This window comes from Thalia democratica, chromosome 1 (genome assembly GCF_965202585.1).
Source record: "Thalia democratica chromosome 1, ktThaDemo2.hap1.1, whole genome shotgun sequence".
Classification (NCBI taxonomy): domain Eukaryota; kingdom Metazoa; phylum Chordata; class Thaliacea; order Salpida; family Salpidae; genus Thalia; species Thalia democratica.
In genome coordinates, this window is record NC_139165.1 from 71,744,812 (window position 1) to 71,816,900 (window position 72,089).

The window sequence follows — 72,089 nt, forward strand, 5'->3', positions numbered from 1 at the left end:
TGTCAATAAGTTTATTTTAGTCATATTAAGTTCAACTAACGACAAATTTAGTTCAAAAAATTTAAGAAAATTTAATGTTTTAATTTTTATTTAAACGCAAAATTATAATTTTTTTTTTGCTTGTTTATGGTTCAACTTTTTATAATAAAAGCCATAATATTGTTTATGCAGCTTGGCTCAAGCCTTCGAAAACAAAGTAAGCTAAACTATTAATTTATAATAAAATAAAAATATACTGAAAGAGGTCAGATTGATCTGCATTTTTCCTGATTCATCAATTATTTTTAAAGCTTTTTTTGTTTTTTTTTACCCTTGTGCTTATCTCTAACACACCTTAACAAAAATATAAAAGTTAATTAAAAAGTAAAGTTTTGATAATTGAATCTAAATATAACATAAAAAAATTTTTTTTTTGCAGACTTAACTTTTTTGAGCTCAGACTGACTTTAAGTATACTAGCCATAATTAAATTACATATTACTACATAATGTAAGGTAATTTATACTTTTACTCAGTAAATTTAGTAAAAAAAAAAAACTTTATTTTAGTAATGCACTTTATGTAAATTTTCAATCTTAACTGGAATTAAAACTTATTTAAAGTAAGAAAAAAAATTATAATTAGTTATCATATGAAAAAACTGTGCGTGTAAAGATAAAAACTTTTTAAAAATATGGAACAAACTAGTACAAAAACGGTTCAAAATTAAAATTTAAGGTTTTTTACTTTGTCTCCACTTTCCTGTAACTGTTTTGTTAATTCTAAGTTTTTTTGACCAAAATAACTATTTATTATGCATTTTATAAGGTCTACGACACAACAACATTTTAAACTACTTTAGCTCTTTTAACAACTGGTAAATTTAATATTTTTTATCTATGAGCTGTTATATATGTTTTCTCTTTCTCATTCCAATTTCTATAAATTACAAAATTTATCGTATAACATACATTTATAATAATTTTTTAATGTATCTAGTCTTAATGTATCTAGTTATTAATGTTTTGACAGTGTAGCAAAGCTATATTAATTTTTTTTTAAAGATATAAAATTTAGATTATATGCTAATTTAAAGTCGGTCACCTCAATTAAGTTTGATTATAATATATCTTTATGCTATACCAAAAAGGAGTCAAGTCACTGATTTATAGTTAGTTGAAAGGTATTATAATATTAAATTTTTACTTTATTTAATTTAAGCCAAGTTTATCTATTTAAATTTTTAGTTTGAGTAACTTACGGTGTACTTCTAAGAATAAAAACCATTTAGATGTTTTTTACTTGATACCATGTTTTCATAATAGCTAAAAGCTGTAGACTGAAAGATTCAGTTTATCTATGATAGAATTATTTTAAAACTTTAAAGGTATTTCAATTTAATTTCAAAAAACATATGGATATATTTTGAAAATTTTGACAACGTAAAGTTTTTAAACTATTCAGATTTTTTTAAGTATAATATTTTAATCAGATTTTATTATTTGGTAGAAAAAAATTTAGCTTGTTAAAGCGATTGTTACAATCAATTTCAGTTTTATGTTTTTTTTTTTAGCAATTTTATTGAGGTTTTAAATTATTGTGTACTATGGTACTTTAAACACCCAACAAAGATATTGTTTAGTTAACTGTTTAACTTATAAAAATACTTTCGAATTGTGGGTTATGAAATTTCTCGACTCGATAACGAAGTGGTCCTTTGACCAAAATTTCTTTGAGCACCTTTTTGTTTTTGTTCAACAAATTTCCAAACTATCAATAAAATAAATTACTATTTATAAGTTATTAGTACATTGTGAATCGAATAACAAAACTTAATATCGAATTATAAAACACACATAACCATTTTCAAAACAATACCCAGTTAGAAAACAGAAGAAATATAGTCTATAACACAAATGTTGTTCGTAGAAAAACGTAAGATAGTATAAATAAATAAGGTAAATTAATTAAACAAGACGTATATCGACAACTTTTAGTACGAAAAGTGGATTTACAACTCACCAATAACAGAACGAGCAAATAACAGAACAGTAAAAAAAGTGTTATCACGGCACAAATGCAAAAATAGTATTGCTGCTTGATATACAAATCAGTAGTGCTCCTCCAATGGTATATTGATGATACGATGGTCATAGTAATTGTAAACGAGATTACAGCATATTGAATTAAATAGACGATGATGATTAGACGAAAGACTTTTTTCATATCCATATACAACTCGTAGTCATCACCTTCTACTCCTGTTTTAGATTTTAACGATTAATATTCCAACAATAATAGTAAGATAAATTACATTCGATTTTCAGGTTAAATTTTTTGTACTTGGTTTGAGTTGCTTAAACTTTTCAATAAAAAAAATATTATTAAGAAAAAAAATTATTCAGACTACAGTTTAATTAGAAACCACTATAAAAGTTAAGTTTAATTTTTTTTTAGAATTATTTAAAACGCTTTCACTTACTTTATAGATATACTTTTATAACCACTATGTAATACATTTAACAACAAGCCCAAAACAAACTTTTTTGATCTTTTTTACGGGTTTCACTGAATCAACTGCTTCACTTTTCACAGAATTAACGTCATTATGAGCTTTTTTATTGTTTGTGACATCATTAGACTCAGAGTCACTTGTAGTATCGCCAGATTTTAAATTTTGAACCGGGATGTCGTTAAGTTTGACTTTAACAAAATCATCATGGTTTGTTTGCGTAAAGTATTGAAAGGCAGAGAGCCATTTTGCGAAACTTTGTAGGCTTGGGTGTCAAGATAACTTTCAATATTTAATTCAAGGTTGGAGGCATATATTCTTTACCAAAAATACTTTTTTAGCAAAATCAAACTTAGGTAAATATTGAACAAAAGTAAAATTTAGCAGCGAACACGAATAGTTAAAACATTTTTCAGATATAGTTTAAAACATTTTCCTAATACAACCTTTCCAAACTTTTCAAAATGCATAAACTCTTAAACTAACAATACCACATATTTTTCAAACTTAAACTAATGTACAATAACCTTTACTATGAATACGTCATAATAGTTAAAAAAATTTCAAGTTATAAATTTCTGTTTAACATTGTAATAAACTTTAGCTTACTAAAATGTATATGAGGTTATATTTCTCATATATGAAATGGTCTTAAAAACTATTATTTTTATGTGATCAAATAAATGTTTAGCTCCAATTTAATTTGTCGAGCACTATCGACCAGAACTTTTAGTATATATATATATATTTATATATTTACTTATATTTATATATATAAAATAAGGTTATTATTCAAACTTGAACACCTTCTACTGATCCCACTTCAGGGCTTTTAAATAATTTATTGAAATATACGATTTTAAAAATACTGGAACGTTTGTTTCATAAAGACAAAAAAGATTGTCTTTAATCTTCAGCCAGTTCAAATTTAAAATAAAAAACACTTTAGTAAACAAAGATGCAAAAGTTTACAAAAAAACAAAAACAATATGACGTAAGAATTGAACATTGTACATTACAAATATTCAGTACAAAAATCGATCTACCAACTAACTAATCAAACAACTAAAATTTACAAAAACAACAGTTAAATGACTATAAAATACTTCAAAATTTGTTGTACTTTAAGAGGAGCTTTTTCATATGTCGACAAGACGATATGAGTTCACTCCTCTTATTTAAACAACCTTCCTATTTTAACGCATACATAACGGCTGTTGATTCTTTTAAGCACAGCCTACAAACAGGGTTGTTACCATCTGCTATTGGCTGTGCTCTTTTTATCACCTCCCAAGTTAATTTTAAATCAATGTTTATGCGCTTAAGGCCGCAAACATACTTCGAAAGATCAGTTTCATTTTTGTATACACCACCTTTAAGGATTTTTTATGGTTAGCATACCGAAATCTGAATTGAGTAGAGCATAAGCCGATGTAAAACTTCTTTTCAAGGTCAGAGTTAACTGTTGCCTTGTAAATAATGTTCTCTGACCGGCAATTGCCCCCCTTCAAATTATATTTACAGGCACCAGCGCAATTACACTGATTTTTGATTAAATTAATTTTGTTTAAAATCCTTTGATTGTGTGACTTGATTAATCTCTCCAAATTTGCCATACATGTATAACTGATTCGCATATTATGTTTGTTAAATATCTTTGATAATGGGTTGTTTTTGTTGTAATGTTTTTTTACTAGATTTATAAATTCTCTGCCGATGTTTGTTTTAACTGAAGTACAGAATGGGGGATTATACCAAATTATATTTCGCTTTCTTTTATTTTTATTGGTTGTTTTGTTTTTTTGCTCCGTTGTTTCAAAATTAAGTTTATCATTGTAACCGCATTTTTTCATTATTAGTTCGTAATCTTGCTTTGTCTTTAAAAAGTTTTCTTCGTTGCTCGATCTTTTATTTAAACGTTGATTAATTATTTTTGGTACTTGGTTTATAATATTTTTTTGATGGCAAGAACATTCATTTATCCTGGGAAGTTATAAAAAGAGCACAGCCTATAGCCGACGGCAATAGCCCAATATGTAGGCTGTGTCTCAAAGAAGCGTCAGCCGTTGTATATGCACTGAAAGACAAGAGATGCCTAAACAAAAGAAGCGAGTTTGTATCGTCTTGTAGACATATAAAAAAGTCGCTTTTAAAGTTTAACAAGTTTTAATTTCATCTTAAAATGACCTAAATTTCAATTTGCATCTTAATTTTATCTTTATCTCTTTCAATTATCTGTCCTAATATATAGTTACTCACTGAAGTTATATGAATTTTTGCTAGTTTATTGTCGATTGGTAGATTAATTTTTGCACAAGCCGTTTTGCATGATTTTTGATGGTTTCAAAATTACGTCATAATCTATTTATGCAAAAATTTTTTTTCATTCATTGGTGATTTTGTTTTGTGCTTTATTTTAAACTTGTTTTGAAGCTGATGAGTGAATAGTCACGAAACTCGAGTCCTTTGAGTTTTGCATCTTTAAATAAACCTTTTTAATAATAAAGCCCTCAAGGTGGGCTCAGTGTGAAAAATTTAATTTATTATGTTTAATAACTTAATTATATATATATATATATATATGTTTTTTAATCATCAGCTAGTTATATAAATTGAACTAGCTGATGGTTAAAGCATTTAACTTTATGAAACATATATACTAGAAATTTTAAAATCGTTTTTTTTTCTAACAATCTATATATATATATATATATATCTGCTACTTATACTTTTTACTATCCATCATTTTATCAAATACACTGTTGAATTTAATGAGTAATCATAACTAGAAGAATGTAAAGAATTGTTTAAACTAGGTATTTTTGCTTTTCTCGTAAAAGTAAGTTCGTATAAACAAGGATTTAACAAACTCGTTTATTAAATCTCCCACAAAAATAAAACAACTTTGCTCTTATCTAACTTATTTTCAGCTGAATTTTTTAATGTAACTATGTTTTATACACTTAACTTAATTTTATTTTTGGTACTAATATCATATTAAAATAACCAATTTTAAACATTGGTCATACCGTTCTAACTGAACTTTTTAACATCTTAAGGAAGATCATAAAACAGAATTTAAACAAATTTTAAAGAAAACATCTTTGTTTTGTTTTATTATTTTCCGTTATATGAAATGTTGTTACACAGACTAGAGAAAATATCTTAGTTGTAATGAACTGCTAGAATGAGAATCTTAGTTTTGAAAAATTGTTTGAATTGTTTTACTAACAAAAATTTTGTTATACTATAACTTTTATACAACAAAACAACTTTAAAAAAATTAACACAGCTTTGGGTAAAACTTTTACCAAGTAGATTGCAATAGTAAACAGTTTTTATTACTAAAAATTTTTTTTAATTAATGTTGACAATTTTTATAATTAAAAACTTATCATATCGAGTGTTTTGAAATATATAAATTAATTCCATATGAATTATTCAAGCATTAGAATTTCAGTGTTTTAAATTCAGTAAAATTGTCCCCTTTTTTGTCCAGCTACGATTTATTGCCCATTGATTTGCTAAAACGAGGCAAAAGGGAGTGTTAATACCCACTTTGGTATACCCTGGTTTAAACACAAATGATTTCATAGAACAATATAAGTTCAAACCATTATAAATATCAAACTATAGCAAAAATAAACTTTCAACTATAAGTATTTATATCGTGAAAAAGTTTTTGTTAAACCTTTTTAAAACGGTTGAATATTTTTTGAAACAATTTGTCTTCATGTTAAGTATAGAGAGAGCTTCAATTAATCTAACGAATTATCAGTTCATATATTTTTTTAAACGATTAACTTTAAAGCTTACTTTTTCACAACTGTCTAAAAACTAACAACATGATTAAGTTTCAAAACTTACATTTATGTCAATCAAGTTTACAGTCAAAAATAAAAATGTCAAAAACAAAAAAAATACATTTAATATACCATTTTTTTACAGTTTTTGTTGTAATATAAGCGTTAAACTTTTAAGTTGTCTATGAATAATTTTTGTTTTTTTACTATGTTTAGTCAGTTTTGTAAAAGATAACTTTATTCTTTTAGCCTTATTTGAATTTGTAATTATTTTTTTATAATATTAAGACTTACCTCAGGGTTTTCAAAACTTTTTTCAAAATCCCCCCTTAAAGTAAATAAAAAGCTTTTTCTTATTTTGATAAATGTATGAAATAGTTGTAAATATTAAGAAATTTTAAGATATTCAAGCTTATTATCTTCAAAGAGAAAATTCAAAGCAGCTGTGCCTTTTTATTTCACAAGCACAAGTGTTAAATGTTATTTTAAAAAAATTCTCCAAAAAGTTTTAAAACAAACAGCAAATTGTAATTAGAATTAGTACTGCTTAGATGTTACGAATATAATTAAATTTGTAAGTAATAAGGCATAAACATCTAGTTTAAAAGAGCTGTTTCATTTATCAAAGAACTGTCGTAATTTTGGCTTTTTTTCTTGTCTGAGACGTCGTAAGACTCCGGTTCACTTGTAGTTTCGTCAGATTTAGAATCTTGAACTAGAAAATCATTGAATTCTGTTTTAGGACAGTCATCATGGTTTGTTGGCATTTAGTAAAATTTAGTGAAAGATTTAGTGAAAGGCAGAGAGCCTTTAGGTGTAGTTTTGTAGACTTGGGTGTCATGAATGCTTTCAACATTTGGTTCAAGTTTTGATGGATTTTCAGTAGAAACATGATCATTAAACTCATCTGTAAGAATTAAAATAGTTGCCTTCATCATTGGTGTAATAGAAGTTACTTAATTTTAGAATTAACACTATTTTACTAGTTAATATTGTTTTAAGAGATAAGACAGGGAACCAAACTACAAAGTGTTAAAAGCTAACCTGGTGAAACTTTTGATTCAATTACCACCTGAAAGTATAATTTACAGTAAATGAAAATAATACAAAAGATAAGGCTTTGAAAAATCATGATACTTTTGAACTTATTATGGACTGCATGAAAAAGTAAGTATTAAATGCAATATTTAACTGATTTGATGTTTTATTTAAATTAGGGCAAATAACAATTTAGTTACAATAAAATCGGTTTGTTATGACTTACTCTGTCAACAACTATCTGATCAGCAGCTAAAAAGATTGGACACAAAATAAGTAGTAGTGTAAATATCTTCATATTCAAACTATACTTTTTACTAGAAAGTACTAGACAAACTAACATTTAGTAAACTTTTTTTTTTTACTTTATCAACAGCAACTTAAGTTTAATAACAACTATAGATAAATAAAATTATAAAAATATATTCTTAAGCGTAAGAATCAATAAATTTGTTAAGTAAAAGCATAAACTTCTGTCCTAATTAAGACTTATAAAATAAACTATTACAGTTGTATAAGACAATAATTTAAAGGTTTTTTATTTACTAAAGAACTTAAATTTTGTTATGAATATAAATTATCACAGCATTTAAATTATTTTTCACCTATTTAATAAGTAATAAGGTAGAATTGGACACAAAACTCACTAACAAACCTAATGTAACAGGATTAATTTTTAACACAGTTATCTATACAGGAAATTTATATATACATAGTTATATAATAAATTATCTTTCATAGAACAAATTAAAATTAACTATTTTTTAAAAATTACTCAACCGATGTATAACAACTTCACTGATAGAAAAATGAATTAAAATATACAGCATATCAAGTAGACTAACTGTCTAAAACTCTTTTTGATAAAAGTTGATTCTTATTTTTTCAAAGCTCTGGTCTTCATTTTTCATTAAAAAACTTCAGTTTCTTAAAAATTAGCAAAATAACTAACAATCTATGAATCTATGGTTTATTACTTTAATTATTGATATAATTCTTTAGATAATATTTCAAATGTTGAAAGTTTTAAAATACAAAGCCGCTGTTGCTCAAAAAATATACTTAATTTAGAATAATGCATACTCCATATTAAGTGTTACTTATAAAAATATATAACTATGTTTAACCAGTTGCATAGCATTAGATCAAAAGTTTTTCTACAAAAAAGTACTTATAAAAAATTTTTTATAAACAGATAACAGATTTATGTATTTTTGTGTAATTCGAAATTTTTAAGATCGCCTAACTTGCCAAAAAGAACCATTCATAGCTAAAAGAAATTCTCAAAAAAGTTAGACACCTGTAATGGTTATTTTAGTTAAAAAAGAAGTTTAGTTAATATGTATACTTCCACTTTTAGAAAGTATGTAACTTATCTTAATAATGCAATTAACATAGTAATTTAGTTAAAATTGAGAGTTTGTTAGAAAACAATATGATAGTTTATGAAAATAAATTTTATTATAATCTTTTTAGTCAGTCTCTGTAATTATCGACCTTAGAAAGCTTTTTTTTACGAGAAAACATTAATTATTGTATTTGTTAAACAAAATAACAATTATATAAGAAACATCGAATAGGGAGTTTTATTACTAACTAAAAGTAAGTGTATATAACAAGTTAGAAATAAAATACACTTTTGAAAGTGTTTAAGTTACTGGTTACTGGTTTTTGTTTAACTCAGCAACATTTTGAACACGCATATATTAAGTCTAAATGATTTATGCTTTATTCAAAAGTTTAGAGTATTTCGGTAAATTTTGTATTTTATACATAGTTTTACTTAAACCATGGACAGCTAAATAAAAATATATAAGTTTTTTTATTAGTTCTAGATAGAACTAAACAAAAGTATAAAAAAATTAACACTTAAAACATTGGTAATAATCATTTGTTTGATTTGTTTATACAACAACTATCTTCATGCAATTTTACCGTTGTACTCATATAGAGTAGTTTTATATTTGACAAACAAATGGTTTATTCGCTTGAGGGCGACTCTTGCACAAAATGTCTTATCTGGCTTATTAGCACCATTTAAAGACATTCCAAAATTAATCGTATAACGTTTAAACGGTACAGAAGTTTTTGTTAAGTTAATAGATTTAGATGAAACTACAGCTTTTTTTTTCACTTTTAATTAAAATTGAATATGTAATGGTTTCAGTATAAGAGCATGGCTGAAAATTTAAATTAAGTTTTGAATAGACTGTTAGTTCAAATTGGTTTGTTTTAAGTATTTCATATAAACAGTTTTTGTAATATTTATATTTTTATTAAAGTTTTTTTTCAAAGTAAGCTCAACTATTGCTATATTCTTAAAGTTGTATATTTAGATAAACTGAAAAGCAATTTCGACTTTTCGAAAAAAAATGAAAATTTTGAGACTTAAGTAGGCAAGAATAATTAGTATTATATTTGCATAATACTATGAAAAAACCGCAATTAAAATTTATTTTTTTATTTTTTTTGGAATTATTTTATTAGAATATTTAAAAAAATTCAGCAATTAGTTTAAAGTAAGTAATATATGTATCAATGTTATAAACCAAAACTAGTTTTAAGCGTAGATAAAGCATGCTTTTTTTTCCGAAAATTTTTAATTTTAATCCTTCTAAAGTATTTTTGTTAATATAACAGATTAGTTAATCATAGAAAACCTTTTTACAATGGAAAACCAGCACAGCAGTTACCACCACTCCTTTTCTTACCCTCCTCACTTTTACTCCTCCATAGTTCCGAGGGAGGTCGTCAGTCAAAACTGGAGCCCGGCAAACCTCCATCACCACTTCCACGCCAAAAATCCCCGAACGTCGGAAAAAGCGAGCGAAAACCTGATAAGTTCAATAAGCGGTGCGAGCGAGGGAATTGGTGAGCAGCGAGTTTTCGAAAATGGCCGCCACGCTGTACGGAGCAGCAAAGTTCCTTATCAGTACTTCCAACAGCAGCACCCGGGGTTTGCGGCCAACAAGATTTATTTTCCTCGCATCAACCCCTTTTCCAACATGAGGCGCGCGTACGAGGAGAGCCGCTTCGAAGGGTACAAGTTTCCCTGGATGAAGAACACCCGGTCCCATCATTACGAGTGGAAGCTTCAATGGCAAAGAGGTAACTTGGCCTTTAGACTTGGTTGAATTTTTTGATGGTCTTATAAAAAAATAAGTTTTTTTTTTTATAAAGTATCGAGCTTGGTTTAATAATATAAAAAAATTATAGAAATATAAACAACAAATTAAGAATAGTGTTATAAACATTATACATGTTTTGTTTTAAAGAAAGTAACAGATTAAATTTAGTGCATTCAAAACTATCAAAATTTTTAAACTTATATAAAAATACTTATATACTTGTATGCTATTTTATTTTAACTTTTAAGCTAGTTGGTTGAAGTTGAAACCGATACTATAGAAGTATTTGTAAAAAAAAGTTATTTCTAAATCTTCTTAATTGTATATCAGCTTTAGTTTGAACACTAAAATAATTTTGACATCAACAACTGAATTATAAACGTCATTCGTAAAATTTTCCTATAGCTTAGTTTATAAAAAACTCTTAAAGGTTAAGAAAATGCGTCTTAATTATCTATAGACGTTAAAAGTGTCAATTAGTATTACTTAAATACTGGTAGTTGTAAAATTTTTATAACTTTAATGAGATTATAAAGTAAACTATTCTACTAAAGTAGATTTTTTTATGTACTTTTTTACTGTTTGTTAAATTTGATATACATACGTAAAACTGATGATAAAAAAGCTTCATATATGTATTAGTATTTAAAAAACTGAAAAATTTTTTTTTATTTTCGACATGCCTTAGTGTCTTTATATTCTGGGATTAACAACATGGATTTTAATTAATTTGATATAGAAATAAAAGCATTAGCTCTTTCCTTCTTTGTTAGTAATAAAAATACTGTAGATTAAGATAAAACTTTAAATATCAATGTAAGAGTAATATTTTTATTAATCAAAAAAAGCTTAATTTTAAAAGCTAGTAAATTTAAAAGAACCACGGTTTTAATTTACAAATCGTCTGTTATTATAATTAAAGATTTCAAAGTCTAAACTTTATTAAGTTGATAATTGACTGATTTTAACAGCATATAAATGTAAGACAGAACTAAAGTAATTAAAAAACTGGGTAGGTTATTCAAAAAATATTCATAAACACAAACTAACTTAAAGTACAAAGTATACTCAAAAAATATGTTGCAAATAATTTTTAAATTATTATGTGACCTTGTTTATCAAAAACGACAGGTTTTTTTGCAAAAAAAAAGAAAAATTATTGAAGTTTTTATTAAAGAGTTGTACTTTTTTATATTAAATATTTTCAATATTAATTATCAATATCATTTATAAAATAAATAATTTTTTTCATAAAACTTCGGATAAAAATTAGTTTGTTGAAAAAAAAATTTCAACTGTAGAAAATAATTCATTTTAGTTTAATAGATACGATAGAAATATCAACGATGAAAAATTTTGGTCAAAGGACCTGGTATATATAAAGACCTTTTGGTTATCGAGCTACGCTTTAAGACTTTAAAACTCTATTGTTTTAAAAGGTATCAAATATTTCAGTTAGTTAGTATAAGTTCTGTTACTACCGTATAAAGCATGTAGTAAAAAAAAACATGTACTATAACAACTTTTCTATCGATATTCGAAAAAAAAATACTAGTAAAACTGCTTAATCTTTTAGTTTATATAAATAAAATAAAGACTGTAACAGTATACAGTTTATGTCTGTTTTGAAAGAATGATTGTCATTTAACACATAAAATTTTGTTCACGCCGAGTAACCTTCTAAGCACACTAGTGTGCGTATGTAAGCATGCTGTCTAGTCATAATAACATCATTGTAAGCATTTAAACATAACTACGAAAATTGTATATTTGCACTTCAAATTTTAGTGTAATTTTTTAAGCACTTCGCTATCAGGTATTAGGCCTTCTACTATCGCTTGTTTCATCTAGCAGAGTTATTTATTGTAATTTTTGCAAGCACTTGCACCCCATTTTACAAAACACAGTTTTTATATATCTAATTATAAGTCAATAACTTTACCTTATAACATTATTTATTGTGACGAAGTTAGATTTGATACTTCGTTTTATTTTGATCGTCTATGTCACGTTTAACTGCATTGCAAAACTTTAAGGTATGAGTGTTTAGTCAAAACTACATACTTGTCTGTTTATTTTTAGAGTTTAGTTGGAAGAAATTGTTATTGTTAACGAAAGTTGCTAAAGAGTTTCGTTGTGTTATTTATGTTTCTATAAAAAAAATATATCATTAAAGTAGTTTTAAAACTATTTTCAAAAAAAAAATTGATTTTAAATTTAAGTTTATTCTAGCATCCAACAGAAACTATTTTAAGTTTATAATAAATAATGATTAGTTTAGTATACCATATTACAGTTTATAATTACAATTTATAACCAAAATTAAAGTTTTTAGGGAAAAACAGCCAAAATAAAGTTTTACCGAGCTATATTATCAACTAATTATATTTATAACAACTTTTTTTATATCTATACATATATACAATTGACATTATTTAACTTAATAGATCTTTTCAATAGGAGAATAAATTTACAAAAAGACGTTTTTAAAAACTTTTTTGAACGAAATTATATCTATATTTATTTGCATATTTCAAATAATATATGAAGACTTTTTCTAATTCATTGTATGCCTTTTCTTCACGTGTTTTATTTTGACAGCATTGTAACATAATAAATTATTGAAAACATTATAGTTATATTTAGAAACAATATTTTTGCTGATTTAAATCAACATCATAGTAGATGACTGTATACGTACAGTTGTTAAGGTATGATAATTTTTAACTTTGAAACACATATTAAAATTATAATCTATTTATGTGTAGTTCCTAGTTTTGAGATATTTTTTGTAATTTAAACATAAAATCGAAAAATACTGTGTTTAGAACATGTAAGCTATAGGATAATTGTGAAGTCTGAAAAACATCTGTTACAAACTTCCTACAGATTTAATTCAACAAAAGAAAAACTCTTATCTTTCCAATGCTTCAACTCGTGTAAGCCCGAATCTGCATGTGTTAACAGAAACACAACGCGCTGAAAAGATAAGGAAAGCCCCACCTCAACCATTTTGCTTCGCGTTCTCATCAGCTGGACTCGCATCTAACGGCCTTTTCAACATTCAACGCGGAATTGCAAGCCGACATTGACATTAAAAGCTGGTAATTTCTCACAGTTGCCGGTTGGAGCGGGAGGTCTTTGTACTGGCACACGGCTGTCTCGGGGCCCGATAAGAACTTGACGTTTTCTTGTTGTTGACAGTAGCCGCTCAAGCACTTGCATCTTTAATTTAAGAGTTCTTATCAAGCGACGTCGACTGCTGTTTGTTTAGCAGCGATTTTGTTGCGCCCGTGTGAAACTTGCTACTCGCTCGATCGTCCATTTTGTTGCTGTCTGTCAAACTTGCACAATGCATGCTGGTTAGTTTGATGTAAACCAAAGAAGCGGCTGTAAGGTTCTCATATGCTTATGAAGTGGCATTGTTTTATTTTTTTTTGTTTTCTCACGTAAAAATAGAAAATTTGAAAACAACAATACAATTTTTAAAAAGAAATGATTTTTTTAAAGAACTTGTTATAAAAAACAACTTTAAAACTTTGAAAGTATGTAAATCAGAAAGGTGTTTTCGTCAAAAACTAATAAATTGCAAAGTATTTAATGAGTGCAGAAGTAAATTTGATTTTTGGTTTTCATCAAGTATTTAAAGCAAAAGGTTTTATTTGTGTGATTAATTTCGAAGAAGTTGATAAAAGTATTGTTAATTTAAAATACTGTGTAGCATTGTATTTTTTATCACATGTATTTCTAAGGCATAAAAAATATGAAACCTAGCCTATTTTATTCCTGCTATAAAACTGAATTTTAACGTATTCATTGTTAATAATTTTTTTAATTCCGTTTAATAAAAAGATTTTCTTTAGTATTAGCCTTTGTTACAAGACTATAGTAAAAATTAAATCTAACTATAATTTTAAACTTAAAATGAATTAATTTTAGATATCTTAAATTATCTGATAATTTTGTCACTTTCTGAAAACTTTTATATACTTCTTAAAATTATAGGTTATTTACTAATTATACGGGACTATCTAATAACTGTTAAAAATAGTTACTATACATATTTTTAATTGTACACAAACATTCATTGAAAAGAATGTGAAGTGTTACATTACACCAGTGGTCGGCACGGTGTACACTGGTGCACACTAGTGTACATGAAATTTCTTTTAGGGTGCACGAGACTTTTGGGGTGCATGAAACTTATTTTGGGGTACATGAATTTTTTTTTTGCGCAGAAACTAAATTAAAGTATTTTTTTATCTTTCTACATTTAAGACATATTCAACCTTGATATCTAATTGACCATTTTGTTGTTAATAAAACGACCAATTTTGTTCTCTCCTAGTTCTATTCTGTTACATTATGTAAAAATTCTTCCACCCTTAGCCGCCCAAAGAAAAACTAAAGTGAGCAAATCTCATAGATTCTTAAAGATTTCGTTATTTGGACGTGGCAATACCTTTGTTAAACACAGATAGTAATCGCTTAATAAAATATTATTAAGTTAACTTAACTAAATATTTAAACTTACCATTCAATAAAAAGTACCAAGACTACTGATTGCTAATTTGGGTAGTGGCAATGTATTTAATTAATTTAGTTAGTATTTTAGACCTGTTTGATACAAGTAAAATATTGTTGTAAAAATTAGATCATCGATATTAAAAATTTATTGAAATGGATAGGGTAAACTGGTAAATTTAAAGTAAGCGTATAAAATTAACTGGGTGTTACCTAATTATAAGTGAAAAATACGATTAAAAGTGTTTCCATATTCTTAAACACTAGCGGCGCTAAAGAATACAAATTGGGGTGCACAGTATTTTAATTTTATGGTTTAGGGTTCACGGATTTGAAGTGGCGTACCGACCACTGCATTACACTACTGATAAATTATATATTGTAGTTTACTGTTACTACGATAACTTTCAACAAAGTGTATTGACTGTGTTTAATAAAAAAAAACATTCAAAAACACTTAGATAGATAATTTTTATTTTTTAAATAGTTTATAAAGAGTGAAGTTTTATTTTGTAAACCAAAATATATAAATATCTTGAATTTAAAATTATTACAAATAATCATTTAAAAGAATATACAAACTCAACTTTTTTGTCATATTCCAAATGACTATAGATCTAAAGACTTATAAACTTTTTCAAAGCCACCTAATCTACCCACTCACATGTACAAGTATCGTATAAACAGAACAGTTGGATTTGTAACCAAAGCGCTTTGATATCGACTGGAAGCCATGTGTGCGCACTTCACATTTGTTTGACGCGGCTTTGCAAATGTTTAATTAGTGTCCAGTTTCGTTCTCTCAGTTCCTTAATTAATAAATTTTGCCATATTTCATTGCTTGGCATTTGTTTTGATGCGAAGAGGTATTTTTACGTGGGTTCATTGGTAAAACGTGATTTACTGGACAAAAACTTTACAAAAAAGACTTAAAAGCGAAACTGGAAACAAGTACAAACAAAAAGCAATAAATATTTTGAATCTTTTTTAAATTTAAAGCTTTACTATTTTAGTTTTAACTCACTTTTGTTATAAAATATTACGGTTTAAGAACAATAAACATTTTGGTTTTAAAAACGTATAAAATGTTTAAACTTGCTGTTCTAAGAACTTTAATTTTTTTCAACAGTTTTGAGTTTGAAACAACTTCCTCTTTTTTATTACGCTAAAAAGTATATAAAAATGTTAAACATGTTCAGTAAAACACAAGTAAATTCAAAGTTAGTCGAACTATCTATGAGCTACTAGTTTTTTTTTTTAATGATACCTTTTTACGAACTGTAAAACAAAATGATTGTGCAAAAGTTACTCGATCCTAAAATTAAGGTTTATACATTAAAACGACAACTTAGCTTTTCTTTAATTTATGCAAATTTATGTTTCAAAAGCCATTACTTACATCTTTAACCAGGTAAAGCTTAAAGTAAATTTAAAGTTTGTAAGCTTTCAATAAAAAACATTTTCAAATATTTATAGCAATGGGTACAGTGCCGCCCCAAGTAGCCAAAAACAGAGAGGAGAACAAACGGACACGGACGGCCTACTCGCGAGGACAGCTGCTGGAACTGGAAAAAGAGTTCCACTTCAACCGGTACATATCAAGACCACGAAGAATCGAACTGGCAGCCGGTCTCAACCTAACCGAACGCCACATTAAAATATGGTTCCAAAACAGGTTGGAAGCCTTGTTTGAATTAGACCAGTAAAAATATTTGTGGCATTTTTTTTACCTTCTCTAAAAATTTTCCTATTTCGTTAATTCTAGTACTCTAATAAAACTTAGTCTAACAATTAACTGAACCGCTTTATACATCGTAAATAAAAGCATATAACAAAACTAAATAGAAAGTTTTGAGATTAATTTAAGAATACAAGGTAGCTTGTAAGTAGTATATGATCTAATAACTGGCATTTAGAATTTGTTATTCATACAACCTTGTGATTTTTTAAACACTATTGCGTTTGGACTCATTTTTTAATTATAAAGTTATTTAAATCTTAATAAAACGGATACATAAAAATACATACCTCCAAAAAACTACAAAACTTATAGAAAACAAAAAATATTTAACATGTATAATGTCAGGTGTTAATTTAAACTTGAAGTTTTCAACTTTACTCAACTAAAAATACAAAAAAAAATTCCAGTTGCATTTTGATGAAATTCATTAAAAAATAAATTACAGACAGCATTTTTTATGACATTAATTAGTTTAATTTTAACAATTATTGTAACTACGGATACAATTAATCAAAACAACGTATAATTACAATTAATCAAAAATAACGTAATACGTTTATTTAATTAAAACATTATCAGTATTACTTACGTTTTGTATTTATGAAATTTTGTTTTTTTAAAGCTGTTTGACTTACTTGATAATTTTTTTCTAATTGATTAAACTTTTGAAAGTACTGTTTACAAAATCAGCTTTATTTGTAGATTAACGAAAATAGCCGTTGAATAAACTGAAATTACAGCGCATTTCAAATAGAATCCCAATTAGCAATCTTTGTCTTTCTCTTTTTATCAACATTCAGCTGATAACTTATCAACTTGTTCATTATTCTCACGTTCTTATATTTGCCGTCAAACAAGGCAAAATACACTTGTGCAAGCCTAAAGTGGACTTTAATTGTTTAAACAGCCAGCGTTTAGCAATTAGCAGATTTCATTTATTATGCAAAATCGTTTTTCCAATGTTTTCAAAATCCGATCAATCTCAACTGTTTGTAAAGTATTTTCATCGGATTAGTAACGATTATTAAGTAAATATGCAGCGAAAGTGAAACAAGATTAGCTAATCTGTACAAATATTAGTAAAGCTATTAATCAATTAAGACAAACGATACTTCTTGCTACTATTTTTTAAGCTTTTACAATCAATGCTTATTTATCTTCTAAATTCAAATCACTATTTATTTTACATTTCAACTAAATCTTGGATGTGTATGTTAAAAACCAAAACGAAATATGTTAACAGAAATGCTGAAAACAATTTTAAAATAGCAATACAAATAAACAACACTCATAATTTTTCTTGCACAAATTAATATTTACTGTCAGATTAACAGTGTTTAATGCTCACAAAGTTAAATAATTTGAATATTCGTACAGTAATTTCAGTTTTTTTATGATTTCAAATCTAAAATAATTGTTTATGATGGCTGTACAGTACAATAATAGATAAACTATGTTAAAGTGAACTTTATAATAAAAATAAGCATTTTTCTTATGTAAGAAAAATAGAAGTAACACTTTAACCTAAAATACTTTTAAATTAATTACTTGTTTAATTTCTGTATAAGTTACTATGACCATTTATATTGAGAAACTTTATATTTATAAAGTTTTTTTGTAAATATGTTTCATTTTCGTATGGACTTTAAGTAATACCCTGATAAATGCATTTACCAAATTTCAGGAGGATGAAGTGGAAAAGAGACGCAAATTGTTCATCAGTACCGCAAAATTTGAATGATAAAACACACTACAGTAGTGAAGAAACAAATTCAAATACTAACACCGACCAAAACACTTCCACAATGACTTTTTCAAACAACGAGTACAGCTTATAGCGCTTATACATTTTTCTAATTTAGTTATTGTTTTTACACTTTTCAAATAAGTTTGTTTCTTAAATTTAACTTTACAAGCAATTTATTATGCATTAACTGTTCCTAATTTTTGCATTTACGTAGCAGAACTTTTGGACAACTGATTTACAACGCTTTCGGAAATAAGGCACGTAAGGTAAACACAAAAAAAGTTGCTTCTCAAACAAAGTTTCAGTAGCAGAATAAATTTACGTGTTGAATTAGCTAATTAAACCATATCTGTCTGGTTATCCCACGACTTAAAAATTATTTTTTAAGTGGTTTTTCATGTGAATTTGATTAGTACTTTTTTTCACAAAATAGTTAAAGCCGCTATACTTATAAGTTTAAGTTGATAAAGAGAAACAAGTATTCTAATTTTTTTATGCAACCATACAATTTTTCATTGTTGGTGTAAAATATTAGACACACTGCTGTTATAACAAAAAGTTTCCTTGACATTGATTTACTTTAGAACTAAAAAAGTAAAAGTACGTTTGCGTTTTGTTATAATTTATATTTTTATAAAATTAAAATTAACTAGTTTATACTTAATAAGCCTTATCAGTCTTCTATAGTTTTATCAAAGTTTATGACCGTAATAGCTGTACATGTTTCAAAACTCATTTGAATGTTTTACCAAGATACAATAAAATATAACTTTTTATATTTAATAAGTTGAAAATGTATAAAGTAATTTGTTGTTAATTTTTTTTTCCAAACAAGTAGTTTTTTTTATTGTGTTTTTATAAAACTTGTATCAAACAGTTTTTTTTAAATTAAAAGTATACTTTATAATACTATAAATATTTTTATTTTATTGTTTTATATTCTGACACTTTTTATATTCTAACCTAAACTTTAGATTTTAAATATTTATTGATATACATACTTGTTTAATAAATCAATATTTTAGCAAGTTTCATTTTTTTAAAAAGGAACTTATATACATTAACTTAAATAAGGTAAAAAGTAAATAAAGATCAAATTTTTGTTTAAGGCTCTTAAAAAAAAAATAAAAATCAAAATTGTTTTCTAGTGTAATAAGTAGTTTTATCTTTAGACATTTTTTGTGCTTAACTTTGTTTGTATTATACTGTTTCACTGCAGAGCAGCTCATCAGACACAAAAAAAAGCTTTAAACAAAATACAGAGGCGATGAACTAAAATAATAATAAGTAAAAATAAAACATGTATAAGCACTAATACTTTGCTAATAAAAAAAACATGGGTAACCTTTAATATTTGTAAAAGAGTGTTATTAATATTTTTTTTCTTGAGTTATTTTTTAAGTTGTGTAATATACATAACCTATGATTATTGAAAAATAAATAAAATTAAAGTTAATATCTACAAAGTTAAATAATTTATTTTTTATACTAAGCTTTGAAAAAACGTAAATATTAAGGTTTGGAAAAAAGATGTAACTAGAAAAAATATATATAACACTACTTTATCTTTGCTTGAGAAATACTTTCAATATCATTTTACTTAAAAGCTATCCGAAAGGTGGCGTCAGAGAAAAAATTCTTTAAAAAAATTTGTTAAAAATTAGATAAACATTTTTTACTTTATTTTTCATCTGATATATAGTTTAAACTTGTGTTATAAGTTCATAAAAATAGTTGCAAAATGTCTTACATCTACCTTCTGCGTTTTGGAATTTCTAATACATATATATATATATAAACATTTAAAGCTCGCATAAATGTCCTTAAAGTCATCGTCTTTTATAAAAGTAATAGTCGCTTAACAAAAACTTTTTTAAAACTTTAACTGAATAAATATAGACAATGAATATGAGGCAAGTACTTATTAAGTTGAAATATAAACAGTATTAACTATGAAATACAGAAACGAAATTAATCAATTTAAAAATCAATATTAGAAAGACTTTGTTTCGCTAAACATTTTTGTTTTAGTTTTTAAACAATTTTTAAGTTTACTTAATGCTTAAAAGTTAATAAGCTGCATTTTTTGTAGTAAAAATAAAAAAACTTTAAGTTTGATAAACTTAATAATACTATAAAAGACTTAATGAAATTAGTTAAGGGTTTTAACATTATATAACAATATGAAAATCAAATTATTATCTCATCAGAATTTATGAGTATATTTTATGTAAATCTCATGAAATGTTGCTTATCATGTCAGAAAATTGCTTATTTGTATTTTAAAATTGTATTTTAGACCGAAAAAGTACATATAAAAAACTAGTTTAACAATAGTTTTACCGAAACTAGATAATTAAAAAATTTTAACTAGTGTTATATGTTTTTAAAAGAGTATTATGTGGTTGTACAACCTTTTATTTATCAATCCTTTTTTTTCAAATGTTTTAAAATTTTATAACACTTATCACAACTGAACTATAAATATTTTTCAAAAAAAAAATTTTTTTTTAAATCTTATGTTAAAAAGGTTTAGTATTTTAATAAAAACTGTATTGCAAGCATTTATGTAAAGTTACCTTTTACTTCTTACTATCACTTAATACAACCAACAACAAACAAAATGCTATGATGCAACGAGCCTTATAGTAAACAAGCTCACTTTATAAGCTTAATCCTGATAGACAATTGCAATTTAAAGAATTTTTATATTAGTGATTAATTAAAAATTATTGCGTCTCTTATAACTTTTTTCTAAAAACCAATTACATCAAGCACAAAAAAAAACGTTGATATGCAACTAATTTGTAATAAAATGTTCATTAGCATGTATCAAATAATCTTATTTTTCGTATAAAACGAGGCACGACCAAAAAAATTGTGCGGCGTTCATTGTAAAGCCCGGGGCTATTTGGTTTTTTCAGTGAAATTGTGATAAAATTTCATTCATTATTCACTCGAAGAAAGCCGATTGAAAGCAAGAAAACAGTCCTGAGCCAGTTTAGCGTTTTTTTTTATTTTCGTTGTTATGTTTAATTAGTCATGGACGGTGGACAGATTGCCCTGGTGGCCATTATTGGCTGCGAGGTCGCCGCCGTGGCAGGTCTCGTCACTTACTTGCTTATTAGGCCAAGAAGACCGAAACCCGTTGAAGGTTTGACTTTTTTTGTACTAAAACTTATTTACGAGCTACTTGAAGCTGATTTTGTTTGTTTTGAATGAAAAAGTTTGAAAAATAACTATTCTAGGTAGAAGAGATGCTTTTTAGTATAAAATAACAATCTACGTTACCTTTTTATAATTGATCGTTTGATAATTTATTATACAGATTTTTAAGTTTTTCTTATTAAAACGGTTTTTTAATCAAGTTTTAATTTTTGAGGCGTTTGCTTTTAAACGTTTACGTAGAAATTATAAAAAAATACAAATAAATAATTTTAATAATTTCTTTAAAAATATTTTTCTTATATACTTGAATATTATTAGTCTGAACTCGTATTCAGTTTTTAGTATTTTAAAACTAAAACAGCGGCGGCTAAAAATAGCTATGACATGTTTAATTTCGAAAAATTTGCATGTAAAATGCACACACGATTATTTAAAGTTGGTCACGATGTAACGTCAGATCTTAGAATCTTAGCTGTTCAACTTATAAACTTTTAAAAACACAAACATTTCAGACAACTCTTGTTGTGAGCTTTCGTAAACAAGAGTCACATTAAATTTCAAAAAGTCTGTAACTGATAGCAACCACGCCCGCTACTTTTTTCGTTTATCCTAAGGCACACGCAACATTTGCGCTGTGCATTCCGATATAATATTACATATTGACATTTCATTCTTCCCACACAAACAGGGGAGCACGAATTCGTTCAATCACTTGCCTCATTAGCTCTTACATTTGATTTTGTTGGGCTGTTAAAATATAGTTTAGGAGCTGAGTTATTCATGTTTAAAGAGTATTAGTTAATCTTTGTTTCATGCATCGATCTTTTTCTTTAAAAAAACATCTTGTAACCACAGAAGAAATACTTAAACATTCTTTAAGGTTAAATACTTAGTTAAAATGGCAACACCACAAACTACATACTTTCTTAATCGGATTAAAGTCATTTAGTTTTAAAAAATTTGTAATTGTGTATAATTTCATGCAAAGCATCTATTTCAACATCTGGTATATCATTTTTACTTAAAATTTCAAAATTTTTAGAAAAACCAAAGCTAAGGCCAGAAGAGACAATAGCAACTGTGTATGGAAATCCAGAAAAAGATGAAGAGCCTGCTGAAGTAGTTATAACAATCGAAAAGGTATTTTACAACAAATCGTATTAAAAGCAAAACTGTTCTTAGGTTATCATAATTTAAATCCAAAAAAAAAGAGTTTATGTTTTGTAAGTTTTGTCTTTAAAATTTCTTTTTGTAACAGCCCGACTCAGAGAAAGAAAGCGATGTAGAATCAGGTAAGTTTTAAAGTTAAATTATACTTAAAATTTACAATTCTAAAAAACTTTGTATTTTTATTTCAGTAATATCAGAACCAGACAAAAAGCCCCTGGAAGAAACTGTAATTCAAGTCGAGTCTGATGAAAAGGTAACGATTTTATGTTTTCTATTTTTTCACAATCACTGAAGTACTTTAATTTGCGACTTAACTATTAACCAATAAATTAATTCACAGGAAAGTAGCTCGTCTTCAAGCAGTTCCTCGAGCAGCTCGTCGGAAAGCGAAAAGGAAGAGGAGGAACCGGACAGATCGGTCGTCATAGAGATCGAAGCTCCCGCCGAAAAAGCTCCCTCCATGTCAAGCTCGACGAGCGTTTCCGACGTAGCGTCCCTTCCCAAAGACCCTGAGCAAGTCGTTGTGATAGCCGTGGAACCGGAGGAAAGCTCCTCATCGAGCAGCAGCTCGTCTGAGGAGGAGGAGCCGGAAGTGCCCGTGGTTGTGGTCGTCGAGGCGGAGGAAAAACCAGCGAGCTCTTCATCGTCTTCGAGCTCTTCTGAAAGCGACGAGGAACCGGAAACGGTCGTCGTCGTCGTTCAAAAGCCGGCGTCGAGCTCTTCCAGTTCTTCGAGCGAGAGCGAAGCAGAACCGGAAGTCGTTGTCGTCGCGAAAGAGTCTTCGTCATCAAGCTCGTCTTCCGAAGAGGAGGTTGAAGTAAAGACCGTTGTAGTTGAACTCGTGGAAAAACTACAAAGCTCTTCCAGTTCCTCGAGCTCTTCAGAAAGCGAAACGGAAGATGAACCGGTCGTCGTTGCAGTTGTCACTAAAGAAAGTTCTTCTTCTTCGTCAAGCTCTTCCTCCGAGGAAGAAAGCGAAATTGAAGTGAAGACTGTTGCAGTCGAACTCGTGGAAAAACAAGAAAGTTCTTCTTCGTCATCGAGCTCTTCGGAGAGCGAAAAAGAAGATGAGCCGGTCGTCATTGCGGTTGTTGCCAAGGAAGAAAGTTCTTCTAGCTCTTCCTCGTCGGAGAGCGAAGACGAAATTGAGAAGATCGAAGTTGTTGTCGACACCATGGTCATTGCAACTTCGAGCTCCTCCTCTTCTTCCGCTTCGTCTTCTTCCTCATCTTCATCGGAAAACGAAGAAGAGCCTCCGGTCGTGGTCTCGGTGAAACCTTTAAGCTCTTCGTCGTCCAGCAGCGAAGAAGAAATTCAACCGGTAGTGGTCGCTGTTGTGCAGCAGCAAAAACCACCGTCTTCTTCATCTTCTTCTTCGTCAGAGAGCGAAAATGAAACTTCTACGCTCAACGTCGTCCTCAAAAAAGTAGTGAGAAAGAGCTCTTCGTCTTCTTCGTCGTCTGCGTCTTCCAGCGAGCCTGAAGGCGAAGTCAAAGCCAAAGTCAAGCACTTCGAGTCGAGAACGACCACCGTGTTTGCGAGAAAGGAAAAAACGAGCAAGGAAGCGGCCAATTTGGCGGCGGCGACCTTTTCCGACAAGGAAGTCGAGAACATTTTTGCGTCAGCGGAAACTCAAACGGCGCCGAAGACGAAGCCGAAGCGCCGGAAGAACAAGCAGATCCAGACCGACCGCTTTACCACTTCGAGCTCAAGCTCCTCCAGTTCTTCATCTTCTTCTTCGAGCGACGACGTCGGTCCTCGCGTGCTGACCGCAAGCCCGCTCAACTTCGTCCCATCGCCGGAAGATGGCGCCGTCAGCCCGTACTCGATCGCTACCATGACGGAAACGGTGCAGGTCAAGGCGGTGAAGACGAGAAAGGTGAAGAGGAAGAACAAGAAGCTGCAGACGAACTTGGTGACGGAGTCGGACTCTTCGTCGAGCAGCTCTTCGACGTCTTCCAGCGAGTACAGCATCGACGCCAAGACGCCGAAGCGCAAAAAGAAACAAGTAAAAAGGTTCGGTTTGATTTTTGGAAATAAGTAAAACAAGATATTATAGAGTTCAGCTCAAATTAAGTGATAATAAAATAATTAGTCCTAAGACAATTAAGAAAATTAAAAATGAAATAAAGAAAAAAACAGTAAAAATGTTTCTTTTCCGTCAGGTTCATGTCTCCCGCCCCCGCAACGACAAGCGAAAGCGAGCGAGCCACTTCTCCGACGACCTACTCGACAAAGTACTTCTACAACGTTAACAAGGAGCAACGTCACCGAACGACAGCGCACATCGACGTGAAGAGCGTCGTCACCGAAGAGCAAGGTTTGTTTTGAAACTACTTGTGTTATTAGTCTGATTTTTTTAAGTATTAATTTAACAATTAAAAGTATTTACAAATATAAAAACCCTTGCTCTGGTTTTGTTATAGGTGTTTTAGTAGAAAAAACACTTCTTCATATTACATGGTCTAAATATAATAAAGTTATAATTAAGCTTAAATAAAATGATTGAAAACATTGAAATTTAGTAAAATTGCATTATAATATGTAAATAATAAAAACTTGTAGAACCAAAGGTCATAACAGTAGCATCGCCACCAAGAGTCACTTCTCCGTTATCGTCTGACGCCGAAATACAAGCCATTCAGCTCGCCGTGAGTTTAAACACTTTTGCAATAAAATCATACCAGGCAGCTTTTTAAACTCTTCTTTGCAGGATGAAGGCACGCAGACAATCAGCTTCAAAGATTCGTCAGTCGTTCAGTCAACACCGCGACCTAAAACAAGGTATAAAATTTTGTAACTTTAGTGATCTTTTCACAATGTTATTTTGTTCGTATTTGTTATTTAGGCGAGAGAAGTTCTTTATGTCGGGTTGGAACAAACGGGTTTCCAGTCTCGATCTCATCAATGCCGGTATCATTGAAGAAACTACCATTGAAAAGATTGAGCTAGGTAAAATGTGATACTTACCATCAATTATTTTCTATTATATTTTCTACCCTTATGTAGCTTTAAAAAATATAGCTTTTTATTTTAATATGTAATAACTAAATCAAGTACAAGTAAAATTATAATAATGTTTTAAGTACTTTATAAAGATAATAGTTTCTATGTTGTACTTTGAAAGTAAAAACTATTTACATACCTTCATTTACCTTTTAGAACCGCATAAAAATATATCTTTATTGTGAATACTACAAACAAGAACTTTGTTTAAGTGACGTTTTTTATCTTTATAAATACTCTAAAAAAAAAATTTCTTACTTATGATTTTTTAACGTTTATAAACTTACACTGAATAAAATAAGCTTAACATATCCTCAAAAATCTTTAAAGTACAAGACTAAGTATTAGTAAACTTGTTTTTTGTTATGAACTAAGTTTTTTATCTTACTTTCAAAACTATCTTTGAACTAATATATTTGTAACATGTACTTACTCAACATAAAAATTCAGGTGAGATTCTTGAAGAAGAGGTAGAAAGATCAATTCATCAATATTTAGTTGGTGAAGAAGCAATTGCTGGTGTTATCAATGAAAATAGTGAAAAATTGACGCTTCAAGATGCTTACAAAAAACGATTATTGAAGAGAAGTTTGTAAATTTATATGTATGAAATGTTGAAAATTTTAGTAAGTGTTTTGTAGGACGACAGTTTAAATGAGTTTAATTAGATATATAATATTTGAGTTCACATTACATGTCTGACAACTTATGTCAAAGTTTAATAACTTAAAAGACTGCTACACTTAAATACTTTTCAATAAAAGTATTACTAATAATTTTTTGTTCTTTTAATAATCATAGGAACAAACTTTTAATTTTTCTTTAATATCTGATAACAATAAAACACTTATATTAAATTACATTTTTTAATTTTTTTCAGCAAACACTGATAGCATATAAAAAAAGCTATAAATAATAAAAACTAAAGTAACTACAATACACTCAGATTTCATAAAATACTCTTAACCTGTTACTGTATACAAAGTTAAATTGATAGAACAAAATTTTTAATAAAATAATGAATAAATGAACCATAATTAGTTTTCTTGCTTGGAAAATTTATTGAGCCAATTTATCTATAAAGGTATTTACGATCAACTTATGTCACGTTTAGTATTTAATTAATGATGTTTACTTCAACCAACATTAAAAGATCTTAAACTCTTAATAATAGTTATTTACGTATAATATTTATACACAACAAACAAATATTATTTTATTTCAGAATAACAATACAGCAAATGTTTTCCGTATAAGGTTGAACAAAACAATAATTTAAAAGTATATTTATATATTTTTTCAAAGTGATATAAACATAATAAAAAATTCTGAATACTAATATTTCTAAAATAATTCAGCGAAGTTGTTACGGTCATAAATTAAAAGTTTGTTTTAGTTTGTTTAAGTAAAGCACATTTACTTTTGGCGTGATTTATTAGTTTTCGCAAGAGTTTAGTTAATAGGATAAAAATTAAGATAAGCAAATTAATTCATCAAAATATTAGTGTTTTATAAGTAAAAATTCTGTAACTATACAGGTACTGTTGTGAGCCTATTAGAGGCCCAAGCAGCTACTGGAAGAATAATAAATCCATTGGATGGAGAAAAGATGTCTGTTGATGAGGCTAGAATCAAGGGTTTAATTGATCGACAATTTGAAGTTGTTCTTAGAAGGTAAGTACTTCATATAAATATATTTTTTGAATTATTTATAATTACAAAGCATAAAAACTTAACAGTGATTTATGTTGCTAGTCTTCTACTTTAAATAAAATCTCTATATTGTAAAACTTACTTTGATAAGTATTATTGTTTTAAATAACTAATACTATCTGTTGGTGGATATACTAATGCATATATTTTATTTGAACAGGTTTACTATTTAATTTCACGTATATTTTAGTTATTATACCAATTTCATTGAAGGAAAGGTAAGAAGTCAGAAGTTTGAACTTGATTAAAATTTTAAGTAGAAGTAGTTCTTTTACGTTTTAGTAACTAAAATTTTCAAACGCTTCTTCTCTGACAATTAACTTGTAATTCAATCGACTTTGTTTAATTTTGCAAGTTTTAGTATATGATGTTCAATCGTTTTGATTTACAGGTAGAAACCTTTACTACTTTGATTAAATTTATGTTGTTAAATAAAAATAGAAGTTACTAAGTTTTCTAGTTAGTTTTTTACTTATTTTTTTTCTAAACCTAGTTGATGGTAGTACATTAATTTAAATGTTATTTGCTTATAGCACTTTGAAAAAATTGTAAATTTTAAGAGTTCATAAACCAGTTTGTGATTAATCTGTTTTAGTAACTTACCTATAATTTAACATATCTCTAAATATTTTAATCAATTAACATCAGAGCTGAGAGAGCAGTGACAGGTTTCGGGCGAAACACGAGCGATACGAAGATGATGTCGTTGTTCGAAGCGATGAACCGTAACATTGTTGTAGAGCAGCACGGAATCAGAATGTTGGAAGCACAAATTGCTACCGGAGGTACTTTGACTTTTTGATTAGTTCTTATACTTGGTTATTGTAGATTTTTGTTTTATTTTCGCTAGTATATGATTTTAATTTTAAAGTTATGTATTATTAGTGTATTAAGTTCCATATTATACCACAGGTCTTCATTTTATAAGTATAAACATTGTTTCCAACCTAGAATTTTTTTTAACTTTATTTAACTTGACTAATAGCTATCTTGAATTGACAGGAATAATCGATCCGAATGCCAACCATCGCTTGCCAGTGGAAGCTGCATTCAAGAGAGGACTTTTTGACAACAGGCTCCACAGAATATTAGAAGACCCGAGCGATGACACCAAAGGCTTCATTGATCCGAACACAAACGAAAATTTGTCCTACCTCGAACTAATGGGAAGGTTTTATATATTTTTAGCAAATTATTTACATATTTAACACATGCTTTTTTCTATAACTTCTGTATAACCTTTGAATTAAAAAGAACTCACTAAATAAAAAAAACACATTTAATTTTTTTCAGATGTATAATCGATAAAGACTACGGTCTTCGACTGCTTCCGTTGTACAACCTTCAGTCAACGAGTAAAAGTTCAACTTCAACCACAACAACCACTATAATTACAGAAGAAATTACTGAATCAAAAACTAGAAAGTCTTCTTCAAAGTTTGTTCTTTTGTTTCCTAATTGAAGTTTTTTTTGTCCTATTCATTGTTTTACCTACAAGGCTTTGCCTTTTGTTTACCTTATTAACTTACTTGTTTTTATGTATGTAAAGTAAGGTGTTTCATTAAAACTAGTTGCCAAACGTTTCAATAAAAAATAATCTTAAAATCATTAATAATTTCATCATTCTACTTTCTAACTACCACTTGTTGGTTAAATAGCCAACTTATTATCAAGAAAATTAGTATGATTGTTAAAAAGCTAGTGATAATTACTTAATGCATAAACTTATTGAACATAACAAAATTAAAAAAGGAAATCTAGAAGAGATATGTTCTTCACATCTGGTTGGCAGAGAAAGGTTTCAATTCAGGACCTGATGGATGCCGGTATCGTTACTGAAGAAACAGCTGTTAAAATGGAAGAAGGTTCTTGAGTTATTTTGTATTATACGACAACTTTAATACATCAATAATGACTTTATTAAATAAGCTTATGATAAATGTTTATAAAAAACTGATCTTTAAATGCTATGATCACCAAATATAGATTAAGTAGTACATCTTTGAAATAAAATACATTTTTACAAACTGCAACAACCGCTCGTTTCTTTGTTTTAAGAATAAAGCAAACATATGTTAAAGTTAATAAGAAATAATTTATGAGATAAAATTTTAAATTCTAAGTAGAATAGTACATACATTGAATTTTTAAATAATTTTTTTTTAATTCAAACATTTTTAAAAAGCATTGTTTTTAATTAAATAAAAAAAAAAATTCAATCATATAATTAATATTAAAAACAAAAATTAAGTACAACACAATTAATTTTAGTAATTTAATGTAAAAAAAATAAAAAGTATAAAATTTATAAAAACTATACATGTATATTTACATTACTATTTTTTAACTAGGGGCAATTAGTGAGGAAGAAGTAGAAAACCAGGTTAAATTGTATTTGGTTGGTGAAGAACCAATAGCCGGGTTACTAATGGTTGAAAGTGGTGAAAAGTTGTCCATTTACCAAGCTTGGAAGCGTGGATATATAAGAAGAGGTAGTTTTACATTAAAATACTAATTTTTAGAATCAACATTTATTTTACTTAGTAATGGTATATCTTCAAGCAACTGAACCTAATTTTTTTACAAGCTTTTAATTTTGTTTTATTTAGGAACATCAATTAATTTGTTGGAAGCTCAAGCTGCTACGGGAAGAATCATCAACCCAGTGACGGGGGAAAAGCTTTCGGTTAAAGAAGCAGCTAGCAAGAAATTAATTGACAGACAGTTTGAAACGTCACTGTCTAGGTTAAGATTTTTATTTCTGCTAAAATCAATTTATCAAAAAGTTTTAAAGATTAAAAACGTATAACAAATCCAAGGTTAATTTTGATTATCACAAACTGAAATGTTTTTGGTTAAGTAAGTTTAGTTTCAACAAAGACTGTTTCGTAAAACTTACTTATCCTCGATTTATATAAACTTCAAAACAACTACATTGCGGTTTGAGGTTTCCTACAATCTTTTTTCTAATTAAGCGACATGTAATATAAATTAAACTTCTTAACAGAGCCGAGCGCGCAGTGACCGGCTACAAAACGCGAACGCTTCCAAAACCCATTTCGCTGTTCGAAGCGATGAAGCGAGAGCTGGTAGTCGAAAGCCACGGAATTCGTTTGCTGGAAGCGCAGATAGCAACTGGAGGTATGTTGCGGTTGAATTCCGTTTGTTACACGCAACTTGGTGTAAATTTAAAACCCTGGAGCTTAGAGCAAAATACTTAGTTTTAGAATAATTTGACGTCTTTAAAAACTGTGTATTAATTTTAACGTTAAACTTTGATGCTTGTAAACGTTTTTCCCCTTTTTAAAACTATCAAATAATCGTCACTTTTTTAATACCCTTTTGAACAATATTTATTAAACATATCTATAAACTTATTTAAGACAAATGTTTAATACAAAATAAGTATAAGTTTTTTGAAAGTTCCATTTTCTAAGAAAAAAAATAACTTAAACGTAATAGATTAAAAAAAGTACTTGTGTATATAAAAAAAATGTCTAGGAATAATCGATCCTAATGCAAACCATCGTTTGCCCGTGGAAGCAGCTTATAAAAGAAACTTGTTCGACAAACGTCTCCATGCGATCTTGGAAGATCCCACAGATGATACCCGAGGCTTCTTCGATCCCAACACCGAAGAAAACCTTACTTATCTTGAGTTAATGGAAAGGTTTAATAAAGAAAAACATAAATTTAATGTTTACATGCTTAAGCTTGTTTTGTACTATATTTTCAAGTCAAAAATACCAAATTTTTTTTAAGTATAAAAATTAAAAATGTTGTAATAAAACTTTTATTTTCAAAAGTAAACTGTTGTGTTTTTTTTCAATTTCTTATTTTTAAGAATTTTGCCAATAGCTTTAAATAAAACAGATGTGTTACTGATCAGGACACGGGTCTTCGTCTTCTTCCTTTCATGCAGATGCCGGTGAAGCACGCGTCTAAAGTATCATCAAAGGTATGTTGAAAGTTTCCAATAACTATTATTTAAAGAAAAATATAATTAAAAAATATAAGTAAGTAAACATGTAGGTATGTAGAAATCATATCTCAAAGTTATGCTAAATCTAAAACTACACTTGAGAAGAATTTTATAATATAAATTTAAAAAAAACTTTAATTTAAAGATGCTGTTCGAGTCTGAGAACAAAGCGGAGGTGTACATGAAAGACATCATTGCCGCGGAGCTCGTTGACAAAACGACAGCGGAAAACTTCGAGAAGGGAACGATGACCAAGGAGGAGGTGAAGAGAATAGTGGCGGAACTGAGGGTGTTCGTCGACGGAACAATGCCCATTGCTGGAATCATAAATGCAATGACTGGTACTTTTTCATGCATAAAAATCACTACTTTTAATTTTTGAATTACTTTTTGACGGGTGCTTATATTTTTACAAATACAAATCGTTAACAACTGTTTAGATTTCATGACTAACTTTTTTGATACTTAGACTGTTTTTCAAGATGTTGAATAAAAAAAACATTGAAGGTGAGAAGATGAGTATACTGGAAGCCACAAAATGCTCGTTGATCCGAAGAGGAACAGCTTTTGAGCTGTTGGAAGCGCAAGCAGCTTCGGGAAAAATCATCGACGTCCAATCAGGAAAGTCGATTTCTCTTGAAACCGCTTTCAACACCAACGTCATTGACCGGTTTGTACAAAGCTTTATCGATTCCTTTAATATGATAATTGATATCAAAAGTAGTTAAACTTAACTTTTTGGTTTTTATATATATTTATTTATTAATAATTGAATTATAGAGAGTACGAAGATGTGGTAAGGAGAGCATACAGAGCAGTCGTCGGGTACCGCGAACCTTTCAAGCGTCAAGTGCTTTCGTTGTGCGAAGCTATGTCGAGGCATTTAGTATTTGAAAAACATGCAATAAGGTACAATTAAAAATCAGTATACTATACTTGTTTTTAAGTAACAACTTTTAACCACATTTCTTAACTACATATCATAATAAGAAAAACTGAGACCTAGTTTACTAACAACCAACTTTATATCAGGCTTTTGGAAGCGCAATTGGCAACTGGAGGTTTTGTTGATATAAAATCACCGGTGAGAATAAGCGCAGACGTTGCGGCAAAGCGTGGCTTGCTTGACTCAACATTGGCTGATAAGCTGGGTAGCAAACAAACAAAGAGTTATTTCGATCCAGTAACTGGTGAAAATCTAAACTATTCTGAACTTATGGGAAGGTTAGTTACTTACCAAACTTTTACTTACTTTGTTATGATTTAATAATTCATCAAATTTTACAATGTTTTTATTATAAATTAATTAAGACCTAAAAGTTGTTAATGGAGTCTCAAAAGTGATATTTTACAAAGTGTTGAAAGCCTTTTAAACTTGGTAAGGCTATAAGTGTTTTCCGAAAATAAATAATTTTTTTTATTTTTTTTTAAATTTCAGTACTTTAACTGTTATAAAACATTAAAAACTAAAGTTCAACTTATAGAACATTAAAATTTAAGGGTTGTAAAAACTAACTACAACTTTCAAATTTAAAAAGTCCTCAAAAAATATTTTTTTTGTTTATATAGTGAAATGTACCTAAAATACAATACAAAGTATTTGTATCACAGATGCGTGCTGGATAGAGACAGCAACTTGTTGTTCCTCATGGTTGAAGGTGGAACGGTTACAGGAAACATAAGACCGTTCGAACCACAACCTGAGAGAAAACGAATCAGGGTAGAAGAACAGCTTGCCAACGTGAGACTGAAGGTTTGAAAGAACATTTAAACGTATTTTTACAAAAAATCATATGTACTGGTAACAAACTTAATCAATTTCACTAGTTGTAAAAACTTAAACAACGTTACGAAAAATTCATTAGGTTGTAAAAGCAAAAAGGAAAAAGAAGAGCAAACGCAAGAAGGAGAAAAGGTCCTCATCGGCGTCAGGTTTTCTGTCAATAAATAAACTCAGTAACATTTTTTTCTTTTTCTAAACACCTTTTTATATTTTTCAGAGTCGTCTTCCAGCAGCCGGCCGACGTCTCCTTCATTTTCGGGTGACAGCAGACCGACTTCGCCCTCGATTCTCAGCAGGAAAGTCGTCATCGTCGATCCGGTCACCGGCGAGGAGCTCTCCATTCACCAAGCCCTGGCCAAGGAGCTCATCGATCGGGGAACGGCAGACGAGCTTCTGGCTCAAGAAGGAGAGTTTACTGAGGAGTCGACTCAGAATTCACCTGTTCCTGACGTTGTTGAAGAGGAAGAAAAAAAGGTTGAAGACGCTCAAGTTGAAGTAACTCAAGTAGTTAGTGAGACAGCAACTGAAGAAGTTCCTATCATCATAAGTGAAGAGACGGAAGTAGTAGAAGAGACTCCGGATGTTGAAAAGGCAGTAGCGGTCGAAGAAACTTTGAAGCAGGTTGTAGAAGAAGTTTTAGAATCAGCTGAAACAGTTGCGGTCGTTGAAGAAGCTGCAGATGTACAATCGGCTGTTGTGATTGAAGAAGCTGCAACTGAAAAAGAAACTGTGGTTGAAACTAAGGAAGATACAGCAGTTTCTGAAGACAATAATAAAGAATCGTCTTTCGTAGAAACTGTCAAAGAAGCTATCGAAGATTTCTTTGATTATGACAAAGGAGAAGGTGTTTCTCGAGAAAGGCGATCAAGCTCTTCAAGCTCTTCTAGTTCAAGTTCCAGCTCAGACACTTCAGAAGATTCTATAAAAGTCGAAGAAAACCAAGTTGAACTGGAAGAAATCCCAGTTACTGTAGTGGTTGAAGAAGCTGCAGTTGCTGAAGAAGCTGCAGTTGCTGAAGAAGCTGCAGTTGTTGAAGAAGCTGCAGTTGTTGAAGAAGCTGCAGTCGTTGAAGAAGCTGCAGTCGTTGAAGAAGCTGCAGTGGTAGAAGAAGCTGCAGTTGTTGAAGAAGCTGCAGTTGTTGAAGAAGCTGCAGTTGTTGAAGAAGCTGCAGTTGTTGAAGAAGCTGCAGTGGTAGAAGAAGCTGCAGTTGTTGAAGAATCTTCGACTGCTGTAGAAACTCAAGGTGTTCAGGAAGCATCTACTGCTGAGGAATTTACAGATGCTGTAGAAGATCTATCACAAACTGCTGTTGAAGAAACTAAGATAGCTGAAGAGAAGGAAGCGTCTTCTTTTGTAGAAACTATCAAAGAAACAATCGAAGAGTTTTTCGATGGTGACAAAGAAGAAAGTATGTCTCAAGGACGAAGGTCAAGCTCTTCAAGCAGCTCTAGTGACAGTTCAGCAACTTCAGAGGAAAATCAAGCTGAGCTAGAAGAAATTCCAGTCACTGTAGTCGTTCAAGAAATTTCTACTGCTGAAGAAGTATCAGTTGGTCAAGAAGCCTCTACTGTTGAAGAAACTGATGAATTTAAAGATGCTATAGAGGATTTATCACAGGCTTCTGTTGAAGAAAGTAAAGTAGCTGAAGAAAAGGAAGATTCTTCTTTTGTGGAAACTATCAAAGAAGCAGTCGAAGAGTTCTTTGATGACGACAACTTAGAAAGCGTGTCTCAAGGAAGAAGATCAAGCTCTTCAAGCTCAAGTGACAGTTCAGAAACTTCAGAGGAATCAGTTAAAGTAGAAGTGATTGTAGAAAAACCAGAAAATGAAGTTGAGTTGGAAGAAATTCCTGTAACAACAGAATATTCAGTTGAAGCCGAAGAAGAGCAACAAGCAGTTGTGAAAGCCGAAGGATCAAGCAGCTCAGTTCACGTGGAAACGTCAAGTTTCAGCAGCGAAGGCGCAGAGATCAGACAGACGAGCGCATCAACTTCAACTTTGTCGACTCACCACCAAACCGTCGAGAGGTTCTCGTCGGTGGAGACGGTTGAGCACCGTTCAGTTGTCGTGACTACAACCCAAACCGTACAGGAGCAGCACTTTGAAACCAGCGAGCAAGTAGTAGTTGAAAGCAGTCAACAACCAGATACTAAAGAGTAAAATGTTTGCTAAAATAAGGTTATTTTTGATAAGAAACTTTCGTAAAAAGTTACAGGGTTGCTAATTCGAGAGGTACTGTAACATTGAATGCAATTTAACAACACATACAAACTTAGTACCTGTACTTGGTACTTTAAAACTAGTTCCTTAAAAAAGGTTATTTTTAAAACTTAATGCTATGCGATTTTAACTCACCTTCAAAGTTTTTGTAAATAATTCCACTAACTTTTGACAGACTACTTTTTTTTGGTAGTCTTAAACTTTTTGTACAAAGTAAATTTCAAGCATCTATTTAAAGTTTTGCAGTTAAAAAGCTTTTTATATAAATCCGCTTTTATTTGTTAATGTGACTTTTTTTACAAAGCTTATATAAAATTAATTTGTTATTTTACTAAATACTCTGAACCAAATGATTTTTTTTTGTTTGATAAGCAGATCTGTAACAATAAAATTTTACGTTCTTTTGAGTATATTATTAGCTTCGATTTTAAAACATTTGATATTCTTGTGTAAAGTTATGTAATTGCTTATCATTTTTATGTACAAGCGTTGTTTTTGTTTAAACGAATTTAAAACATCGTAAAGGCAGTTTAGTTACACTAATATGGTTAGACAAGTTACAAATCAAACGCTAATACCTTATAAGAATATTTTATCATGAATAATATCAAGTCCTAACTTTTAAGTATATGTGTAAAAAATCAACTAAGTGTTTTAACTTTTAAGCTTATATACATGGAATTTAAAAAATGAAAACAAATTCTAAAATAAAGTTTTTAAACAAAATGGGCTATATAATATCAAATAGAAATATATCAACATTTTGATGTTAAAAAATTTAAACTCTTTTTGAGAACAAAAACCTTCTGCTTTCAATTTAATATTTATAACATGAATATTAGCTGCTACGAGGTAGTTAGCAAATTCATTTAATCTAATTCATAAATTTAAGCTAACCGCACACTTAATTTCAAAATAGTACACTGTTAACCTTTGTAAGTAGAAATTTTAAGTTTTATTTAGTTTTAATAAGGTATGTTGATAATTAATTAAACATCTTTTTATTGCATAAAATTAAATTTCAGGAAATTTATTTAACCATTCGAAGTAATATTCTAAAATTAAAAAATAAAGTTCATCATAACTTAATTTAACAGAAGAATTTATAAAAAAATACAATTAAACTGACTTGAATTTTATATTTTTGTGTAATAACAATATTCAATAATTGATTTTTTAAATATTAAATTAAGTATATTTATATGAATTTTTTTCTCAAAAAAGACAATCAAAACTTTAAATTGAAATTAAATTAAAATTGGGTCATTTAAACAATAAAAGATATTAAAACTTCACAGTACTCTAACAGTAAAAAAACAATAACCTAATTGGGTCGAAAAAATAAAACAAACTTTGAATACTCTCACCCATAGGAACTGTTATTAATAAACGCCTGTCTGGCCTTCACAAAAGCCAGTATGTCAGCGTCCGTATCTTTGTCGCCCGTCAGCGGAATGTCGCTTTGCGTGTAAGTTGATTTCGCAGGCGAAGACTCGGGTGTCGACTTCATGAAGCTCTGGCTGGAAACCGAGTTGTGGTGAGATGGTTCGGACTTGAGCGTGCTGCTCAAAACTTCATCGGAACTGTATTTTGACGAAGAATAATGATTGGCTGGTTTGTAAGAAGGATTTTCGCTGACAATCGCTGATCCAAGTGGCTGGCTGTCAGGCGGCCTGTTGCTCCGCTGAGGTGTCTGCTTGCTCTGCTGCTGGCTGATCCACCACTGCTCGAAGTTGTTTTGTATCTGCACCCTGCTCTTGTTGAGGATGTGGTGCAGATGATCGATCTCCGTCTTCATCGACTTCAGCATCTGGAAGCTCTTCGAATATCTGCATAAAAGAGTAAAATCTAAAATGTTCTGCTAGTTTATTGTGCATGCAGCTATTCATATTAAAACAAAATATTTGACTTGTACTACAGTCTTACTTGGATTTCCACTCGTCGATCTGTTTTCTGATCAGGTCTTCTTCTTCTTTTGCGTCTTCTTCGCTTTGTGACGTCATATCACTGTTCATCTGATCCAGAATGTTTTTCAAATGGTCTATATACAAAGTTTTATTATAAGTGCAGTTTTTAAATACGTAAACAACATAAGTTTGTTTTTTTTCTATATGAGATTTAGCATAAGGTTATTACTGACATGGTAGTTTTATAACTATCATTTAGGGGAAAAATTGTTTTTGTTCATTAACTTTATACAATGTCATTAACTATTTAAAACGAGAACCTTATCATTAGCGTGTAACTGTTTACAGTAAAATCAAGTATATAAAAACAACAAAAAAATATAATAGTAAGTGTAAAATTCATATAATTCCAAGGTATTGTCCAAAATAAAAGGTTTCAAACTTAACAATTTTGTTACAAAGTTATTCTTATAACTACATAGAGATTAGCACAAACTCCATGTTGCTACTCTTTGTACTTACTACTGGAGCAAACAACTAACTTAGTATTTATCTAAACTTTGAGGTGAAGATGTTTTTTATTTAGCTTTAGTCAAACGACTGTTTGTACTTTCTTACAGAGTCTTACAAGTCTTACAGATATTCAGAAATATTTAGTACTTAGCATCACCTAGGTAATGTTTTTGATTTGGCATAAAATTTATCACAGGCGATGCTTAATTCATAACTATGTGGCATTTATTTTCCGGGAATGATTTCTACATGAGTAACCCGTTTTTCATCGATAATATTGTAATATAACGACGAAAGCTTTGAAAATTTTGTTTGGTTTATTTCATTTGTTATTTTGTTTTGAAAATCTTATAAGCATTTGCTTCAATTAATTCACAATGTATAAGGTGATTTATTTAGATTTTGGAATTTTGTTTTTGACCCTGGGTTTTACGGCCACCGACACTAGTACTTAATTACGGCTTAACTATTTTAATAAAATAAGTGTTCTGCCGGGGTGTACGAAAATTTAATTTCGGACAATTCAAATTCCGACAACTCAAATTCTAAAAAAAAAATTTTAAAGCCACAACTTAAAAAGTAGAATTTATTTGGAAAAAAAAAATATGTATGTTGGTCTTATTGATATCTACAAGCCATTTTTTTCTTTTTGTAAAATAATAAAAAAAATTTTGATATGTCTAAAATAAGTCTTTAAATATACTTATTTCTATAATTTTTTAAATATCTTAAGAAATATTTAATATTTTAGAAAAAGAAAAAAAAAGGCTTGTAGATATTAATAAGACCAACACACTTTTTTTTTCTTAATTATATAATACTTTTTAAGTTGTGGCCCTTTGAATTTATTTTTTAGAATTTGAATTGTCGGAATTTGAATTGTCATGTAACCGTTCTGCCGCATTTAATCAAACTGATTGTAAACTCTAGAAAATTTGTCTAGAACTAATATTCTAATTGCAACTTTGCTTGTTTTAGAAACATACTGTTCACATATTCAACTTAATTTTTCACACAAATTAACTTACTGATTTTATTTCTGGCATCGTTGACCTTTTGACCGAGCTGTTTTGCTTCAGAATAGCGAATTTTCAACGTTTGTTTTTGATCTTCCAGCTTTGAGTAGTTTTCGTTCTTTTGTTTGTAAATTTCAAAGGCTGCTTTCTTTGCTTCAGAATTTTCAGAACCTACAACGATATTTATTATATTCGAGAAAATATTCTTTGTAGAACAATAAACCTTATCTAAAATAATCTTTTTAACAACAAAATGCTGTATACAGATTTTCTACTTTTAAATGTTTTAAAAACACTTTTCTTAAATTATTTCATTACTAACGATCGAGATATACAATTATAAAGATTAATTAATTGCTGCAGTAATAATATATTAAACTATAATACATTTCTAACAAACAAAATTTTTGTGTAATGAGTTAAAAAATACCTTTCACCCTAAAAATACTTTCAAAAATACATTGTACTGCATATACCACAGATGTTTTTGTGTTAAAACTTTATTCCGACTAACGGCGTTTCACTGCTCTCAAATACAGTTAAGAACAGATCTACAGAGATCTAGCTTATCAGGGTCTCTAGGATTTAATTTAATGTTACATATTAAACTGCATATACCTCTTTGTTAGATGAACACTTATAAAAACTCCTACCTCTATTAACAATGACATTATCTGCACTGTTGGGTTCGCCAGCCTCATTAATCAACCTGCTGCTGCTAGATTGCTTCATTCTTTCCTTCTTCAGCATATCAACCAGGATAGCTGACAAATTATTTAATTTTTTTATAAAGTTTTTTTTTTAAGAAATTTTGACAAAATTTGCTTAAAGTTATGTTCGAAATCTTATCGAAAAAGGCAAAACTTCTCACCTATTTCGTTGTCCCTCTGCTCGAGTATTTCTCTAAGCCTCTCGACTTGAGCGTCATCTAGCGACAGCTTGTTGCCAACCTCGTTCGGCTCATTGTCATGACTACCAGCCGGGTGGTGGTTGCTGGGAGCGGTCTGATTGGTGGATGCGAAGCGCTTGAGCTGGGCGAAGCAGTGTTGGATCTTCCTCATGTCTCCGCCCACGTCGAGGACCGCTTCCACGTCGGATGAAGAAACGAATGACCGGATTTGCTCGTTCAATCTGCAAGATAATTTTATTAATAATTATTATTTAATTTTTTGAATTGAAACTTTTAGCGTCTACTTTTATACTTTCAAAACAATCTTTTATAACTTTTAATCAAACAACTAATTATTAACGGGTTTATTATGCAACCAAAATTTTAAAATTAAATTTTCAAAAATAATGTGTTATAAATTATGTTGTGTTTTTTAAACTCATTACATCTGTTATCAAATTATTGAATTTAATTTAAATTTTTGTGATAAGTATTTTTAATCATATTAATTAATGAAACTTTTTATAGCTTTTAGTTCAAAATGTAGTAAACTATACTTCTCTACTTATTTTAAAAAAAAAAGTAACCGAATTTCAAACCAACAAAAAAATATACTTTATAATATTATCAAAAGTTTGTTCACTTATAGAAATGTTATAAAAATTAAACTACTTTAGTTTCATATTTAAAAGTTATATTACAAACAAAACAAACAATTCAATTTCTTCAGTAGTCAGATCATCAGTTCTTTCTTGACCTGTAGCAAGCGAAATCTCGTCTTTCAATGTTCGAACTTCACGTTTCAATCGGGCTATCAGCTGTTTAAAAGTAAAGTATTAATTTTTAACTATTTACCTAAAAATTAAAAAGTATATTATTAATTTATTATTACTGCCAAACATTTTCACTAAGTCTTAAATAGTTTCCATAGAAAAGATAGTATTGAAATACATAATTTAAAACAATTGTTTACTAACAAGTTTAGGATCGAGTTCCTCGTTTTGTATGGCTTCATTCTTTATCATTGCGACCCTTTGAGCAAACTTGCAAGTTGAAATTGACTCCTGTGCAAATAAGTCACCAACCTTAGTACGTTTACAATTTACAACGAAAATCAATAGGCATTTACACTAATACATAGCTCAAAAGCTCAAAAGTATTACATAAAGTTACAAAGCATTTAGACAACTCTCCAAACAAACCTCAATGTTGGAGCGCTGCACCGATATGGTGGCGATCATGGTGGTCATGCAGTTCCCCCCCAAACTGTCCCTCAGTACGGAGGTCATCATGGAGTTTCTGTACGGAATGTGCTGTCTCTTCTTCTCACTCAGCGCCACAATCACCTTGATACAAGTTTTTGTAATTACTACTTTTTGTAAAGTGAAACTCTAATGTTTACATATAGAGTTACTCATAAACTCCACTAACTTGTTCAAGGAAATGAAGAGAAAGGTTGATATATTTAGCTTCAGTGAGCAGCTGACCGCCCACTTTCGACTTCGCTACTCTTTCTGATCTGTTTGGCAGAAAATCAAATATTATAAGGAACGCTTAGATATACATATAACTGATATAAAGCACAGCAAGTGGGTAAAGTAAAAAAGTGTGTAGAAGTAATTGAGTAAGTAATATCAAAAGGGTACTAGAATAAAAAATTTAATCGAAAGTAAACTTAATTTGCCACCTACCCTGCCAGATCAACAAGATGAAGTTTGGAGTTTTTGATGGTGGCACTGCCTGGTTGCCTGCTGGTGATGTGAATGGTGAATATGCAGTGGGAACGAGTCGACGCCTGGTTCATCGGCGTCTCTGCCACCATTCTGTTTGATTGTTTGATAGAACATTAGTTTTCCATAAAGATGTTGAAAGCAGTATGTTACAAAATTGTTAACTTCATTTATGCTGACAGAAAACAAATAAAACGTTGAAGTTCTTATTAAAGTAGCAATGATAAAAATCTTTTTTTTTAATTAGATTATTTTTATTTTTTTTATTTAAAGTATTTATTTAAAAGTTTTTCATTCTACTGCAAGTAAGATGAGCATTTTGAAAAGCACTGAAACTTACCGATTTGTGTCACCGAGAAACAATAAGTTCAAAGCTTCTTCCTCATTATTCGCAGTAATGACTGACATATTTTTCAAGTGAATGTTTTGATCTGAGTCTTCCATCAATGAAACTTTACTAAACAATGATTAAGATGTTTTAAATAGTTGTTTAAATGATTATAAACAATTTACAATGTTTAACTATTTCCACAAAAAAAGCAAAAACTTAATACATAGAAATTCTTATTACTTAACTATAAAGATAAAATCTATAAAATGTATTTATACTGATTTGATGGGAGCTACATAAATTTCAATTATTTTTTCAATCAATATGAAAGTACGTGTATTTATATACTTTCTGCCATGATAACTTTTTTTTTATATGCAACAAATACTAAATTTGACGTATTTTAAGTAGTTGTTAATGTTACTAATTAATTATTGTAATGTTTTTTAATGCAGCAAGACTAACGGAAGGTCTTCAAGTTTAGTTGCTTCGTGACGCGGATCCAGCAAATCGTAGCCGAACTCATTGTATATTTCCAAATACGATATATCAGTTGTGTATATCTTCTCTTTATCTTCTTTGTACTTAAAATATAAAAATATCTTAAAAAATTTATTATACTTATAAACAACAACAACAACAACAACAACAACAACAACAACAACAACAAAAACAGTACATATAATTAATTCTAAATTTCAAAAAACTAATACTTAAATAGCTGAAAAAAAAAAGTTTTAAAGTTTCTCTAATAAAAGAAGTTTATATCTAGTCTTCATTCAATAAAACGCAAGTAGACATAGTTCTTTTCTTTTATTGTTAGTTTTAACTAGAACTAATTCTAAGTTTTATCAAACACGTTAAAACTTTAGCATCATGACTATGCAGACCAAACGATTCTGTATTAAGACAAACACGACTTTAAATACAAATACAATGAGTGTTAGACAGGATGGCAAAATAATCAAAAATTTGTTCCAGGTTTTTCTAATTTCTGATATTTTCCATAACTTTTAAAGTACAAGCTAGTTTTATTGTCTTATTTAACTATAAATCTAAACTTGACACAAAAAAGGTGACTTTAATAGAAGAAAAGTACGCAACCTATGAAACTGCTATTTTGAATGCTCGTTATTCAAATTCAATCTATATTAATATTTTGATCAACACAGGGTTGCTATAGGTTTATGAAAAATTATTTAAGGTTTTTGAAATTCTAACAGGTTTTTGAAAGCATAAAAGCATTTATTGGCTACTTTTAATATAAAATTAAATTTTAGATAAAAAAATGTTTTAAATTGTATAAAAATATTGAAAAGATACTGCAGTGCTATTTTAAGTGTGTTTTTTATAAATAAAGTTTTAAATGATACAAAGATAAATTAGAGTATATAATATTTTTTTCGTATCTAACCAAAATTTCATTATTTTACATGTAAAAATTGTTTAGAATTCAGGGTTTTTTATTGACTTTTGTTCAAAACTCTAAGTTTTTTTTTTTTTGTTTCTTTTTATTTCAAAATTTCTCAAATTCCAGGTTTTTCCAGGATTCCAGGTTTTATGGCAACCATTATCAAGTTCTTCCAGGTTGTTTTATAACTTAACATTGATAGGCTAATATATATGTATAAATTCAAATAAAACTTATGTAAAAAGTATACTACAACAGCAAACTTTGTCACCAATAAAAATAAGTTTAGTTTTGTATTGTCAATAATAAAAAAACTTTTTTTTTTTAATTTCAAACACTATTTCAAATACAGGTTATATAGCTCTGCATAGGAACATTTAAAAAATTATGTTCAAACTGAGCTTCTGTAAAATTTTCAGTTAAAAAAAAAACAAAAAATAACTTTTAATTAAAATGTTTGTATACGTAAAGTATACGAAAATTGTTACAACTACATGTAAGTAAACTAGATCAATTTTTTAACAAAATATACTTTTTCGAAGACATAGGAAAGAGCTCTTGGTATGATTCCTCTGTCAGCATACTTTTCAACACCACCAGTTATTGTAAAGGTTTTTCCACTGCCAGTCTGTTATACATTTCTCAATAGCAGTTAGTGTGTACATTTCAGTAGAAATACAACTGTTTTATTAGCTTTTAAGCTTCCAACAAAGTTTTGTTTCATGTGACTTAACTATTTAATACACACATTTTAACTCTTTTGGTACAGTAAAAATAGTGTTGATATGTTGTCTTGATCATATCTTTATTTTTGAATTACACCAAGTACTCATTTTTACAATTATATAATGACCTAATATATTTTGTGAAAATTTAATACTCTACTTAAACACTAACCAAAAAAAAAGTATGCTATTTATTAACTTAAGTATGCTATTTTGTATTTCATATAAACTACAATTATAACTATAAATACTCTTTTCAATAAATTATGAATTTTGTATATTTCAGATAAAGTTGAACTTTTGCACTGATTGAATTTTGGAAAGAACTCATAATTACGTTATAATGTTATTCTAGTGTAGTTTGTGAACTAATGTTATTCATTTCAAAATCTAAACAGCTGAAGATTATAGCATCAAGCTTTATGAAAAATATGTACTGGTAATTCTGAGCTTTACAATTTGCAATTAAAGAATTAAAGCCCTTTATGTGGGCTTAGTGAAAAATGACTCAGTTAATTTACTTCTATTATATATATGTATATACTTAAGTTGAATGGAAATTAACCTTAAACTTTGAAAACCAATAACAAAGAAAAAAATTCATATATATACACTTATTGTTCATCTCTTTAACCATTGATTTAGTTTGTGGTATCTAGTTTATTAGGGGTTTGATTTGTAAGCAACACCTTCCCTTATAGATCTTAAGTACTTTTTAGTTTTGATTTTTTGGCCGATCTATTGTTAATGTGCTTGGGGTTTTAGACTCTAAAATTATTGGATGCTCAGTTGATTTGTAAGCTAGATTTATAAATTGTTGCTACCACATATTTGTAGTACTTTTTAACTAAATTTGCCGCGGTAAAACTTTGAAAACATGATGAATAACAAATAATTGTTAAGATCAATATTCTACAAGATGAAAATTTCTATCTAAAGTTAAAAATAAATGCTGTTTTGAAATTTCTGGTTTGATGAAGAATGGTTGACTTATATCTTCAAGATATTTTCTAGAATTTCGAGCCAGGTTCTGAAAAATTTTGACAAGAGGTGCTTATTTCAAAAATCTATTGTTTTGGAATATATAATTGGAAATTGATAGATCGTTTGAATATTTTAGTTATAAAACTTTGAGTTTTTTCAGTTTGTACCTTGTATATTTTTTATGTTTATTTTAACACTGTAATTTGTTTTTCTTTTTATGTTAGTGTCTTTCAGTTTAAGTGGCTTAGGTTTTAATGCCTAGGTCCTTTGTTTGACAATAAACTTTAATAATATACTTATTGCAAAAAAACATTTGATAAAACTATAGACGAGACTTTTTAAACAAAGTTTTGAATACCTTTTTTAATCTAGGAAAAATATATAAAACACTTTTGTTAAAAGTAGGTTTTAATTGGTTTTTCTTTGACCATTGATTTTTTATTAATCAATATTCGATCTTAGCAAAAACCTTTCAAATTTTTCGCAGTAACTGACATAACTTTAGTTCTATACGGAATTTTCTTTATTTGGTTTGAAGCTCTAGTCTAGATGCACTAGAAAACTAAAAGTTATACTTTAATTTTAGCAATCATTCAATAAAAACTCAGTAATCGTGTTGTCTATTTCCTATAAGAAACTTTATACTTCCTAGTATCTGCTAAGATCAATCCTAAAATTAGTCTTTTATAATACAACCACTCTTCTTAAACATTAATTTAGTAAAAAAATTAAGTATTTTCAAACCAAACTGTTAATTTTAAGCTATAAAATGTCTTTTTTTTAATAAACATAAAAACAGTTCAACACATACAGTTTAATATAGTTTTGGATAATTAGATAATTTTTGACACATGTAAAACATATAATTAATTATTTATTATATTATATGATTAAAAAAAATAATTATTTATTATCATAATTTGATTTCACCATAATTTATATTAAACTAAGTAAAAATGCGGAATATAAAATTCATATACTTACTTGTCCATAGGCAAATATTGTTCCATTGTATCCAGAAAGTACACTTAAAAGTTAAAGAGTTTTGAAAATTTGAAAAAAAAAAATTAAAAAATTTATATAGATTTTACAATTCAAGTTATTATAAATAAAAGTTAGCCTAATATTATCTGTAAAACTTTATTTACTTGTCAACCACACCTTTGGCAACTTCATTGAAAACTGTGTCTTGATTTGTCTTTTGATCAAAAATGTTATTGAACCTACAATGTTTTATGCTAGTAAACTTACAACTACAAGAGGTTATTTATGTAAGACTTAATAAAATCTAGTATCAGGAAAATATAAGTTTTACCGAAATTTCTTAGCAAAATTTTATTTACAAGATCCAGTAAATATTAACTGTTTTGACAAATCATTTGATTTCAATATACTAATTTTCTAGATTTTTAATAGGACATACACTCTTACAAACAATATAACTTGCTTGACAATAAATAAAAATTACTTAACCTTTTACAAAAAAACTTTAGGAAAAAAATGCTGCTTAATCAAGACAATAAATAGCATTTAAAATAAAAAATATAACATACATAAAAGTTTATTAAATAAAAGTTTTATTATTATCTCGTATCAAATATTTAAAAATGATGATGGCTTATAGTTTTTATATTTTTTCATAAAAATTTACATTTTAAATTTATTTTTTTAAATAACCTTCAAATAATCAGATAAATTAAATATAAGTCTGATTAAATATAAATAAAAATTACTTAACCTTTTACAAAAAAACTTTAGGAAAAAAATGCTGCTTAATCAAGACAATAAATAGCATTTAAAATAAAAAATATAACATACATAAAAGTTTATTAAATAAAAGTTTTATTATTATCTAGTATCAAATATTTAAAAATGATGATGGCTTGTAGTTTTTATATTTTTTCATAAAAATTAACTTTTTAAATTTATTTTTTTAAATAACCTTCAAATAATCAGATAAATTAAATATAAGTCTGTTGTAAACTTAAACAACATTTACTTTGATCAGCAGTCAACTTAAAAGAATTGTTTATACATATACAATTTTTAACTCATTTAAAATGTAAATATCTATTTTAAGTTTTATTATTCTAAATAGTTTAAAAACGTTAAAATTTAAATGTTTCAAAGCTATTGAAAAGTTCAATGTTCTAAAGTGTTTAATTAATAGAGTAACATAACTAAACTACATAACACAAAAACACAAAAGTTTAAATGATATTTGTAAATTTATGTTGTTTCTTATATCCTAATTAATAGTTATCTCCTGAATTATTTTTTTAACTAAACAAACCCAAACACATGTTTTTCTTTTTTGTTATTAATGTACAAATCAGTATCTTTTGGAACAAACAGCTCTAAAGCAGATTTGTCAGCTAAATTTGTTTCTTCATCTACATTGTAAACAACCTATACAAAATAAATTCAAGTTATAGTATTTTTTTTAATTCAAAAACAATTATTCAGTAGTCTATGCTAGTTTAAGAATAATTGGTCTAGCACTAAGCAAAAGAAAAGTACATGTCAATGTTTTCTAGTGTTATTTGATGATTTTTAAATATTACATTAAGTTTTTCTATGTTTTTTTTTGAATGTGCAATTTTTCAGACTGTTATTGCTTTACAGTGTAGTGGAAACCCAGTTAAGGGCATAGGGGAGGTCAAACACTTTTTTTCTAAAGACTAATATTGACTCTTATTTGAAACAGTTTTGCAACTCTTTGAGCCAAAAAACTGTTTTGATTAACCAATATGATTAACCAATATGTCCTCAGTGACCTTAAACTGTTCTGAGTCATCCTGAGTTTTTTCAAACCCTTAAAAAAATTCTAAAACTTTTCAAGTTCAAAAAATATCATGTTTTTTTAATAACATGGTTACAAACTAACAAAATAATTAGACTTAACCAACTAAATCTCATTCAAAATCTAGAAAAAAACTGGCCTGAGATTTTGAGAAATCTTAAAACTACTCTGAGTCAGCCTGAATTTAAAAAAATAATAATATCTTGAGTTATATTGAGTCATCCTGAGATTTTCAGAAATTTCAAAACATCCTGAGTTATCCTGAGTGTCCTGAGTGTAGGCAAACCCTGTTGAAAGCTTAGATAATATTCTTTAAGTGCTTTTTATAGAAAAAAGTAGCTTACTTTTAACATATAACATGTTTTATAAAAAAAATCAACTACAACTAAACATTTTCAGGGCTTATATTCTAAATTTTTTGAAAAATTCACTAAATATATATATCCCTCTTCATTTTTAAAACAACTTCGTTTAATTTTTTACCATAATTTTTAATCAATATTACAATTTATAGGAAGAATTACTTTGAAATCATTAAATAAAACAAACTGTGAGCAAATTTTTTTGAATATATTTTTGTCAATTTTATTATAAAATTATAAAACTAGTTTTTACAATTGTTGAAAATTATTTACAGAACACTGTGAAAAAAATTTGCTCAAAAACAGAAGCAGAAGATATATTTTTAGTAAAATAATCAATTTTTGCCTTTTTAGTGTGTGCCTCCTGTTGAGAACCTATCAGACTGACTAAATTTGATCTCTTATACTGCAAAAGTTACTTCCAACTTTAACAAGCACTAAAAAGTAATAATTATGTAGAAAGTTTAATTAATTATGTACAAAATGAGACTTACTTTTGAAAAAAAAAGTTTTAATTTCTCCCCTCCCCTTTTCCCTTAAAAGGGAATTATATACCATTTAAAAGTTTTATTTTGTATTTGAAAATTGTTACATATTAATTAAAAGAATTTATATCACAAAAGTTTTATTTTGATTAACAATTCTAAGAACTTTTATTAATATAGATATACTACACAATAAGCAATTCATAAGGGACTTGAGCTAAAATAAAACTAGGTAGGAAATAAGCTACTATAAATTGTATTCTGATATTTCTAAAAAATTGGCAATAAAAAAAACACTTTTATTGTTTTCTAATAATATTGTAGCTTCACTTTTAAGCTAGCTAAGTTTTTTTTTGTGAAATACTATTTTAATTAAAATATTTTGTACAAATTGTAACTGATAGTTGTTTTATTAATTACTAAAATTATAATAGAAAATTTAAACTACTAACTGCCAAGATAACTACAAATATTAAAAAAAAAATTAACAAAATTATATTTTGTAAACTACATACTATTGTAGTATTAAAATTTATATGTGTAAAAAGTAGTGTAGAAAATATCTAAAAAAACTTACCAAATTTTTAGCTCTAGATGGTTTGACTCTACAAAATATTTTGATGGCAGATTTCACCATTTCGTTTGATGCTATAAATATTCCATTCAAATTCAGATATAATATTTATCATCCATTTTATACTAAATTTTTTTTTTTTTTAATCTAAAACTTAAATGTATATTTAATTTGTTTTTATATGCTACAAGGTTACATGATTGTTTTTTAAGTCACTTAACTGAAATCAATTTCCAAAAACAAATTGTATAAACATAATCTAAATTTATTTAAAGATAATTGTCTAAGAGATATTCTTTGACATGTTTTTATCCTAATTACAACTTATCAGGCATTTAGTCCTCTGGTGTAGTCAATATTGCCAAAAATAGTTTAAACTGATGTGGCCACAGAAACTTAAAACATTTTGTTCTGGAAAGTGTGCAACAAAACTTTTTTACTGGACCTAAAGTGGTTTACTTAACTTTGTAAGCACCAGTATTTTAAATTTTAGAAGTTAATTTAAAGCTTTCTGATTTTCTTCCAGGTTTTTTTAAATACAAGTTTTCTAGTCCTACTAAGTTAAAGGTAAAAAATATTTTATTAGGACAAAATTACTGAAGAGCATCTGTAATGCTACTTTAAAATATTTCAAAATGTTTAAAACTGTAAAAAGTATATTGCCAAGATTCTTTATCTAAAAAATATAAAATTCAAAAAAAAATTCTTTCTTTGAATTAGTTATTTGAAAATATATATATTTCATTCTCAAATTTATTTTTATAATGACTTAAATACTCAATACAGTATTCCTCACTTATCAGGGTTGCAAGTATTTTTTTTATAAATTAGGCCAAAATAGCATTTTGCTGGGATAAGAACAAGATATGTTCTTTTTTTATTACCTACCTCATTACTATTATGCAATGCATATAAAAAAAATGTACACAATAATATGTTAATTTAATTTACTTTAACTTTATTCAACAAAGCAAAGAACTAAAACAGACAAAAATAAACAAAACAAAACTTTGTAAAGTTTAAAAATAATTTAACAAAAACAAACTACATCATGAACAGTTTAATTTATATTGAAACTCTTTCTCAAAAAGAAAGAATGGAGGCCTGTTTGACATAACTTTTTTGTTTCTTAGCATAAAACTCATGGATTTGGATAAGTTGTGAAACACTTTAAGGTTTTTTGTTTCATCCTGCCGGTTGTTTACTAATCCTAAGGTATGTCCTGGCAACATTCTTAGACACAAATTGGTTTTACTGCCATTGGAAATTTAATGTGTGGAGTAGCCCTTGGTTTAGTATTGTTATTTTGTATAGCATCAAAAATAATAATTATAACATTGAGTTTTTTTTTTTTTTTAATTTTCATATTACTATAAACTGCTTGCTTAGTAATTGAAATTAAATTAAACTTGTATTTATAAGTAAATCATTGTTTTTAGTTAAATAAGTTAAACAAATCTACTTCTCAACTAAAAGACTAAAACAGGTCAGCCAGATAAGCAAGGAAGCACTGTATCTATTTTTTTAGCCTTGGTGGATCTTCAATTATTTTAGCTTTAATCAAAAATTGAGTGTATAAAGTGTAGACCGCTATGAAGATGGTGTATTTAAAGTAGTAAAACAGTATTTAAATTTTGCTTATTAAAATCAAAGCCACTAAGTAAGTTAAAATATTTTTTTACAAAAAAATAACATTTTAAATATATCTGAAAGCTTAATTTATGAACTATAGTTTCTAGTCAATATATCTAGTTTTATAAAAAGTTTAATGAAAGTTTTTTGAGCTAAAATAACTAGGGTAAAATGTTTAAGACAGTTCTTTTTACTGCTATGCTGTGCACATTTTTCAAAACTATCATAACTGAGTTTCAAAAAGCTTCTTTAGTTACAGCCTTATTTGTCACCTTTTTCTTTTGCTCTTAGTAATGAAATATTTACTCAAACCGTTAATTTGGTACATTTTAAACGTTAACATAAGTTTTGATAAAGTTTAAGTAAACTTTTAAACTAATATGTAATTAATTAAACCATTGATTTTAAACGTTAGCTATGTTTAAGTGCACAATAACTGGTTTTATCCGAATCAGCTGTAAAATTATACTTTCGAAAAAAAGTAATTGATAACTTTGTTACTAATTCATGATTTGTTAATGCACTACTTAAAAAAGATTTTTTAATAAGTTTAACAGTTTGTAACTTTTTTCAGTGGGTTGCACATTTTTTGTTTAATAATAGAGTATTTTTTGTTATAACTTTTAATAATACACTTAAGACCTGGACATGACATATTTAATAACACACATGTCCTTGACATGACATTAAACTGTATCCTGGTGTATGACTCGATAACCGAAAGTTTTTTTCGTACACCAGGTCCTAGGACCAAATAATTGAGCGCTTTTTTTTTTGTTCAATAAACAATAAGAAAATTACGACACTATCTACTACATTACTGTCTAAAAATTTTTATGCACGAAAATTCTTTAAACTTTAAACAACTTAAAAATCAAAGTAAAACAAGAATACAAAGTCTTTAATAGTAATCCAGTTCTTTAAGTTTTAGTAAAATAATTTAAATATAAATATTGTTTTTATTGACAGTGTTAAAATATTGCCTTAAATTGTGAAGCTGTTGTAATAACGAAATACTTTATACATAAAAAACTATAAACGAAGTATTAAACCAAATAAATAATTAACTTGTATTAATCGTACAACATATTCGTAGATACGTAAATAAATTACTTATTCAAACAGTTTCAGTTAAAGTAATTTAGCTGGAAATCAAATATAAATCAAAAACTAAATATTTTTTTGAAAACAAACTTATAACAAATGTTAATTTTTTTTATAACTAGAAGAAAAATAAAATAAAAATAGTGAACTAAGGTTTTTCTAATATTGTGACTTGTGATTAACAGTATGTGATTTGGTCAAAAGCTCGAAATAAAATTAAATTATTCAAAATGTAAAATCATTCAAAAATTATTTTCTTAAAATTTTTTAACTGGCTAGTTTTGACTGAAAAGTTTCCTATATCAAATTGTGCAACTTTCGTAAGTATAAAATTTTACCAGTTTGTACTTTTTTGTAGAAAAACCTTGCAAAACTATGTCATCTTTGAAGTAATTTTTTTGATTTAGACTAAACTTTTCTTGATAGCAAAAAACTAGCATATCAATATGAATTTTTATTTAAATATTATACTAAACCATAAACAATCGATTTTTTATTACGTTTATTTCAGATTTTATCAGGGGTCGCACAATAAACCAGTCAAAATATACCCTTAATTTGTAAGATGCAATTTTTTGTTAGTTTAGTATAATAGCTGAGTTTATAAAACAGGATAGACAATTACTTTTTAACGTGCTTAAAACTTTACAGACTTTATCATAAATATTGTACAGAATTTATGAAGCTATGCTTTAGATATATTTTTTTGCTTTTTACTTTAAGTTTAGAAAAGTTCTGTTTGCCTAATAGTTACAATAAAAATTCCATACTTTTATACTTCATTTTTTTTAAAGTCAATCTCAAGGTAAAGTGGTTTTAGTGAACTTTATTTTACTTTAACAAAGTTGTCGTATTGGCAATGAGCATATCGACCAAATTTACTCAAACATGACATTTTAATTTATACAAAATTCAATTTGCAATTGATTTTATTCACTGTTCAGTTCTCTTAGTTCTTTATTTTTTCTGCTTACACTGTTTTATAGAATTTCTTAACAATTTGGCAGTACTGAAAAGTTATTTAATATTGTGTTCATTTGTTTTTGACGCTAAGTAGTAAACTATGACACAAACTTATACAATTTGTTACAAGATTATATACAATCAAATCTCGTATTTTATTATTAGAATACAGAAATATCTAATCTAGATTAAACGTACCTTTTTTGAATAAGTTTTTCTGAATATGTTTTGACTAGCGGGGTTTGATCTTCAAACAACAAATTTTTTTTATTACGGTCTTAAATACCTTAATTAGGACCCTACTCCACCAAGCAACTCATTTCTCAATACCTAAAAATTTAAATATATTTTAATCTAATATATGCCATAACTAATTTTCATTTAAAAAGATTTAAAACATACCTATTAATAAAAATAACTCTTAACATAATTGAAAAAAAAAATTGTGAAGTCTTAAATGTTTTAGAAAAGTAAAAAAACTGTGTTCTAGTACTTTTTGATATTTTTTTATCTATGTTGGTTTTAATCAATTTAACCAGCAAATATACCAACGTTTTTAACTATGGCTAAAGTATTTACGTAACTCTAATAAAGTTTTTTATAGAAATAACCTGTTATAGACCGGCAGACCGAGTAAAAGTAAATTTAAGGAGTATAACATCAAGCATATTTAAACAAAATATACGAAAACGTTTTTGTATCAATTTAACTAATTAAATTTTTCTTTACTTCTAACAATGTTTAGTTTTATTTTTTTAAATTTAATTAAAACTTTCATTTATCTACAAATAAAAATGTAGCTTTAAAACTAGTTTGAATTAACAAACTTTAAAAGCACTTTTCTGACTCTTCTACACTAATTTAGTTGCTAGCCATTTATCGAAAACAAAAACTAGAAACTTATAAGTAGTATTTAATTTTTTTACAATATAACTAGTATATATAGCAATCATTTAGTCAATACATCGTTAGAATACCTTTTAAACATAAAAATTTAAGTAGTTAGTATTAACCATGTTTAACCTAAAGAAGTCACAAAAGCTTATTAGTTTGTTTATTTCGATCCTGTGAAACTTTATTTGAGTTATTCGGTGAAATTTGTTACTTTGGTGAATTAGATATTTTTATACATTTCATCTTTATACGCTATTAAATCTCTAAAATTTACTTTTATTTTTTTATCTGCATTGACTAAGTTCATTTTAATATGACTTATGGGCTGCCTTATACTTAATAATACAAAATTTCACATTGGTAATTCGTTTGTTAATTATCATCGTAATATCTGTGAATTACATATAGTTTTTTCTGGATATACGGTTCAAAATTTTATTTGTTTTTATACGCTATTATACCTTTATGAATAAACTTAAAATACCTTTAAATTATTGTTTTTTATGTTTTAAAACTTAAAAGTCTGTATTATGTAACATTTTATGATGATAAACTATATCTGTTTAGTCTGTTTTGTATCTTAAAATTTATATTTACATCAAAAAAATTAACTTCGGTTTTTTTTTGTAGATGATAAATATTTTATTAAAAACAAACCAGATAAAAAAGTAAAACAAAGTAACTATTTTTTTGATAATTAATACTTAGCAATTAAATAAAAACTCAAAAGAGAAAACTTTAAGCCTGAACTATAAACTGTAAAATTTGAAAAAAAAATATTCAAGTTGCTGAAGTCTGTATACATTTAGTACCACGCAGTACAAAAGCTTAGAAAGAAAAAAAAAGAAACAAGGTTCTAATTTCTATTTGATAAGGTTTTGAATGAGTTATCAAACATACAATTATTAGTTGTTAAGAGTTAATAATATTAGCAGATGACTTTAAGATGTGTAACTAAATTATCTATTAATATTTAATAATATTAGCAGATGACTTAAAAATGCGTAACTAAATAGTTATAGATTAAAATGTAAAACAGTGCAAAAAAATGTTTTTCTTGCTAATTAAGCGGACATTCTTTGTGAAAAAAAAATAGTTTATTACTTGTTAATAAACTTTCAGGTATGATTCGAATGTTAGAATGATGTAAAAGACTACTTTGCTTTTTTGGTACAATTGACTTACTATTTAAAGTACCTTTTTCAGTTTTTTCATCTATCAAGTTTCTTTAATTTCCTCTACACTATATTAATGCTTAAAAACTATTAATTGTTTTATCGAAACCTTTTTAACTAACTAATTTTCTATAAAAATCTTCATTTTATCGAAAGAAACTTAACAAGGTTTTCATTTGAAATTTAAAAAGTAGTCAAAAATAACTTAAACCTCTAGTTACAAAATACCAGATATTTAAAATAACTTTAAGTTTTACATCTCCACCACACGTTACCTTAATCTATAAATTTTATCAAAAATTATTACTTTACCAGTTTTTTTACTTTTAATTTTATTTTTTACATTCTATCCTTATACCAGTTTTAAAAAACCTATAAACTTAAGAAAATAATGTGTTTGTAACTGTCAAAAAACCAGCACAGCTCAAAATTAATTTTAGTTCTTCTATATTTTCAAATCACTTATTTATATTTTACACTAGTAAAAAAAAAAAGAGTTTTTAGGTACTAAAGTTTTGTGGTACGGTTTTCGTTAACTACTTAACACAAATTGTTTTTAAAGTAAACATTTGTTTGCGCTCATATTTTCGAGTGTACAAAAAAGTAGATAACGTAAAAAAAGCTTAAAAATTTAACTAATTTTTTTTTCTTAATTAAAATAACCTAGCGTTTCTTAGAATCTTAAACTTTATATTCTAAAGACACAGTTATTAAAAAAAAGTTTACATACTGAATAACATTTAAAAAACAAATGGTAGCAAAACGAATAAAAATAATAATTAAAAAATTATATTAAAAGTTTAATAATAGAAAAAATGTTTTACCAAAGTTTTAAGATGGACCAAATTTAAATATTAGTACTTTATATTCAAAAACCGATTATAAGATTATAGGATATTTGTGTAACGAGTAACCTTTTGTAAAATTCTCACAAGTCACCTTATTAACATAGTTTGCGTGCCTTTCTACAAAGTTTACCAAATTTCGCACACATAGAACTTGTACATCTTTTTTTTTGGTCTGTCTTTGCATCCTGAAAAAATAAGAATTTTAAATCGAGTTAGGCTAATATGTACACCTATTTTACCATTTTTTTTATGCTACAATGCTTCACCGCAAAAAATATTTACACAATCAACAAAACTCCAAAAGTGAAAAATAAAAGACGGATTATGAAAAGATAATCCCGACAGATTTACATTCAGACAGTTTTAGGTATATTTAATATATTTAGGTTAATTTACATAAACAACAATAAGATTGAAAAGGTACAAAATAAAAAGCTATTATGCACACATAAGTTGATTAAAATGTTTGAAATTTAAATAAAACTTCAACATAGATATATTTTCTTTTAGATTTAAAAAAAAAAGTTATACATTTTATTTTATGTTTGCAGTTATATTGTTTAAAAATTAGCTATGCGATAAAATATTGTAACAATTAAAGTTTAAACATCTTTTATATAAATGGGCACGTTTGTTAGCTATTCTTAGCTAATATATACTTAAATTTAAACATAAATTAATAAGACAGATGTCTAAAAGAAAAAGTTGTTTATACTTTTGGTTCTTTTATTACGTTATTTTTTTTAACGCAAATGAATAATCTTTTAGTTATACATAAACTGAAGAGTATAAAAAAAAACAAAAAAATCGGTTAGATGCAAAACTGTAAGTTTACTGTTAATACATAAACGCCTTCATATTTACATAAACATAGTAATATTGTTAAAAAAGCAGTAAAATGTTGTTATAAATAACACAAATTAAATAATGAAAACTAGTTTCATTATTTAATAACTGTAGCTTAGAAATAATTAAGCAATAACATAATTTCTTGTATTTACAAAAAAATGTTTAAAGACAAAACCTACTTTTAACAAAGTATAGCGTCCTTAAAGTATATAATGATCTTTTTTATGAAATACAATGACAATCTTTTTGATTATTATAAAATTGAACAACTTTTTTGAAATCAAGCTGCATGCATTATATAGTAATTTTCAGTAAGTACTACAGGTGAAAATAATTAGGTTGCAGTTTAGCTTACTTTTGTTGATAGTCGTGGTCGAAATGTCTGTTCTCAAATGCCTGTAGACCCAATTAGAAAATAAAGTTTTAAGAATTTTTTTAACCTTGCAAGGTTTGATATTTTCAATAATGCAGAAAATTTATCTGACAAGTTTGCAAAAAATACATATGTAGCTGTCTTAGTTCGAATATTAAGTTATTTTTATATGTAGTATTAGCATAAATAATTTAAACAAAGTATTTAATCTTAAGTTTTTCATACTTTCATTTACTCTTATAATATAAAATAGCATTGTTTATATTATTAAAACTGTATTTTAATATCCTACTTTGAGTTAAAAGTCGTTTAATATTTTTTATTAACAAAACACGTTTTAATTATTTATATTTCAAATAAATACATGTATTTCTTTGAATTTATTCACACGTCATAATTTAAAGTTATTTTTTAAACTGTTCACTAATCGAATTTTTTTTGAAATTTCATTTAACATTTATCACTTGAGAATGAAACTCGTATAGTTTTGAAAAGCTTTGTGTAATAAAATATAAAAGAAAATGAGTAATCTATTAATAATAAGTCGCAAATGGTATATAAATACGTCAAAAACCTTCCTATAATAGTATTTTAACTATTTCTTTTACAAAACTACTAAATTTAAATAAAAAAAATTAAACTTAAAATAGTATAATAACATTTTTTTAAGAATTGTTTACTTACATATCCATTTAAAATAAGATTTATTGAACTTAATTAAAAACTTTAACGTTAAAGTTTTTATATCAAACCCTATATTTATGTATACAAGTTAATACAAAGAAATACCAGTTTTATTTTTTACTGCTTTATCAGCTAAAACACTTTGTTTAATAAAATTCTAGATTCGTTTCATAATTTGATTGTAAGTACAGCTTTTGTTTAACTATTCTGATTTAATAGTGTAATTAGAATTTGTGTTGGTTTTACCAACTTATTCAAAACTTAAACTCTATCTTATAAAGATATCTTTATAGAAGATATACCTGATAACTATGATTTCTACATAAGACGTAAACTTAAGATAGATATATTTTTCAAACTAAAACTTTATCATAGAATTGTTATTTAAATTTAAGGTAAGTAAAGGCATATTAAAATATAAAATAAATGAATGTAAAATTAATAAAAATATTTAATAAAAATATTTTTGTATACACTTTAAAAACAAAACTCATAGAAATAAATTACAATAAAGATAAATTAATTTAAATCTAGCTTTTGAATTTTTTGTAAAAAACCTGGTTTATATGAAATATAACTACCAACATACACAAAAAAATGAAACCGTAATTTTTTTTTTGTCCACTTAATTTAGAAATTCTCATCAAAACTGTCCATACCGATGTAAACTTTAAGGTTCGACCCTTTGCAACTTTTTATTGCAATATAAAATTAAGCAGTCAAAAGAAGTTCTATAATTAAAAAACAAAATCGAGATAAACTTGTTTTTAACTATATTTGCACTTACTGAGGGCAGTAATTAGTTTGAATTATTATTTGCAATTTTTTTTTCAAAGAAACTCCCTGATCATATAGTAAAGTTGACACGCTGCACGTTTTTTGATGCAGCAATAAACAGTTGCTCAATTCGCGCCCATCTTTGTATTTTTTACTAGATGGTTCTAACTCATAGTTTATCTCTATAGTATGTTTGTTTCAGATTTTACAGCTTACAGATGATAGTAGAGTACAATAACAAACAAAAATAGATAAAAGCTTTTAAAATTTTTTCTGAATTTTTTGAACAGAATTGTAAAACTTATGCTTTTAAGTACTCTAGTAATACTTAAAGCCAAATAAATTTTAAGAATATCATTGTTATTTTTACTCTATAATACATTTTTTATTAATGTTCTCAATTACTCTTAAAATGTGTTAAAAAAGTAAATTTTTCATTTAAAGTTAGCTCTTTTTCGTAAGTGTTTAAAACTAATTAAACAAATAAGACTTGGAAAGTTTATCAGTAATACATACTACTTGTAACATTAAATACACAACAATGTTTATAAAAAACTAGATGTTTATAAAAATAGTATGAAAACTACACAAGAGTGTAAGATTAATTCAAAAACTAATTTAAGTTATTTAAAGTTTTACATTTAAATTAACTAAAAATGGTATAAAAAATTACTAGAGATAGTTTACATTACGAGAATTATATAAGACTTATTATACCAGACAAAATGTATAAGAAACTTAAATTGTAAACAGCAAAACAAGCAAAGCCGTCAAAAGGTTAAAACAACTGTTTTTAGTACGTTCACACTAGTTGTATGACTAACAATTTTTCTCTTTCAACTTAAAGCTAACAGTATATAAAATAAGCGAAAGATTTTTCGTACTCCAGGTCCTAGGATCAAATATTTTGAGCCCATTTTTGTCGTTCATTAAACAATTGATATACGGATTCTGTAAACTGTAAACAAATAGTCTGTAAAGTATTTCAGATGGCAATATTTCAAAAGGTACAAGGTTTTAATAAAGTAAAACAGTGGGTTATAAATTATTACTAACATTTAATAATAAAATATAGAAGTGTTGAATTAGTAATTTGTGTGTTGAGGGCAATTGCTATTAACCTGCACGATTAAATGACCATTCATGCAGCAATTAAACTTCTCATTAATATTCTAAGAAGTCTTATCTCAAAAAATAATTCAAATGGAAAAAATATATATATAAACATACCAAAAAGTATTAATTACTAAAAGTCATGATCATTTTTTTTTATCAAATAAGATGATTAATAGTTGCAAAATACAATGACATAAATCAGTAAGATTAGAACCTTTAGTTTAGATCAATTGAATTATAAAAAATCTACCAGGAGGCTCAATTACTAAAGATTATAAAAGTAATAAAAATTTAATTTTTACAATGTTATGAGATAACTCAGGATTTTAAATATCAAAATTTGAAATATTTTTTCGAAGTAGCATGCTCCCAAGCTCTACTATTAAACTTTTCCTAAAGTTGCACTAAAATCTTTTTTACTCAATTTAAAAATTTGCTATCTATTTATGCCACAAAAAGCAGAGCTTAATCACTTTTGATTTTCTAACATATTTATTTAATATTAAAAGGGGATTTTTAACTCCTAGAATATTATAGAAAAGTAGTGTTAAAAATTCTTTCCTAATATTTTTAATAAATGAGAAAAAACTTTAATTGTGGCTTGTAGTTACAATTCAATTAAATAAAACTTTTTATTAGGAGCTTTTTCAAAAATTTATGTTTAATTTTCTTAATTTGACTATAACAGTAATCTAAAGTAACCTTCTTTACTTTTTTAAAAATGAGTAAATAAAAAGTTTTGATCACTAGCTAACCATATGAGTAGTTTTAAGTAGTGCATTAAATCGCAAAAAGAAAAATTAAAACTTACTTTTTATAAAATACTTTCAATCAAAATTTGTTACGAAATAAGAATCAATTTGAAGTTTAATCAAAAAAAACTTAATTTAGCTCATTGTGTCCTTAAAATAATATTCTAAAAGAAAAATCAAAACTAAACCATTACAGTATGTTAAGTAAAAGCTAAACATTTCTTTAAAAAGGTTTGTTTTATACTGGAGAACTTTTAGCAGCAGTTTATTTTTAAGTTAATATGTTTTTTAACTTAATTATTTTAAAGGTACGCTATATAAAAACATTTAAATTTAAGTAGAAATTAACTTATGTCACATTAGCTACTATAATTAAGAAAATTACAACTTAACTTCTACAACCTGAAGAACTTAATTTTTTTTAACATGATTTTTCCAAAATAGTAATACTTTTTAGAATAGAAACAGAATTGATAATAGTTAACTTTTTTCAACGTATTTTAAAAAGTATTAAGAGCTTTTGAAAGCTCTAGTGACTTTTGTATATTCTTAGCTTATATAAACCCATAACATGATTTTTTTTTTAAATAAACACTTACTTTGACTAATTATTTTTTAGCTTCATAGAACATTAGAAAAAAAAAATAGTTTGAAACTTAAAAAAAATTGTGTCTGGGCTGTGTAACCATGAAAGTTATTAAAAAACTACAGTAAAACTTTGCGCCTTTAATAGTTATTACTTTCATACCTTGTAACTAAACTTTACAAAATGAAACATAAAAAGGCAAAGACTGTATATAATTTAAAAATTATACGTTTTAGATATTTATTTGTATATTTGGTAAAAATTGTTATAAAATTCATTGAACAACAACGGGAAAAATTGAAACTTTTGGTTTGATATTTTACACATTTCAAAGTTAACAACCACACAAATAGTTGCAAAAAACAGTATAATGAAAGAGCATAGATATTAACTGTACTAAAATTAACTGTTGTTCTCAATAAAACAAAACATTTTTTGTACATTTTTTTTACACAAATTGAAACAAAATGCGAAAACAATTTTAAAAACGAAAGGTAGAGTTGGAAATTTTTCTTTTTTAGTCGCTGCAACCTATCCTCGAAAATATTATAATATGAAAATTTCGTGTTTTGCCCTCCTGTTTTATTTATAGTAAATTTGATCGTTTTAAAAGATTTGTAATCATATCACATTTTTAATAAAAATCACTATCGTGGGTAATAACATCGATCTTTATCACAACTTCATTGGTTAATGATTAAGTATTACATTCTTGTTTTGACAAAAGTTTCTAACCTTGTATTGTACTCTTTTCATTGCTGTCGCGTCCGATGGTAAAGTGACCGTTGTTTGGAACCTCACGGTTCAACCTTGACGTGTAAGCAAAACCTATTCCAACGTTCATACCATTTACATAGACATGCTGTACAATCAAGTCACCATGCACTACATCTGTAGATATAACAAAAATATTACATAAATTCTTTTTACAATATATTTTTTTTGCATATGAAGTCGTTTATGTTTTTATGCTTAAACGAAGTTGCTTAGTACTTTTAATTATTCTCTATAGTTTTAACATGATTTTGTTTACAGTTTTACTTAAAAATATTAAAAAATTAGTTGAATCTATAAAAATGTAGTTTGGCTATGTAGACTAGTGATCTTCACGGTGTGCACGAAATTTGTTTTTAGGTTTAAGAAAATGTTACAGTGCACAAAACTTATGTAGGAGTGCACGAAATTCATTTTCAATAGCTTAAAACTTTTCACTAAAATTTTTTGAAATTTACACGAGACATTCTTGAGTTTATGATATTAAAAATTCCTTGGGCATGTTTTGGGGAGTTTTGAGCTTGGAACGACATAATTTTTTTATTCAAGTTTAGTATGAGTTAGAAAAAATTATCTAATGTAATCTTGGGCTACATTGAAACTTAATTTTTGGAAAAACATACAAATATTGATTTTATAGTAAACTAATTTTCTTTTTTAACATCAGATGGATCTTTGTCTACAATGTTTTAATATAATTTGAATAAAAGTTTGCATAAAAAAGCTATAAATTACTTAATATTCTAACTAAATGTCTTTTTATGAAAAAAACAGTTGAAAAATGTTAAACTAACAGACTTATCTTTACAGAGACTAAAAGACTTATCTTTTAAGACTTATCTTTAAATTTTGTTATTACCATATAAAAAAATAGTAGCTTGATTTGCAATAACTGTGTTTTGTTACTTTATTTATTAAACCATTCAAATATTAGATTTTATAGTATAACTTAAGTAATTTATAAACAAAAAGTAAACTACTTTTTAGCTTTTTTTTTTGGCAAACCATTGTGTTAGAATAATCTTCAACTGTATTTCTCTTTTAAGCCACTTGTGAATGGGAGCGGAAAACTTACCATTGCTTTTGAGAAATCAATGATCATTAAGTTGTACATCTTTATGTTATTAGACAGAGGTCTGTAAAGCATATTTAGCTGAAATTAAATTGAACAAAACAAACAAAACTAGATTCCTTAATGAAAAAAATAAACATGCTCTTTGATCAAATTAAATAACCAGTATTCAGTGGTACTTATTGTACACATACTTAGATAGTATTATGATACAATAGTAACAACTTTTAACTTATGGAAATAAAAAACAAACTTTTTTATCAAAACTGAGAGATGCCTAAGCGGTTTGAAACTTTTTCATTACTAAAAGACTCATATTTACTAATTTATTTATGAAATTACCTGAAAAGGTCATTTAAGTGAAGTTTTTAGTGCACCATTTAAGAGAAAGTTTCAACTTTAAATCGAAGTAGAATAACAACAATTGAAAAAAATTACAGTTTTCAAAAATAAAACAAGAAAATTTAATTACTCAACTAAAGAGCTTCTTTAATCTGCACTATCTTATCTCCTTTGTAATCCGTAATCTCTCTAATTTGCCTCTGATTATCATATTTTCGACTATCATAGGAGTAAGAAATACCAAATTCAAAACTGATTTGCTCTTGTGTAAAGTTCTGCAGCTTACATATGCTGCAGAGTCTAAGTGACCAGTTGCTTGCAAACTTCTTTTCAAATAAAGCATCTACTTTACTTTTGCTGTCAATTGAAAATCTAAATCTAGTGCCATATCGCCACTTGAATTGAGAAACAAACTCATATGTAAAACTGTATCGAAATTCTGGTCTATACTGGGTTGTTGCTAAAAAATAAAAGACAGCTAAATCTGAATAGGTGTATTTGACCTTCAGTTTGATTTTTTCTGAATTAGCTATTGAAGAATACTTAAATGGTTTAACTTTCGAAGCAGCAACATAATCAACAGCTTCAAAGTAAGGAGGTTGAGTAATTAAAGACACCTTTTGAGCAAACTTAAAATTTTGAGTATTGGACAGCTTCCTTTTGTGGATGTTAGCAAACTTCAAACTTGGATTAATGGAAGATATATTCTGAACGCCCATAAACTTAAACTTGTGTTTCCATGGACTCTGTGTAAACTCTCTCAACCAAGGCTGTCCTTGTAAATCAAAGTTCATTCTCAACTACAAATTCACTAAAAATTTTCGATAAGTTAAAATTAATTTTACTATTCTACCTATAACTTCATTAGAATTTTCAATTTAATACTTGTAAGAAAAACTTTAAGATTAATGATAAAGACAATAAAAAAACATAGATCTATTTTTAAATAGTTTTTAAATTCAAAACTTAAAACAACTGTTGTTAAGTTTTGAGTAATTTTTTTAAGTAGTAAGGTTTTTATAGGTAAATTTAAAAAATTGTTGTTATTTTGTTCATTTATTTATCTGTTTATATAAGTAGTTATTTTACTTTATTTACTAATATCAGGGTTGCCATTCTTTGAGTCAAAAAAACTTCCGAGTGACCTTAAACTACGTTGAGTCACCCTGAGTTTTTTTTTTAACCCTCAAATAAAAATTTCTTGCCTCTGGCAAAAACTTATTAAATCTTGTGTTCATTTTTGTTCTTATTAAATAAAAGGAAGGTTGTGTGTGTACGCTTCTGCATAAGATTTTCACTCAACTTATGAGAAATACAGTTTTTGAAGATTAGACAAGATTAGTTTATACTCATTATTTAAGTTTTTTACTGAAAACAAGTATTTGTAAACTATAACAGACAACTTAAGATATGAATTACTGACATATAAAACATTATAACTTTACTAAACTATATAAGTAATTAAAATTACAACGTATATTAAATATTTATAATGCATAGTTAAACCTTTAAATCTCTAAACTTTTTCTGTCTGATATAAACTCAAATCATGATAAATAACAATTTAAAACAAAAACTAAAATGTTATTTCTAAGAATAGTAAAAAACTAGCTGTAAGGCTAAAAAAATTTGAAATAAGCATTTTGAAATCAATAAAATAACAAAGTATTGAAACTGGGTGATCTAAATCTCTTTCTATATCTAGAAAAAATCTGCCCTGAGATTTCTATAAAATTTTAAAACTATCCTGAGATTTTTATAAAACACCAAAACTACCCTTAGTCATACTGAGTTTTTTTTTAAAGTCAAAATATCATGAGTTACCCTGAGATATTCTAGAATAACAAAATATCCTGAATCTTGCTGAGTACCCTGAGTAAGTGGGAACCCTCAAATATTCCAAGTAAGCAGTTAAAAACTAAGAATATTTATAAATATAGCTAAAACAATTTTTTTAAATAAAAAGTTCCTAAAAACAAATTGTTTTGATAGTTAAAACATAGAACTAAACTGAAAATTCCAACATCCCTCTATTTATACTTAAACGGATCAAAATCAATAACCTCAAGAAAAGAAGTAAGATATAATTGTCAATAATCAATTATATGATAAGAACTAGTAATACATACTTAAATTTCAGAATGTTTTGATTGTATAAACTTCACAACTATCTTTTCTATATCTTATACCACCAGTTGGGATATCTTGTTGTAAAAAAATTTAAAAACACACTTTAAAGTATATATATATATAAAATCAACCTGGAAATTAGGTAAAGTATTCAAACAAGCCAGAGTTTTTAAAAATGCTCAAACTAGCCTGCTTTGGTTTGAGTAAGTCTAAGTGAACCTGAGTTTTTCAAACTAGTTTGAGTGTGTAGTAACCTTTAGGTTTTTTAAAGTCTTTTAAAGTACAAGTTTTTCTTTGATTGTACCTTTTTAATATAAGATTGAATAAAATAAAAATAAGTTTTTAATTTTTTAACTCAAGGTTGCAACTCTTTGAGGTAGAAAAAAAAGCTTGAGTGACTATAAATTAGCCGGGTGCACAACTATTCAAAAATTTAGAAAGTATAAATTCTTCAAATAAAAATTAAGGGCTATAACTCAAAAAGTAAAATGTATTTGAAAATAAGAAAAATATACATTAGGGTCTTATTAATATATCCAAGTTTTTTTTTTTTGCAATTTTTTTGTTTGAATTATAGCTAAAATAAGTTTTAAAGTGTAATAACTTTAAGTGATTAAAAAAAATAATTTAATCTTAAGTTTTACAAAAAAGAAAAAACAGCTTGTAGATATTAATAAGACTTACATACGTATTTATCTATTTTATTAATATATATTACATTTTGGTATATGGATCTTAAAAATTTTTTAAGAGTTATAGTTTTCAAAATTTGAGTTGTCCAAATTTAATTGACATGTAATCAAATTAGCCTGAGTTAGCCAAGTCTTATTGAAAACTTTAACAAAATGTTATACTTTTTGTAAAGTTTTTTTTTTAAGTTTGTGTTGAGCAAATCAACTGTGAATGTCTTTTAGCGCAGTTTGTTACTTATGTTTATCAGTTTTGTCTTCCTGGAAACAAAATTTGTGTTGTACTTTCAAGTCATATTAAACGGAATTTAGATCAGTTAAGGCAGTAAGTGCTTGATGACTTAAAAAATTCTGAAGTTCACATTTTCTATTAATTTTCTTTTTGAATAGTTACTTTAAAATTTTCAGAGGAATAAGTTGAAAATTTTTGGGACAGTAGCTCAGCAAAAGTTATGTAAAGGTAGTATACAAACTTTTGTTAAGTTGAGACAGTAAATTTGTACAATTAGGAAATATCTGATTGGATTTGTATTTTACACCAATTCAAATCCAGTCAGAAATTCCCTAATTCCAATTTTTTTACACTTTCTACTGTGAGAAGTTTTATATGTACAGTACAATTTTCAAAGTATTGCAAACCAACAAAAGAAAAATTTAAAGTCTGTATTTTTTAATGGTAAAAAACATCATTTTTTAAACTTTGCTACAATAAATGTTTCTTTTATGGAAGAAGAAAAACATCAGTCTTACTCTTCCCTCTACAACAATAAACTTTTTTGAAAGTCATGAATTGTCATCACCTTAATTTTTCCTGCCACTTTAAAATCAACATTAAACTAACCAAAAAATAAAAAAACCATTTATTTAATTGAAAAAAAATCCCTTGGTGACATTTGGCAAACACTGACAAGGTTTAAAATTATTAAGCTCATGTTTGATATTATTAAGCTCAAAAGATACATGTTTGAATCTAAATGTGCACAAAAGTTTAAAATTTTCAGACATCTACACTAAATGTTATACTGTGCACACTGCACATATTTCAAAAAGCTTCTTTAGTTACAGTACGAAATTTCTCTTTTTGTTTTACACTTACTGCTAAAGAAAAGCTTATATTAAAATGCGTTTATGAGTAACATTTAAACTAGGTTATTTTTAACAAACTTCTTGTAAAAACGTTTAAACTTATTTAAAAATGTGCTACGTACTACAATTTCCATAAATGAAGTGTTTGTAAATCTATTGGTTGTTTGTAACATGATATTTTAAACTTAGATATACATGCGTATAGTTTTGACGTTTAAGTACGAAAAATACATATCGAAGGACCCCTAAATTTAAAGAAGCTTTATTTATACAATTTTTCTTTAAAGAAAAACCAAAGTTGGCAACTTAAAAGACACGTGAATTTGTTTTTTTTTTAATTAGAAGAAAATACTTTTTTTGCATTAACTAGCTTCTTGATAATTTTACTTTTTTTTGTTTCATATCGGATGTACAGAGCTACAGATGTCGTAGTGTAAAATTAAACTAATGTAATAATAAAAATTTTTGAGATAGAAACCTACCAGTCGATAGACATATATATTTTTTGTAATACTTAAAAAATTTTTTATTGACTTAGGGCAAAAGTTGATCGCGATTCCAACAAATTATTTGGTATAAAGTAGTAAACTAGAAAAACATGGAGCGGTTTTAAATCAATGAGCCTTTTTTTGTTGTTTACATGCCATTTGTTTATTTCAATTTCCGTCCTAGTTTAAAACAAAAACAAATATTTTTCTTAAGTCAAGTACCGCAAAACCTTAAAAATATATAAAAGTTCTTTTCATATCTAACCAAAATGTTTTAAAAATTTTTAGTCAAATAGAAACAAAAATTATAAGAAAATACATGCTTTATAAAACATATACTGATTACCATACCACTAAACAGTTTGTCAAGACTCAAGACTTAACGATTTAAATTTAAGTAACAACAGTATTATAAATCGTTAAATTATATAAAACTTCAATTGTGCCACTAATGTTTGTAAGTGTTGTTTCATTGTTATGTTTATTAGTATCAGAGCAGTTCTAAGTTTTATCATTTGCTTTTTGTAATAGTCAGTCTTAGTAATATAGTAACCACCTTGAGGTTCATCCCGCTTCAAAACGTTCGTTCTTTTTTAAATTAATTATTTTTAAAAATAAAATAAGCTTTTCTTTTTTTCTTAGAATATTTTAGAGAGAACGTTTCAACTTAAATTTCTGTTCCTTATTTTTTCTAATTAGTCAAGAATTTATTTACAAATACAAAAAACTATAACTAAAAAAAATAGATGCGGGTTTAACTAATTAAATTTTCACTAAACTTTTATATCAATGATTTTTTGTGCTGAATATTTTGGGTCGACTGCAGTTGCAAGGTTTTAAAATTTTTTTTATTCATAATATTATGCAAATGAGGTAAAGTAACATTACAGGCTGTATTGTACAGCAGTATATAAATTTCATCTAAACCCCTATCCCTAAATATTTTATCCAAAAATCTTAATTTATATCCTAATCTACCTCTCTAACCAAAATAAACAAAATATTGAAAAAAAAAAGTTAAAAAATAAAAACTTTAAAATAAAATAGAACTATTAGCTAATCAGAAGCACTTTAGATTTAAAGCAGACAGGTATATTTTCATTTATTCAAAATGCTGGCTCAGTTTTGTAACTGTACTATAACTAATCTTTTAAGATCGATATTGCTATTTACAAAACAAAAAACAAAAAAATATTGCAGTAGGATAAAATTGTTTTAGTTTTTATAGTCTAGGTCCTAGGACCTAGGTTTTACCCTTAAAACTTAGGAGTTGTGATGTGACTATCTTTTTCAAACAACACTATTTAAGCTCTTAATGTATCTAATAAATTTTGTTTCAATTCTAAAACTGATCACAACTAGCGACATGAGCTTTAGTTCTGTTGTTTAAAAGTGTTTTTTTTTTGTTTATCCTTATATTTATATGTTAGGAGTTTAGTTTTTTACAAATCTGTTTTCACGAAAAAAACTTATGACAACAAGTTGTATGCGTGCGAAGACTTAAGCTGTCTATAAAATTCGTTTTGAATCAGTTTTGTTTTTTAAGACTGAACTACTGTTTGTTTTTAAACAAATATTGTTATTTAATATCTTATTATAACAGTGAAATAGAAAACTATTATTGTAGCTATACTTCACCAAAAGCTATTTTTAAGAACAACTGGTTTGTTGTTTAGAATTGCATGGTATACTTTTAAAATAAGACGGTTTTTTTAGGTAGAAAATTATTGTCTTTTAGTTTAATAAGTTCACAGTTTACAGTTTTTTTATTAAGAATAATATGAAAGTATATTTCATATCTTTTAAAAACTTTATAAACTTCATTGTAAATGTTTTATATTTTGATCTAAAAGTCTTGTAATTAATTTTTTTTATTTTTAAATTAATTTTGTTCATTGTACAGTCACGATACAAGTAGGTAAGGTAATTGTATATTTAAAAGAGCATGAATAAAAACTAGGTATTTCAGTGTTTGAAGGACTTATTTTTTTAATGTACTTTACAAGTAATCAAAACATAAAGTAATAAAGTCAAATATTTTATTGATACCGTAAGTAAAACTTTGTTTTGAAAAAAGTCTGTTTTTAATGTCGTGTTATACTTAAAATTTTTTTAAGAAGTTGGTATAAAAAGTACCTTACTTAACATTTTTATTATATCTGTGTAATAAATGCATTATAATAAATTTAGTGTATTTAAACTTCGTACTTATACAATTTTTTTACAGCTAGAAGTATATATAGTTTAATTATTAAAAACTATATATCAAAACTAGAAAAAGTAAAAAAGCATACAGTAGTAAATAATGAATGTTTAACTTCTGTTTGCTTTTTTTGTTCCAAAAAATTAGTATTTTAAAACAACAACTTTTGTTAATTTTTTCATAATCCTGTTAAAGACAGCCTGCTAGAAATACCAAAACTTATAGCTAACTTTTAAAATAAAACTTAAAACCGTTTACTTACTATTTTTGGTGTTAATTTTTTATTAACTAATGAAAAAGTTTTAGTAAATATATTTTAATGCTAAGTAATTTTAGATTGTATGTATATAGAACAAATACAAGAGATAATGACTACGCTTCTAATTTGTCAAACTTTTCAGCAAATCTGTTCAGTAACATTTGTGGTTTTAGATATACAGAGCTTTTTATGCTTCGCTAATAAATTTTTATTTCATGCTGTAATAGATTTTTTTAAGTCTCGGTTTTTCATTTAGTTTATTAGTCTAAACACAGTTTAAACTTCTACTAACTAGCTTTATTTATCGCTTTACATTACAACCTAAATCTACAGTGTATATTTCAATATAAGTAGAACAAAAAAGACAAAAAGTTAAAATTTAAAACTTTAATTATTTAGTCGAGTGTTTTATAACTACCACAAAAGAAATAATATTTGCTGTACTGTTTTTTGGGTAAATATTAGAAAATAAATGCTAAAATATCCTCAGTAATTTTTTATTATTTGTTTAGGTAAAAAAAGATATAAGTTCTAGATCAAGATAAAAATTCCAATTGAACCTCCTAATATTTTTACTACCTTAATTTAATATTCAAAGTGATAGTTTTTTCTAATGAAAAAAACACAATAACGAAACTAAGCATAATTTGAAGTATAAAACATTGAAAACAACAATATTATTGCACGGAAGTACCTACTTAAAGTAATTTTATCAAACGAGTTAAAAATACAGCTTAATTCAAATGATGCGATGTTTTAAACCACCTGGTTTAACAAAAAAATGCTTTATTAGCGTTTTGAACTCTGTACCAGAATCAAAAAAGTATTAATTAAAATCTTAACAGACAGAAAAAAAGGTTTTTAGTTGTTAGTAAGCATTGTATTCTAATAAGAAGTATTTGTCCTCTTCTTAAGCATAATTAAATTACAAGAAACCTTTTTTTTTTTTTAGTTGCAAAAAAAAACTTAGAACGTTAACATTATTTTATTGTTTTAAATTTATTACGGTATTCAAACAAATAAATAACAAGTAACGCACCGGGTAGTTACTCGTTTATTTTGAAAAGTAAATTATAAACTAAGACTAAAATAAGATTTAAAAGTTAATAAATGCAATAAAGATTTAATTTCGTTTTATTGTTGTATGAAGTTTTATACGGTACTTAAAAGGTTTGGTCATACAAAGGATTAGAAATTATTAAAACAGCTTTAAAATATATGTAATAATGATTTTATTACTAAAAAGGTCAAAAAGTAGAATAAATACTTTACAAAATTTTTTCGGTACTTACTAATATTTTACATACTTCAGAGAAACTAATAAAAGTATTAGCTACTATCAACCTAAGCTCCCTTTATTTTACATATTGCTATTAAATTCGATTGCAGTGATTCATTGCAGTTCTTCCTACAAAAGGAGATGAGATAAGTAGCCGGAGGCTGTTTGCATTAAGTTGTGTAATAAGCACTATATAAGCACTGGTTTGCATAAAAATTTAAATTTGTTAGATAAGCATTGTTTTGATGGTCAATACATCACGATCTAAAAGTTTACAGCACTAGAAATATGAAATTAAAAATCTTTGAATAGTGTATATACAAATATAAATTATTTGACAGTCATAGAAGTTATAAAGTTTTGATTTAAAGAAGTTAATTGTACAATTAGTTAGTTATGCATAAATTAAGTGACCACCTAATCTATATACCTAAATTTGCAAGAAAACTTTTATTTTTTTAATGAAAAAAATAGTATTAGGATAAAATTTAAGCAGTTCTTTCTATTAAAAACAGATTAATATTGGAACCTATTCTTCTAAGTTTTCAGTAAAAAATTTAAAAAACTATATCTCATTTAAAAGCTGATTATTAAGATTAAGCGCAATACAATAGAACTAGTATTATAATATTTGAAAACAATACAGCAGAACTTCAAACAATATCATTGAACTTGAAAAAGACTTTTAATAAACTACATTTAACTATAAAAGTTATTTAGGAACAGTTAAAACTAGATATTGCATATTTATATTAGAGTTTCTTATTAAA

General features: G+C 27.1%; 3 protein-coding genes across 3 annotated transcripts; 2 read left to right on the forward strand and 1 right to left on the reverse strand.

The window, feature by feature from the left end:
* The first annotated feature begins 16,462 nt into the window (after positions 1 to 16,462).
* On the forward strand, positions 16,463 to 18,563 carry LOC145838776 (homeobox protein HTR-A2-like). The gene is made up of 2 exons (XM_082946403.1): positions 16,463 to 16,659; positions 18,410 to 18,563. Exons 1-2 carry the CDS (start codon positions 16,463 to 16,465, stop codon positions 18,561 to 18,563), a joined length of 351 nt encoding a protein of 116 aa, XP_082802529.1.
* Positions 18,564 to 21,443: 2,880 nt separating this feature from the next.
* Positions 21,444 to 36,062, forward strand: LOC145844779 (uncharacterized). Its single transcript, XM_082952205.1, has 27 exons — positions 21,444 to 21,626; positions 22,683 to 22,780; positions 22,899 to 22,932; positions 22,999 to 23,063; positions 23,151 to 24,826; positions 24,976 to 25,130; positions 25,376 to 25,461; positions 25,524 to 25,594; positions 25,659 to 25,762; positions 26,267 to 26,404; positions 27,355 to 27,490; positions 28,178 to 28,314; positions 28,532 to 28,700; positions 28,823 to 28,966; positions 29,282 to 29,394; positions 29,881 to 30,021; positions 30,139 to 30,274; positions 30,537 to 30,670; positions 31,031 to 31,199; positions 31,403 to 31,487; positions 31,657 to 31,852; positions 32,019 to 32,181; positions 32,292 to 32,420; positions 32,544 to 32,735; positions 33,123 to 33,264; positions 33,377 to 33,443; positions 33,512 to 36,062. The coding sequence occupies exons 1-27, from the start codon at positions 21,515 to 21,517 to the stop codon at positions 35,452 to 35,454; spliced, it is 6,735 nt and encodes a 2,244-aa protein (XP_082808331.1). The 5' UTR covers positions 21,444 to 21,514; the 3' UTR covers positions 35,455 to 36,062.
* Positions 36,063 to 36,781: 719 nt separating this feature from the next.
* Positions 36,782 to 49,348, reverse strand: LOC145849122 (kinesin-like protein KIF6). The gene is made up of 17 exons (XM_082954217.1): positions 49,248 to 49,348; positions 47,314 to 47,429; positions 46,169 to 46,243; positions 46,005 to 46,047; positions 43,844 to 43,939; positions 42,366 to 42,484; positions 41,910 to 42,026; positions 41,531 to 41,662; positions 41,271 to 41,358; positions 41,042 to 41,185; positions 40,817 to 40,903; positions 40,554 to 40,657; positions 39,822 to 40,081; positions 39,604 to 39,714; positions 38,963 to 39,121; positions 37,441 to 37,555; positions 36,782 to 37,343 (listed from the first exon to the last, which is right to left on the reverse strand). Exons 1-17 carry the CDS (start codon positions 49,305 to 49,307, stop codon positions 36,878 to 36,880), a joined length of 2,292 nt encoding a protein of 763 aa, XP_082810343.1. The 5' UTR covers positions 49,308 to 49,348; the 3' UTR covers positions 36,782 to 36,877.
* Between the last annotated feature and the right edge of the window lie 22,741 nt (positions 49,349 to 72,089).

Bases quoted from the DNA above. Each gene is read 5' to 3' on its own strand.
- LOC145838776 (XM_082946403.1), top strand. From the start codon at position 16,463: ATGGGTACAGTGCCGCCCCAAGTAGCCAAAAACAGAGAGGAGAACAAA. The intron at 16,660-18,409 runs GTTGGAAGCCTT...ACCAAATTTCAG, and splicing joins AAAATATGGTTCCAAAACAG to GAGGATGAAGTGGAAAAGAG.
- LOC145844779 (XM_082952205.1), top strand. From the start codon at position 21,515: ATGGACGGTGGACAGATTGCCCTGGTGGCCATTATTGGCTGCGAGGTC. The intron at 22,933-22,998 runs GTAAGTTTTAAA...TTTTTATTTCAG, and splicing joins AGAAAGCGATGTAGAATCAG to TAATATCAGAACCAGACAAA. The intron at 25,595-25,658 runs GTATAAAATTTT...TTTGTTATTTAG, and splicing joins ACACCGCGACCTAAAACAAG to GCGAGAGAAGTTCTTTATGT.
- LOC145849122 (XM_082954217.1), bottom strand. From the start codon at position 49,307: ATGGTGAAATCTGCCATCAAAATATTTTGTAGAGTCAAACCATCTAGA. The intron at 46,048-46,168 runs GTAAATAAAGTT...TTAACTTTTAAG, and splicing joins GCCAAAGGTGTGGTTGACAA to TGTACTTTCTGGATACAATG. The intron at 39,122-39,603 runs GTAGGAGTTTTT...ATATCGTTGTAG, and splicing joins TAATGTCATTGTTAATAGAG to GTTCTGAAAATTCTGAAGCA.